Source organism: Cupressus sempervirens, chromosome 2 (genome assembly GCF_028749045.1).
Source record: "Cupressus sempervirens isolate cs-2001-9-10 chromosome 2, ASM2874904v1, whole genome shotgun sequence".
In the NCBI taxonomy this organism is placed as follows: Eukaryota; Viridiplantae; Streptophyta; class Pinopsida; order Cupressales; family Cupressaceae; genus Cupressus; species Cupressus sempervirens.
In genome coordinates this window covers 62,730,751-62,802,839 of record NC_143119.1, presented here as the reverse complement: position 1 = coordinate 62,802,839, position 72,089 = coordinate 62,730,751, and the positions used below count along the sequence as shown (strand labels likewise).

The 72,089-nt window shown below is 35.6% G+C and overlaps 1 protein-coding gene across 1 annotated transcript; it reads left to right on the top strand.

Moving 5' to 3' along the window:
• The first annotated feature begins 36,937 nt into the window (after window positions 1–36,937).
• Window positions 36,938–62,484, top strand: VHA-A (vacuolar ATP synthase subunit A). Its single transcript, XM_089812634.1, has 20 exons — window positions 36,938–37,189; window positions 41,392–41,518; window positions 41,787–41,842; window positions 41,985–42,041; window positions 42,353–42,464; window positions 42,556–42,593; window positions 42,706–42,807; window positions 58,023–58,079; window positions 58,218–58,289; window positions 58,428–58,529; window positions 58,640–58,702; window positions 58,799–58,931; window positions 59,498–59,604; window positions 60,234–60,428; window positions 60,559–60,645; window positions 60,815–60,919; window positions 61,219–61,316; window positions 61,437–61,515; window positions 61,852–61,940; window positions 62,040–62,484. Exons 1-20 carry the CDS (start codon window positions 37,112–37,114, stop codon window positions 62,149–62,151), a joined length of 1,869 nt encoding a protein of 622 aa, XP_089668760.1. The 5' UTR covers window positions 36,938–37,111; the 3' UTR covers window positions 62,152–62,484.
• Window positions 62,485–72,089: the final 9,605 nt, after the last annotated feature.

Below are 72,089 nucleotides of genomic sequence, written 5' to 3'. Positions count from 1 at the left end.
AAAAGTCTTCCTATATATAGACCTCAGTTCCAAGGGAATTTCAATAGGAAAAGTGGGCTTCAGAACTATCCCTACAATACCCAATGGAAAGATGGTAAGCATACTCTTCCTCCTCCCACAACTACAAATGATAAAATCACACCTAATCATTTGCAAATAGCTTCTGTCTACATGGAAAATGATTCCCAATGGTGCATGATATGTTAGTTACCCAATTCATCAGAGCATTGTGTTGTTGCAATGTCTTTTTCTAATACTCAGAGTGAAAGTGATGACCAACATGACCAAGAAGATAATAATGATGATGTGTTTGATTGTGATGATGATGATAATGATGTAAATGTTAAGAGGCAGATTTATGATGGTGTACATCAGTAAGTTTTCTCAGATGAAGATGAAGTGAATGATGTAACTTGCAATATGACATCTTCAAAAGATGAAGTGCTTTTAAGAAGACCTACAAAGGAGGAAATTGATGAGATCACTGCTAACATGGTTGCACAAGTGTAGACGCGGGGTATGTTGTCTAGGAATGATGGTGGTAAAGTAGCCAATATTTTTGTCAAGAAGACAGATCATAAAGAGCATAAAGATGCTTATGATATCAAGATTAATAATGTGAGCAAGAAATAGGAACCCAAGAAAATAGATGCTTCCAAAATTCCCAAGGCTCAAAACAAGGATGGGCAAAAGGGAGAAGAAAAATCATCTAATGCAATTGTTGAAAATAAGGAGCAAAAGAGTCATGGTGCTATTATTATCTTTGAGAAATGGAAGGAAATAAAAGGTATGCAAATAGAAACTCCTCCCATCCCTTGTGTTGATATGTTGTCTATGCTATCATAGATTATAGTAAAGGTCCCACTCTCATAATTGTTAAGAATCCTATAGCATAAAGATAAAGCATTGACATGGGTTGGAAGTGTTAGAGAGAATGTTGACCTTAATTGTAATTCAAGTGAATCTTCTAAGGAAAAGAAGGAACTAATAGAAATGGAGGGTTTTATATCTCAAATCCCACCTATATATTTAGATGATTCAATAAATCAATGCTTGGAAATATTGACCCATTTTTCTTAAGCATTATTGTAAATGGAAAAACATTGAAAAATTGTATGATAGATTTTGGTGCATCAAATACAATAATTCCTTTTGAGGTTATGGAAAAGTTATGATTGAAGGTAGACACTACTCGAGGTAGATTTTTTGCTATGGACCAAAGAGAAGTTAGTGTCATAGGGATAATAAGTGTATTGCCTTATAGATTGTCTATCTATCCTGATAAAGAATTGGAAATGAGTGGTTTAGTTGTGGATATTCCACCCCAATATGGTATAATACTATCTAGGAAATGGAGTGCAACAATGAGTGGAAGCCTTCAATGTGATATGTCTCATGCAACATTTCAAATTGATGACAAGTTGGTTAAAATTAACAAAGAACCAACAAATATTTATATGTTTAAGAAAAATGTTGATGATGAGATGACATGTTTTGTGTATAGTGATATTAATTCATTCGGAGTCGAGGTCTTAGTTTTAGAAAAGGAATCTGTTAAGCCACTTATTGCAGTAGAGGTTGAAGCAAAATCAAAGAAAGGGGACTTGTGGGCCATGTATTTTTTTGGAGCAGTCTGCAAGGATGGATCTAGAGGAGGTATTCTTTTGATATCCCCTAATGGAGTTACTTATAAGTTTTCTTTCGCTTTGAGTTTCCCATGCACAAATAATGTTGCAGAATATGAGACTTTGTTGTTAGGTTTGAGAATAGCCTATAAACATGGAATTAAATGTTTGCATGTCATTGGAGATTATGAATTGGTTGCTTCTCAAGTAAAATTTGTTTATGTCTCTAAGAGTAAAAGGTTAAGGCAACATAGAAATGTTGTATGGGACATGGTAGAAATTTTTGATGCATTTGGGATATCTTGGGAGGAAAGAGGTAACAACAATATGGCTGACTTGCTAGCCAATATTGATCTAAAACCTAATGATGTCACATTTGCTAGAATATCAGAAGTAGAAACATAGACCAAACCATTTATCCCTAATAACATTAAAAAGTGACAAGTTTTTTAAGATGTCAGAGATATCTTGAGATTCCTAAATTGTGAAGACCACTTTTAGGGTTAGGAAATTGATTATGTTGCATTGGTTGAAACAATGGAAGGTAAGGATACCATCTTTGGGAAAGAAGTGGTTCAATTAAAGACAAACAAGATTACCAAAGGATTAGTGGTGTTTGAAACTATTTTTGATAATTATAATAGATCTAAGCTAAATGCTAAGGAGCATGACACTAATGACTTAGAGGAGATTAATATTAGGATTGAGGGTGCATCAAAAAAAGGTATACATTGATAAGAGATTATCTCCAGGAGTAAGAAAGGCCTAATCTATTAAGAAGGTATAAGAATGCATTTGCTTGGTCTTGTGATGACTTGAAGGCCTATAGAATAGATTTATTTCAGCATGAAATCCCATTGAAGGAAGGTTCCAAACCTTTTAGGCAAAGCAAAGACCTATTAATCCAACCTTGGCATTGAAAATGTAGGAAGAATTGATGAAGTTAAGGGATGTTGGAATTATCAAGCCAATAAGGCATTCTTCTTAGGTATCTAATCTTGTCTCTATTAGGAAGAAAAATGGAGATATAAGGTTATGTGTTGATTTTAGAAATTTGAACATATCTTCATTAAAGGATAACTATAATTTGCTTAATATGGAGGCCATGCTGCAAAGGGTTACTGGGTCAAAGTTACTGTCAATGATGGATGGTTTCTCTGGATAAAACTAGGTGGTTGTCAAAGAATCAAAACACTATAAGACTGCTATTAGAACACCACAGGGAACATATGTATACAACAGAATGTCATTTGGTTTAACCAATGTTGGTGCTACTTTCCAGAGAGCCATGGATGTGGCTCTTACAGACTTTATTGACAAATTCCTAGTGGTATATCAAGATGACCTAAAAACATATTCAAAGAAAGAAGATGATCATTGTATGCATATGGAAAAAGTGTTTGCTAGAGCCTTAGAGTATGGTATTTCTTTGAATCCAAGGAAGTGTGCATTTGGAGTTATTGAAGGTAAGCTCTTAGGGCATATTGTTGGAAAGGAAGGAGTGAGAATAGACCGTGAGAGGGTAGAAGCCATTGATAAGATTCAGAGGCCTAAAAATGTAAAAGGCATTCAATCATTCTTTGGGAAGATTAACTTTTTGAGAACATTTGTTACTAATTTTACAAAAGTAAGTAGATCTATCTCTAAATGCTCAAGAAAGTTTTGAAATCAAATGGGATGGTGAGCCAACTAGTGTTTTAAAAAAATAAACCAAGCAATTAAAGATACCCCATTTTAAGACCCTTGATTATTCAAAGCTCATGCACATATTCTCATTTTCTTCATTTCATACTGTTGCAACAGTCCTATTACAAAAAAAATGAAGAAGGATTTAAGCAACCCATTACATTCTTTAGCAAATCCCTACAAGCTACAGAACTAAAATATGAGATTAATGAAAAACAAGCTTATGTGATACTCAAGGCTATGAAAGCATTTAGATGTTATCTCATGGGGGCTACTATAATTACCTTTGTCCCAAGTGCTACAGTAAAAGACATTTTCTCTTGGCATGAGGTGTTAGGAAGAAGATGCAAATGGATCAATAGGATCCAAGAATTTAATATAGATATTCATATCAACAAGTTGGTCAAAGGGCAAGAACTTGCAACATTAATGGTTGACACCAATTTAGAAGCAAATCAAATAAACCAACTTGATGATAATTGCAAAATTAACTTGTGTAACATGGATGCTTGTGAATGGTACAAAGGTATAATCCATTATATGCAATATATGAATACTCCACCAGAGATGAATGATAATAAGAAAAGGGAAATGAAGTTACAAGCCATCAAGTATGGGATTGTTAAAGGAGAGCTATGGTGGAGAAACATGGAAGGTGTGCTACTAAAATGTCTCGATGAAGAACAATCAGCAAAGATTCTAAGTGAAATGCATAGTGGAGTTTGTGGAGGCCATTTTATGGCTAAAACAATAGCTCATAAAGTGATTTGGGTTGGATTATGTTGGCCTACATTGTTCAAAGATGCACATGAACTTGTGAAGAAATGTGATGCTTGTCAAGAATTCACATGCAAGTTGAAGTTCTTTGGTAGCTTACTATTAAGATCAATGGAGGTACAAGCACCATTACAACAATGGGGAATTGACTTCATAGGATAAATCATGAACAAATCCAATGGTGGGAATTCATGGATCTTAGTTGCAATAGATTATTTTACAAAATGGGTTAAAACAATCCCCACCAAAAGAGAAACTAGTAAAGTAGTGATGGATTTTATCTTGAATAACATTATCATCATATTTGGTTGTCCATAAAAGGTTATCGTATATAATTCTATGTATTTTGGATCAAAAGAATATCAGAAGTTTTGTGACAAGTATAGCATTACAAGATCTACATCATCCCCATATCATCCTCAAGGGAATGGATAGGCAAAATCTAGTAATAAAAGCCTATTGAAAATCATTAAAAGGATTTTGAATGAAAATAAAAAGGCTTGGGACTCCAAGTTACCCTTAGCAGTATAGGTGACATAGTAATAGTGAAGAAAGCAATAGGTTGTGCACCTTATGACTTAATCTGTGGAATACAAGCAAGGTTGCCACAAAATAACCTAAATGGGATGTATAAATTTATCCAACAATATGATGATGATGTAAAAAATGAAATGCAGATAAGACTTGATGAGATTCTGCAACTAGAAGAAACCAGAAGGGAGGCCCCTATAAGAAATGAAAAATTGCAATTACAAATAAAACATATGTATGATAAAAAGGCATCAAAAAGGAAATTTGAATCATAAGAATTAGTACTACTCTGGAATGCTAAGGATAAGGATAAACATGGGAAATTTGATCCCATTTGGCTTGGTCTATATTTGATTCATGAAAAATGGGGCAAGGATTCATATTTTGTCAAAGAGCTACCAGGAGATATTCTAGAATTGTTAGTTCATGGACAATTCCTGAAGAAGTTTTTTTGCTAAAGGTGCTTTCTATGCAATGAATAGTAGTTTAAAGCCCCTATACATATGTAAATAATGTATATTTTGTAAATGTGTTGTGTTCTTCCCCTGATTTGATCATGTGTTGCTCTTTGAATAAGTTGTCATCTTGTCAAGTATGTGGTATGCTCTTCCAAAACTATTGAATTCTTACATGAATGCATGCTATCCATTATCCCTAGATAGAGCCACTGATGACTTGTATTTTCACCATTATGAAATTTTGAAAAATTATGTGAAACTCAGGTAGATGTATACAACTAGGGTTTCTATGTTCTTGTTGTAGAGGTTTTAGTAGAGAAACTCTAATTTGTTTGACCCGTGCCCTAGTTTGGGTTAAAATTTTGAATCATCTTTTATAATTCAAGGTTATGTTGAAATGTTTAATCATGTCAAGACTTAGTAAAAAAAAATTATCCGATTTTTGACATTATTATTTCCCCAAGTCTTATGCCCCAATGGGATTTCAAACAGCACAATGAATATATTCCATATTCCTTCCTAATCTCATGATTAAGTGTGAGCGTAGCATCGAGGATGACCTTGCAGCATAACGGTGAAGTCACAAGCCTCGTGGTATGAGGTCTAGTGTTTGATTCTTGGTGGGGTTGTTGTTGTGATGTGCAGGTGGGGTCGTTAAGGCCAAAGATTTTCCCTCTGCCCTTGTATGTTCATCGATGGCCTGTTTGTGTGCGCAATGTGTTGCAGGTGTCAGCTTGGAATATGGAGGTCCACAACCATTCGATGATGTTTCCTTGTGCCATGGTGTGTTTGGTGGTCCCTAGTACTTTCTACCCGTGAAGGAAGCTGATGGTAATTAGAGTTGGAGTGATAAGGGGTTTTGTGTGATTCAAGGGGAACACCACAAATGATTTGGGAGTTATAAGTGTATAGTGGCAGTCATAAGGAGTGATCTAAGGAGTTTGGAGTGATAAGGTGAAGTTGTATGGAGAGACAAGGAGGATAGAGTGATTTGGAGCTGAAGTGATAAGGGTTTAAGAGATATAAGGTGTTTGGCATGGGGGTTGTGAACAACAGAAATAGAATACCGACAAAATATGAGGATGAGGTCCCTCAAGAATGTGGCCTCACTGGCTCAAAGCTCTAGTCAAAAGTGATTATCGACCAAAAAAAGAAAGTGTGAGCATAGCATCATAAAGGATACCATCAAGTGTTCTAACCCTATGTATAAAAGTTCAAGCATATTATCGTAGGTTAAATTTGGAAAGGGTAAAAATATCTCTTGATCTTACGTCTAGGGTTATGAATGTGAGATCGTAGGTATTTTGGGTGTTGAAAATTTCTCCCGATCTTGCAATCCAAAGGTAAAGTGTATCATCGTAGGTCAAAATGCCCATGTTCAAAAGAAGTCACAATGATACGCTCAAGAGAAAAGCATAAAAGTGTAAGTCGTGTTTTAAGGGTCACCCAAAGATACGATCAGGGTCACGAGCATAAGTATGTAAAAGGTTTTCCATTTAAGTGTTTAGTCTCCTGAACTTATGTTTTAAAGGAAAGTGTAAAGTCATAAGTCTGTCTTAAAAGTTATTCGATGCTACAACTAAGGATTAAGCATAACATCATAAGGTCCATTTCAATGCATCCTAAAGTTACAGTTGAAGGTGAGTGTAAGAGAAGAGGTATATTTCCAAAAGGTTACGTTGCTACACTAAAGGTTGTTAATAGTTAAGCATAAGTTCATGGTTAAAAGGTGATATAACAAGCTTCTTACTGTTTGCCAGCTATGGAGCATAAAACCAAAACGTTGTGATAGTTAAGTTTGTGGAGCTATGATGAAGAGGAAATCCAATGGAGCATAAGAGCATAACCCTAAAAGATAAAAAGTGACCTCACGGGATATGAAAAAAACAAGGGTTATCAACCAATCCAAATTTTTGCTATAAAATATGAATGTTAATCTGGTTGTAAACGTCACCAAAAGTTTGAATTGGCATTCATATTGTAAAATTTGAATCCTCATGCATGCAATAATTAATGAAATAAATGAAGTTGATGGGGCACGTTCTTACATAAAAGCATTATCTATAACCGAAAAGGTACCAATTTACCAAACCCATAATAGATTGTTGAGTTGTAGAGCGCTTGAATTTTTAGATTGTTGAAATATTTCTTGAGGATTTCAGATTTGAGAGCTTAGTTATAGAGGAAAGATGTCAAAAATAGGAGGTGACGAGGCACAATCTAAAGAGGTGGAAATAGTTCAAGCATCATATTTGAAAATAGGTAAAACAAGTCAGAGGAAGCCAAATAAGTATACAGACAAGTGGGCTCGGCTCCTGCTAGGATCATCAAATACAATCTCTATGACTGAACATAGTTTTAGTGATCCCTACATATGTTGCAGATATATCATCCACCCAAATACAAATAGGTATGAATTGTTCATGTTCTTCTATAGTAACAGATTCAAGAATCCACCAACCTCGAACTGATGGAGGAGGAACTTGGAAAACCTTATTTTTCTTGAGATGTATGTGGATGGGCACCTATTGAAAGCCCTAATAGAATCATATGACCCTACAATTAAGTCTTTCCACCAGTAGTATAGGAGCATTCTATGCACGTTGGATCGGACATCCTTCATTGAGGCTTTCAGATTTGAAGGAAAAATAAGTGTCAAAGTATATATCTAATATTTCCAAGAAAATTTTGAGAGGAATGTCAAATTTTATACTGGTAAGGTGATAATTCATCACATTCCATATGAGCTAAAATCAGTAGGAGAAATTCCCAAGAAAGTGGATAAGATGATACATTTTGACAAGTTCAAAAGCTATATGCAAAATATTATCTATGGTTTGCATAAGGCGCTTGGAAGTGATGGATTAGACATGGTGTATGGAGGACCCTACCTTATGGCATTGAATATTCAAGATCAATTCACAAACATTGAATATGATTATGTAAAGTACATCATTGAGAAAATGCAAGAACAAATTGATGCTGCCCAGGGGGGAATTTTGAAATTTCAAATTCCATCACTACTCATTGTTGATGCATCTTATCTTGTACAAGAATGTTAGTTACTTTAGTACTCATTTCATTGATCAAACATCAAACCTAGATGGAGACTTTTCAGTGAAACTATGGACTTTGGTGTGGGACAAACATTGCCCTTATTCAAGCTATGTTTCACTTTTTAAATAATTTTAGTCATGTTGTCATGAGAATGTTGGGTTCCCTACCAGATAGGCTCCTTGAATTTTTTAAGGAGAATATTAAGGCATGCATGGTTGAAAGATGATGCCAAGACCATAACTAGGGGTATGCCTTTTTATTTCAACATATTTTAGTCATGAGAGTCTATGCATTCCCACAACACCCACATATACTACTAAAGTATATACTTCTCAGGTTAGGGATTATGGAGTTTTTATGGCAACTTATTATGATGGATAGGGAGTATTTAGGTCCTAAATTGCATAAGGGAACATTGTTGTGTAGATGTTTTAAGATGGGGGATTTTATAATTGGAGACATTACAATCTCTCTTCTGCCCCATACAAAATTTATGACCCTGAAAGTGTGGTCAGAAATGCATTAAAAGAAATAAGGAATTACACTCTCCCTAACAATAAAGAACAACCTCAGGAAGAAATAATAAGAAATAATCCTATTGAAAGTGATGCAGAAGATAGGTTGAGGAAGTTTGAAGATATTTAGAAGGTAGAGAAGGAAATGAAGAAAAAGGACCCAAGCTTTGAGGGCTTTTGCATAGAGGTTGCCTATCCATTTAGGCTAGAGAAAATGTTGCAAAACTATTATCATATAAGCATCTGCTTGAGTGGCAAAGGGGAACAAAAGGCAAGAGATTGTTCACATGCCCAGAAAGGTAAAATAAAGAATATTGCAAATGATAATTGGAAGATGCTAGTATTTTTCTGACATGAGACAGAGTTTCATACAAGAGAGAGTGAAGGCAATAGAGAGATCATTGACAAATTTACAGTTAACTACAACAAGGTTAGATGACAGGATCATCCAAGTTATTTTTTTAAAGAAGATGATGACTTTATTAAGTCTTCAGATGTCAAAATCTTTTTGTATAAGGTCAAACAACGTGAATTGAATTTGATGTTGAAACTAGGGGAGAGTGAGGAGAACACCAAAGAGATTATTGAAAAGCTTATGGTCTATGACCCGGACAATGAGACTATGACAGTAAATGATGCCAGAGACCTTATGTAGAGGAGTGACATGTTATTAGTGCTAGGATGGGATTTGGGAACAACTTTTGTGCTAGACCAAATCAAAAGACAAGATAAAGTAGTTTCTTATGAAGTCTTTGGTGTACAAGGCTTAAAAAGATGGCCAAGTTTCAACATAGGCAACAAGACACTAGCTGTGTATAGGTTTTCTCCTAAGACAAATAAGACTAGGCTTATGGATGTTCAAGACACATCCCAAGGAAGTAGCATCATATAGACCTTGGATTCTACTACTAGTAGTGAGATTTCATGAAGTGCTTTGAAGCACTTCTCTTTCATAATAAGGCCCAAGTACAACAGATTGAAGATCAACTTGCTCACCTTTAGAGAATACATTGACACAAGAAAATTGTATGAAGAAGAACTCATAAATAGTTATGTACTTGAACAAATGGTAAAGGAGCTAGAAGAGAAGGTACAAGGGCTATAGAATGAGATTGCCACCCTAAAAGAATAGCTCAAGGAAATGGAGCAAAGCAGAACTAAGATGAGCGTTGATGAAAAATAAGAAGCCACTAAGAAATCTACTCCCATGATAGAGGATGAAATTGTTGGAACTAAGCATGCTATTGTTATAATGGAGACTAAGACTTCTAGCCAAGCTAACCAACTAAAGGTGGACACACTAAAGGGTATGTTGAATCATAGGGTGGAAGTATTAAAAAGGGTATCCCAAACTATTCATGGTATTTTTATATCCCCACCAAGTGTTGAGCATGCATGCAATGAAGCCCTAGCATGGTTAACCCCTAATTTTAATCAATGCGGCCCATACATTCATTTCTTTGATAGACTGATTATACTAATGGCTAAGAAGCCAAAGCTGCCAGATAAGATTTTAGTAGTAGAAGAGGCTTTGGAAGAAATTAAAGAATTGATTGGTTTTTCATAAATAAATTACAAGTGATACAAGGTAAAATGAAGATAATGAGTAAAGGTGTTGATAGGTTCATTCCTTCCATTGTTGATAATGATAATAAGTTAAAAGTTTGGTAGGAGTGGTCAACATCTTTTCATCACATTTTGACATTGGAGAATGTTGTGATAATATTTCAAGGAGATGTTGATGAAGAGGCTTTCTATGATTTGGTTGATTCCTTGTTCAAGGTAGAAGTTGACGTGAACTGGTTTGTGATAGAATCAAGAGCCATTATAGATACCAAATGGAGTAAGTTTGTTAGTGATTTGGAAACGGTCAAAGGCATTGGTTGGCCAACAAAAAGGGAGATATATGTCTAGGAGGCAGTTTGATTTATCAAGGCTCTACCCATAGGAAGTAGTTAGAAGACAATTGATGAAGGCAATGAAGACATAATAGAGGACTAATAGGATTCATAACATAGTGTCTTATCTTTGCATGTACTTATTATGGATATGCCTACATTTTAAACAAAGATTGTACCTAAATACTAGATATGCCAGTTGCCAATTTTGAGCTACTTCCTATATCTCAAAGTGTAGAGAATGTTTGTAACTATTTTTGTCTTCTTTGTAACTTGTTTTGATGTCATTTTTTGACAGGTGTCTTCCCAATCTGTAGCTTGTTGCAATCCTTATTTATATAAAAGAATTTCCAAGATTAGGAAGAAGGGTCTGAATTCTTATTTTGTGATGAAATATATCATTTGAGCCTGTCCTAGATTTTGTGTTAAGCATTGATGTTTTAGATTTTTTTCTAAAGAAGTTAAAATTAATGGAAGTTTAGTTTTAGACTTGTATCTCTGTGATAAATATTATATCATAACTATGTATAATTCTCAAAGAGATTAATACAAGAAGTGTTGTAGGATATCTGTGTCTCAAAATTTTGTCTCAATTTTCATGCTTGTGATTTTGAGAATGATTTCATTTTATTCAAATACAATTTAATGAGTTGTATATCATTTCAGAGTTGCTTTTAGTTCAAATAATTAAGTAAATTCTTCTATGGAATGATAAGTCATTTAGGGTATGAAAGGGATATGATAAGTATACTATTTGGAGGTCAATAGTTGACACATTTAATTGTAAGTCAATTAAATATATCTATTAAATATTAACTGATATGACTATGTTTTTTTACAATGGATTAAGGCACCGATCTTTTAGTTGAAGAAACCAAGAAAAGTAAATATTATCTTAGCATGAACACATTTTATAAATCAAAATCATTAAGAATTACTATCAAAATAGAATGTAAAGTTGGTCATTACTCGTTCCATGAATTTGTCAAGTTCATTATTGGCTATTATTAACTTGTCATTTATTTTGCAATTTCAAGAAGTTTCAAGGCCAAATTTGTTGTGAAGGGTTTGTATTAAAGAGAATTGCACATAAAAAGTGTCAAATCCTTATGTTGACCCACCTTGGTTTAGCAAAGCCTAAAGTGTAGAAAGCATAAGTGCTTTGTTAAGTTGGTTCAAGACTAAATAGGGTATACCAAACATGGGAAGTAGCTAAACCCCAGGCAATATGTTATTTGTTATTTTCTTGGTACTAATTACAAAATATGTTAACTTAGAAACCAATAGTACATAGTAACAAATATTGTGTATAGATCACTCCAATAAACCAAGGAAGCGAAAAATCAAACAAGGGAACTGAAAAGGATGGCCAAGAAGAACTAGATGTCAAGGAACCAAGAGCAACAAGATGCATAGAAAATACATTATAGTGTCATTAGGTGATCAATCTATAGACATGGATCATGACGCTAATCTCATAGAAGGGATACTCATGTGGCAAAGGTAGATGACTAACAAAGGGAAACACAAACCCCCTATGACACTTTATCAATAGTGCATGTACAATATGGTATAAGATGTGGAAGATCCCAAGAAGATGGTATTGTGCATGAGTATACTCAAATGACACTACTCAAATCCAGAGGCAAATAACTAAACTCTAAGATACAGATGGAAAATGATACTTCATCTTAGTGTGTTTGCATAAAAATGCTTATAAAAAATGTCAACAAATATCAAAAGAGATGGAAGGTTATTCAACAAAAATAATAACCCAAGATGAGACATCCCATGCAATGAAAACAATTCTCAGATTTGAAACAATCAAGATATTCACCAAAGTGCAAAAAAAAAACAAAAACAAATAAGATGTACCTGTAGTATAATCTAGAAAAAAAGACATACATCACTAGAAAGAGTATAGAACCACCCTTCCAATGATATAAAGTGTTTGAAAAATAGAGTCTAGATGCTCAATATATGCCTCCTATAGTGTAAAATATAGCTTTTATCTTTGACTATAAAAATAGATAATCAAACAACATCAAAAGTAAAAATAACCTAGACCATTGCAACAAGCTTGAAACCATCTTTCTGATGATATCTTTTTTGAAAAATAGAATCTGTATGAGCAACATACAGCTAAAAAAATCAAATGTAGCTCCAAAGGACGTAGAAGGGCTAGATAATGTTGACATAGTGATGAAGTTAGCATGTTACAAGTATAAATTTGATGGTAATTTGGCCATTAGCATGAAAAATCCTCCTTCCTAGAAAAATATGTCGGGAAAAGTGTTTGGTAGCTAGAAAATATTTTCAAAGGCCTTGAAAGTCGTTGGCGCTAGAATAAAAAATGGTCATCATGAAAAATGATGAAATCGTCAATAAAAGAAAAAATCAATAAACTACCATAAAAGGCCAAGAAGTCGCTAACATTTTCCAAGAAATTATTGATAGTGGAAGGAGGAGGGTTTGACCCTTAAGTTGGCATGGGTCATGGAGGAGCTGAGGTCAGTAAATGCCATGTGGCCCAAGAGTGTGCAAGGTCATACCCATAACACAAGGGGTGTGGTGTGTTGGTGGAGTACTGTACACATGGAACTCAAGGTTGATTGTACATGTATTATATCCATGCATGTATTGGGGCCTATACATAGGGCTTGACATTAAAAAAAATCCTTGTACCTCTAAGTGCAATAATTAAGAGCATGTGTGTCCCTTGGAAAGGGGACATTTTTAAAATTTGTCCATTTTGGACAAAGTTGCAATCTGTGGCAATTTTTTTGACACATGTCATACAACTTGGGCATGAATATCGAGACAATCATAATTTTTTTTCAAAAAATAAATAAAATCTATCAAGGCGTTGTTTTAGCACAAGCCATTTATTTTATTAAAAAATGTGTGTGCATTGTTGTGTTTTTTAAACCATATAGAGAGAGGTGTGCCTTTTTAAAAAAAAAAAGGGGGAAGGGACAATTTATGACCCGTAGGTACCTATGTCAGTAGGTTTCTAGGCCCCATCAGTAATGTTAGCATCAGTTGACATCATTTCCTACACCTTGATTTTTTTGGCTCCCTACCTCTTTCATCTGCTCTCTGACTAAGACACCATTTTTTGAGCATGGACGACCTATCCTTTCACCTCGGCCCCTGTGCTATTGATCGATGCCCACACACTCTTCATTAACCACCATGCCACCCCCTCTACTAGTGGTGCCCACACCATAGCTTCTAGCTCCTATTGGCTCCCCCTATGCAGGTTGACATGTCAAGCAATTTTGGCCTTTTACTATAGTTTGGACCTTTGTGTAATGGTTTTCAGTTTTTCTCTCTATGGTTTCAGTGAGGAAAGACAAATTTGCTTGCCTTTTTTTGCTTAGATCTCTTTTCTCAGTGGTTTCATCATTTACTAGGTGGATTTTGCCCATGCACAATTTTTTTTTGTAGTTCCATTGACAGTTTCAACATTTGCATGGGTGGATTAGCATTTTATTGGAGGAATATTTTATGTAGCCTTTGGCATGTTTATGGGTTTCACCTTCAATGATTTTTTGACATGCATTTTTTCATGGCCACCAGTTTTCCCCGACTTCGACCCTTTCTACTAGAATGGTAATTCTTTTAAGGAAAATTTTCTAGCAGAAATATTTTTGGCACATGCATTTTAAGGCCACCAAATTATTTTTCTTGGCATCAACCCTTAATTTCAATGACTTTATCTAACGTACTTGTCTTTTTTTGGTATGTGAGGATATTTTATTGTCATTTTTTTGCCTTGACAACCATTTGGATGTCAAATTTGTGCTCACCATTCTCTTGATTTCAACACTACATTGACATGCATGTTAGCCCATTTTACTCTATTTGGGCCTACCTCCAAATTTGCTCATATCCTGGGCATACATACTCCATTTTTTGCAAACAAGATATTGTTAGAAAACTAATTCTGAGTCCATCACAATGGTGTAAGTAATTTTAGTTTTGATATTTTTTAATTACTTTTTTTCTATTAAATTTAGGAATTCTATTTTGTGCTTTGCGAGACATATCTTGAGCATCTGATATCCATTTTGGAAAAAAAAAACTTTATATCATTGGAAAAAAATTTCTGTGCTTTTTTTAGTGATGCTAGTTTTTTTTCTAGATTCTGCTCAAGATATATTCTATTCAATTTTTTGTATTTTTGCACTCTAGTGGATATCTTGGTTGCTTTAGGTCTATGGATCATTTTTTTTTTGGTATGGGATGACTCATCTTGGACTAACTTTCTATTTTACCAACCTTATCTTTGAAATAGCAATGGGAAAGTTAGTTCTGGAGGGGGGGGGCGTGGTGGGGAGGTGGGGGTGAGGGGGGGTGTGAACCAACACTTAAAAGTTTTACCACTAAAACATTTCAGCATTCATCCATCTCATAACTTAACATGTAAACTATAATATGTAAGCATGCATCACATCCATAACATAAAGTAAATCAACACATAACACAAAAGATTTTGGTCACCCAAAAATCCTCCAAGGAGAAGGTAAAACTGGGGTGGGGATGACACCCACAACTCTTCACTACTACAACAATAAAGTGTGGCCAATTATGGCTACAAAGTTTTTATCATAATTATGATCTACTCTATGAGAGGTATGCCCTGTTAAAGGCTTACAAAGACTACTAGGTCTCACATTGACTAAAGGATTTAAACCCACAATTAAGTAAGCAATCTGTTAGGAGATTTACAAAAGTCTGTTAGGACTACTCTGTTAAGAGATTTACCTTTCATCACCTATTAAAATGATTCAATACTTGATTCTTTGGTTAGCATCTTTCTACTAGATGTTAAATCTACTCTTTATAGTTTTTATCTTGATCCTTCTGATCTAATATATCTTCTTTGACCTTTCACTGCTTGTCTTCGCAACTAATGTGTTCTCCTTAACTGATTATGCTCTGTTGCTCATTCAACTATCCATCTTCTACATGTCTCTTTCATACAAGAAACTCTCCTTAGTATCCTCCTTCACATACATACTCCCCCTTAGGATTTACCTCTTTAAGTAGGCAATTGGAGACGATCTTAGGTTAAAATCAATGACTCTGGTTCATTGCTATTTCTACCTAATGCTTCCTTTTTTTTTATCGGTTGCATGTATTTCATAGAGATGCATGACATAACTTGATCCTTATAACTTCATATCAAAAATTTAAGATTATGTCAACAAAAAATGGTTTACATAGAATTTTGTGCCATTACAAATATTTATGTCATTGACTGGTTACTCAACATTAATAGGCTTCTGATGCTCAATCTTCATTGTGCTCTTGTGTTGTTTGCCTAGATCCTAAATCACTTGACATGTACTAACTGATCAACATAGACTATCTGCTCGACACTTGGGTAACTCGACACATACTAACTGCTCGACACCTACTAATGCTTGGTACTAACTGTCATATGACTCAACATGTATTGTCTGGGAGACTTATGCTCAACCTGCTCTGATCACTTGGCTCACACTGATCACTCGACTTGCTTTGTTCACTTGGCTCACTCTATTCACTCGACATGCACTATGCACTTGGCTTAAATAATAGCTTGGTCGTAGTGATGACCAATTAACTATGTTAGATGATGACTAAGTGTTTTGTCACTACAATCTCAAAACCATAATGAGATTAACATCTTATGTCTATTTTGATCTTTGTTGACATCTTTTGTAAGCATTTTTACAAACACACTGAGATAAAAGTGCCATATTTCTAACTGTATTTTCACTTTAGTCATTTGGCTTGTTTTTTCTTTTGATTCGAGCAATGCCATATGAGGGCACTCATATAGATTAATATTTTCTTGGAATCAACCACTATGATTAAGTGCCATGGGGGTTGATGATTTCCTTTTTCTGTCATCTACCTTTTTCAAATGAGTGTCCCTTTTGTGACATCAGCCTCGTGATATGTCTAAGATTGATTGCCTCACAATAATATTATGTATTATTCTATGTATCTTGATTGTGGTTCCTTGACATGCAATTCTTATTGGCCCACTTTTTTTAGTTGTTTGTCACCTCACCCTTGTCTACATTTGGGGGGGTGGTGGGTGGTGGGGGTTATCATGTTGGCTCTTATGCTTCCTTGGTTCGATGGAGTAAGTTATCTATTCAATATTTGTTCCTATGCACTAGGTGAATGTAGTGGTTGGGTACCTATGTATTTCAATGATATGGATCATTTACCATATAGAAACTTTTCTTTTTTATCCTACTTTGGATGCATCCTTCTATGTTTGATTGATCAACTCTTTAGGTTTTGGTGTTTCATGCCATCTATATCTTCTAGTTTGATTGTTTGCCTGATCTGAGTAATGCCATATGAGGGCACTCATGTAGATTATAGCCTTCTCTATTTGATCAGTTTGTAGCTCATAGGAGGTTCTTCAACTCAAAAACTATCTTTTAATGGAGTTTTGTAGCTTTTGTATGCTTTAGTGGTGTTCTTTATGATCATCCTTTTGTTCCTATCTTTTGAGACATTCTCTAGTTTGCAGGCTACTATAGTCCTTCATTATTTCTTTCAACATTCTTTCCATCTCTTCTTGGAGTAGAGGTTTTTTCATGTGATTTTCTACATTTCTGTAATGGGCACCTTGGAAATGCCCAAAAATTGAACCAACTACTAATAGAGATTTTAATGTCTTTGCATAGATTTGAAACCACATAACATGAACAAGAAGGAATTTATGCAAACTGAAGATTGAACTATTGCTGAAATAATATTAGTTTTCAAACTAATAAATTAAATACATAGCAAACTTGCTAATTACTCCAACATTATATGATGATATTCTAATAATGACTTCCCATCTTGCTGCTAGAGTAATATGAATAGTGTCATGCTATAGTACTGCTACAATAAAAAAACTACCTTTAATCAGTCTAAGACCCTCATAAAATCATCTCTCCATAATGGCATAAATATCAGACAAGAAGTGAGAACGATATGAGTGAACACCCAATCTTCCTGCATTTGGAAATGCACCCATGTTGCTTGTTAATGAAACTAATAGCAATGAATTCCAAAGGCCAAACCCCAAGGGAATGATGTCTAGAATGTCATAAGAGAGGATAGACGTCCTATAATGCCCAAAACATATATGTAACTCACACATCTATTTTCTTCTCATATCCAACCTACCTAACAATAACCACAAGCTCTCCTTTTATTCCTACTTCATAGGTTTGACCACTTTTCACAAGAAATGTGGGATAAAGAAAATAAAATAAAATAAAATAAAAAGATAATGATCATACTACTAGACAACTGCTAAAGTGGGGACATTATAGTTCGCCCCCCTTGAAATTGCTTGTCCTCAAGCAATCTCAGTCCTATTTGTTGTAACACCTACTCACTCTCCCAAGTAGCATCTTCCTCTGGTAGGTCTCTCCATCTGACTAAATATTCTTTAATCACCTTGTTCTACAAAGTCCTCTCCCTGGTATCCAGAATAGCCTCATGAATCAATACGAGCTTCCCCTCCTCATTTAATGGTGGCAAATCTATAGAAGGCACAACTCTCTAACTAATGGCTTTCTTAAGCCTCGACACATGAAACACATTATGCACCCAACCACCCTTTGGAAGTTCAATCTCGTAGGCAACCTTGGCCACCCTACAAATAACTTTGTAGGGACCATAAAACCTAGGCTTCAACTTCTTTTCTCTACTCTTCTTTAGTAATGACTATGTGTATGGTTGTAGCCTCAAGTAAACCATATCCCAAAACTCAAGGCTGCTCTATATCTGATCCTGGTTAGCATACATTTTTTGCTAATTTTGGGCACTCTACTATTCCCCAAAACTAGATCCATGAAACTAGGTGCTTCATAACCATATAGTGTCATGAATGGAGTAATCTTGATGGACATATGATAAGTGGTGTTGTAACGGTACTCTCTCATGTGCAACCATTTGACCCAAGCCCTTTGTTGTGTAGTCACATAGTTCCTTAGATATGCTTCCACCCATTTATTCACAATCTCTATCTTCCCATCTGTCTGCAGATGATAACTAGTGCTAGGTGTAAGATCTGCACCACACAATCCAAATAATTCCTATGTTGTTGTGTAGGTGGATGGAATAGCAAAGAAGTGAGCAAACTTCGTAAGTCAGTCAACTATCGCATAGATGCAATCTCTCCCCTATACTTGTGGTAACCCAGTGATGAAGTCCATAGAAATACTTTCCTAGTTTCTATCTGGAATGGGTAAAGGCTATAACAACCCTATAGGATATGTGTGCTCTCCCTTATTTTGTTGACAAATTGCACACTCCTTGACATGCTTCTGAACATCATCCTTGAGCCCTTCCATGTGAACTACTCACGAATCTGCCTATAGGTCTAAAAGACCCCTAGATCTCCAGTTGTAAGTGCATTATGAAATGCCTTCAGTATTATCTCCCTAAACTATGATGAAGGAATCAAATATATCCTACCTTGGAACTTGATCCATCCATCCATTTCCACATAATGATCATCCTGTATGGTGCCTACAATCACTCCAAAAGCCCAAATGTCCCTCACATACTCTACTATAATCTTATTTCTCCAATCTCCTGTAATCTCAACTAGAGCACAAATATGAGGTCTCTTGGATAAAGCATTTGCCACCACATTTTTCTTACCTTTAACAAACTCAATGTCAAAGTCATAAGCCTACAACTTCATAATCCATTTTCGTTGTTTATCATTCAAGTCACACTGGCTCATGAAGTATTTGATGTTGTTGTGATCAGTCTTGATAACAAACTTCCCCCAACTAGGTAGGACTGAAACTTGGCCAATGCATGCATAATAGCCAATATCTCTCGATCATAAATGGAATAGCTCCTCTCAACTCCATGGAGCTTCCTACTCTAAAAAATAATGGGATGCTTCTCCTACATCAAGACTGTCACAATCCCATCACCAAACACATCACAATGAAGCTCAAATGGATTCGTGAAGTCTAATAGAGCTAATACTGGACATGATGACATCACCTTCTTGAAATGATTGAAGCTTCTTTGAGCTACCCCTATCTATGTGAAGGCTCCTTTCCTGTTAAGGTCTATCAAGGGTGCAGCGATCTGTGAAAATCCCTTAATAAATCTCTTATAAAACCCACATAGACTAAAGAACCCCTTAAGTTGTGTAAGGTTCGTAGGATTAGGCCAATCAACAATAGCTCTAATCTTTTCAGGATCTACCAGAACTCCATTTGCACTGATGATATGCCCAAGGTATAGTAACTCAGTCAACCCAAACTTGCACTTAGATTGCTTGGCATATAGTGACTCTTTCTTCAAAATGGACAACACCATCTCAAGATGTTGTAAATGCTCCTCCCAAGTGTTACCAAAGACCAAAATGTCATCAAAGAAAATCAAGACAAACCTCCTAAGCTACCCCCTGAATGCCTAGTTCATGCAACTCTAGAACGTAGTAGGGGCATTGGTTAGACCAAATGGCATAACCAAAAACTCAAAGTGGCCATAGTAATACTGAAAAGTTGTCTTCTCAATGTCTTCCACCCTCATCTTGTTCTGATGATATCCTAGCCATAAATCAATCTTCATAAAAAAACATGCATCATGTAGCTCATCAATCAACTCATCTATCCGTGGGATGGGATATTTGTTCTTAATGGTCTTCTTATTTAATCCCTTGTAATTGATGCACATGTGCATCATCCCATTCTTCTTCTTTACCAATACTACTGGTAAATTAAAGGGGCTCTTACTAGGCCTAATATGCCCCATCTCCAAAAAAATCCTTAATCACCTTTTCTATCTCATCCTCATGTTTCTTAGGATGATGATAGGAAGTAACCATAACTGGTTTGGCTCCCTCCTTGAGTTCAATAACATGCTCCATCCCTCTATTAGGAGAAGCCCTATGCAAAATCTTGCCAAAAACTTTAGCATGCCTATCAAGTATCTCCTAGATACTTGGTGGATAACTCTTCACCTATGGTTCCTATAAGGCTAGCATAGTGAAACATTTTGTCACCCACTCTACGTTATCATGCCGAAGTAGTCTTTGCATTCTCCTCAAGGAGATTACTCTACAAATTCCATCTAAAAGTCCTCTAAGTACAATAGTTCTACCCTCATGCTAAAAACTCATCTCCAATTTTGCTAGGTTGAGTGTGAAACTAGACTAGAGAGGCCATCCATGTCATGTTGAGGATGACATCATAGTCTCCCATGTCTACTACATAGAACTCATCATCCAACTCATAGCCATCTCCAAACCTAATGTGAAGATTAGATATCTTCCGAGTGCATAATAATTTTTCACCATTAGCTACCATGACTCCAAACCCAACGTGCTCCTCGATTTGTAAACCTCACTTGGCTACCAATCATGCATCTATGAAATTATGTGTAGCCCCAGTGTCAATGAGTGAGATCACTTTTTGCCCCTGGATAGTATCCCTAACCTTAAATGTGATTTCCTTCTAAGCCCCCATTATCGTGTCAATGACTTCTCATCCTCTGGAATGCTACTCTCCTCTGTAGTGTTATCCTTGTTTGAATCACAGTATTGATCCTTCCTCTTTGACTGTGACTCCTCTACTAAGAAATACTCCATTTGATTTTCCTTAGCCTTGAGAGGATAGTTATGAGATAAGTTCCAAGGCTCTCTGCAATGAAAACATAGCTTCTTCTTCCTCAACTCATTCAGGGTGTCATTATTCAATTTATTATCCCTTTTTGGATGAGCATCCTTGTGAAAAGATTTTTTGTCCTTTTCCTTGTCCTTTTTCATATATGAATCCCTGCATTGAAAGTTTCTTGTTAGGATTAAACCATGGACAGAAATAACAAATTACATGGAAATATAACCAATAACAAAAAATAATAGATCATACAGAAAAGAACACAAGACACCAAGATTTAACATGGTTCACCCAATCCCTGGGCTATGTCCACCAAACAACAAGTCTGATATTATTACAATCCATTGATTATAACCTGATTACAATTCGTAACCCCTTACAACTCAATATTACCGCAACAACCAATTTTTGCATCACCAAGTATCAAACAATCCCTATCCCTAAGATCTTTTATATAAATATTTTTACTACTTTAGGGTTATAATTAATAATTACATGTCGGCCCAAAGTCCCAATAAAATAGGGCCCAATTTTTTAATTCTCGAGCCCCAAAGAATTTACAAAGTATGTACAGTACTTTCCTGATTAGTCACCATAATCTAACACTGCTCCTAAAAGAAGAAGGTGCTAAGTCACGAGCCTTTTTAATGGCCTCCTATAATGTAGCTAGGTCATGCCCCTTGACCCAACCCCTCAAGGGATCTAAGAGTCCATCCATGAACAACACTATTAAGCTCCTCTTTGAAATATTTGTGACCAACACAACTAACCCCTGAAATTCACTAATATACATCTCAACTGATCCCCATTTCTTGAGTTGTGCCAACTCCTTAAATTGTAACTCAAGATCCCTAATATCAATTCTCTCTATGAGCCTCTCGGTGAACTCCTTGTAAGATGTGATCTGATTATGTCCTAGGGTTACCATGCAATGGTGCCACCACTCATGTGCCAGTCCATCCAAATGAATAGCCACATACTTGATAGCCTCCTCCTCAGACATACAAATCAGCTAGAAATATGTATCTACCTTCTACACCCAAGCTCGTGTAGTCATCTTCCCCGAAGCATCATAATAAGGTAAAGAAAGTTTGCCAACTTTCTTTCTTAGCTCAAAGTTTTGATCTCTCCCTCCTAATCTGGGCATTTGTCTCATCCTCAAGTCCATATAATCTCTAAGGGAAATATCTACCTGAAACTCCAGTCCACTCTAAGCCTTCTAGTCCCTCCTAAACTAATCTTATAACTCAATAATATGCAATTTGTTTACTGTTTAAACTGGATCTCTGGGTGGGAAACTGGGTAGAAGAGGTCTCGAGTTCATTGTTTGAGCTAGGTGTACAAAGTGTCTAAATTTTTCAACCTCATTCCCATTGTTGCCATGCCCATTATTACCATTAATGTTATTCTTGAGATTATTATTGTTACCTCGACCTCCATTATTATCATTTCCCCTATTGTTATTGTTCCCCCCATCATTATTGTTTCCATTGTTGGCATTCTCTAGATTAGTATTGACACCCATCTATCTAGCCATAAGCTACAACATCATGTCCATTTTCCTATTCTACTCCTGTTGCATACACTGCCCCTCCTCTAATGTACCTAGTAACTGTCTGAACATTACCTCCTCCTGATCTGGACTAGTAATCCTATCATCTCTGTCACCCATACTACTGTCTTGTTCAAAGAACATTTCCTCTATGTTTGTATGTCCCTCTGCACGAATGAACAAGACTATTCACTCTACAAGTCTGAACTCCTACTTTGTCTTGCTCTGGTATTGCAAAAATTATAAAGCCCTTGTCACATGCTCAAACATAAATGCTTAGCCCTTTTAATTTTTACTTTTAGTGTTTTGACATTTTGTCAAACACTTTTCCCTCTATATGGTTGTTCCAAATTCCCTATAAAACCTCCACAAGATGGTAGGACTTATAGTTCTAATACCATTGTAATGGGTACCCTAGAAATGCCCAAAAACTAAACCAACTACTAATAGAGATTTTAATGTCTTTGCATAGATTTGAAACTGCATAACATGAACAAGAAGGAATTTATGCCAACTGAAGATTGAACTATAGTTGAAATAATATTAGTTTCAAACTAATAAAATTAAATACATAGCAAACTCACTAATTACTCTAGCATTATATCATGATATTCTAGTAATGACTTTCCATCTTGTTGCTATAGTAATATGAATAGTATTGCACTGTACTGCTACTATAGTAAAAAAATTGCCTTCAATCAATCGAAGACCCTGAAAAAATCATCTTTCCACAATGGCATAAGTATCAGACAAGCATTGAGAATGATATGAGCGAACACCCAATCTTCCTGTAGCTGGAAATGTGCTCACGCTACCTATTAATGAAGCTGATAGTAATGAATTCCAAAGGCCAAACCCCAAGGGAATGATGTCTAGAATGTCACAAGAGAGAGGATAGACACCCTCTAATGCCCAAAATAGATTTGTAACTCACACATCTATTTTCTTCTCATATCCAACCTGCCTAACAATAGCCACAAGCTCTCCTTTTATTCCTACTTCATAGGGTTGACCACTTTTCACAAGCAATGTGGAATAAAGAAAATAAAATAAAATAAAAGAAAAAGCTAATAGTCACACAATTGGACAACTACTAAAGTGGAGACATTACAATTTCTCCACTTTACATAGATTTTATTGTGATTGGGAACCTCATTAGGCCTTGTTGTAGGGACCCAAATTTGCTTTCAGCAATAGTTTCTACGTTTATAGCTACTCCCTAAGTTTATCTTAAGAGGGATGTTAGAGTGATAAGGTATTCTCTTATCAATTAAATCATTTTGATTTAATTATTAAGTCACATTATCTCTATTTTACTTAAGCTAAACTTTAGGCATAAAATAATTAGTTCTTTTATTAATTATTATAATGAACCATAGGTTAGTTACCTTTTAGGGTTTTCATCTCCTTTTATAAGGTTTGATCTCTCTTTGTATTTTTTTCATACAATGCAATTGCAATTTATCTTTTGGACATCAAAGATGTCTCTCTTCTATGGATCTCTGAATTCAAACCTCCATAGCTTTGCTTCTCTCTTTTTGTCATAGGTATTTGCATGCAAGTGATTTTTGGGACATATGGGTTGAGCTTTCCTCAACTTCAACAAAAACTATACCCTAACCTTTATATTTTAATTGATTAAAAATTATATATAATTACACAATTATTCAATAAGATAATTTCTAATTATCATATTAGTGTGAGAGTTCATTCATTCTTGACTAATATAATGATCTTTGTTTATGTTGTTAGCCACAATGAAAGATAAGATGTCTTTGTTTTATTGACAAGGACAAATATTAAAAACCTACTAGAGGTATCTAATACACCTAGTGACTATAAGGATAGGCTTTACACAAACTATACTATTATGTACCTAGTTCTCAATGGTAGACAACTGCACTCTCATTTAAGCTACCACTTATATATCATGTAAGAAAACTTGCAAGAAAGAATATAATCATTTCCACATAACCCATAATAGATCTGAAATAAATATGTAATTGAAATCCACATTTAAGAGAAAAGACAACATACCCACAAAATTGTAACACAAGATATACCCTAGGAAACCCTCATCGAGGGAAAAAACCCAACAATACAACCATGGAAGCCTTCAAAGCCATAGCCACAAGCGAGCAATCCATGTGAACAAACATGAATCCACACATCTTAGACCATGCTTCCAACCTACACAAATGCTCCCTTGCCTAACCTGTCAAGCCTTGTCCCGCTCTACTCTTTCCTTTTTTTGCCTTATGTCTTGTCACGTCTCACTCAACAACTACCCTTGTGGCTGCTTATATAGTAGCAAGTCCCACAAAACCACCAAGTGGTATTACATAAACCATGTGTTAAAATCGTGTGCTACCTAACCCATTGACCCCACATTTAATATTGAAAATTTAATTCTTTTCCCCAATATTAAATAATTACATGAATATTATCACAATGTTACAATACAACTCATCAAGAATATCCCATGAGAATCTTTACATGTTGCACGTCCATCTAGGCGCAACATTACATAATAAAATAAAATAATACAATATAACAATATTATGCAATGTGTGCAACACCTATTATTTCAACAATCTCTCACTTGTTGTATACATTGCATAGGGTCAATCTGTAGCTACATAAATGAACAATCCCTCCCAGCACATCCACCATCATGGATCAAAGTACACCAAGTGCTCCATCGTGGTACCTGCAGCAAAATCAAAGTATTCAACATCTCAAACATGAATGATCTCACCTCCTATTATGCCACTACGACCAAACATGCATAAAAGCCATCCAAAGAGAAAGCCACCCATCTTGTTGCATTAGAAAATAAAAAAATCTTGTACCAATTGCAATGCTAAGCATAAAAACCTTGATCCAAAGGTAATCACATGTATCTATAGTTGTCAAAATATCCATAGCTAAAATAACACCAACAACAAGTGCCAAACCCATCCAACTATGTATACTTCCAAAGGTATACCAAGTGAATCTCACATCACTAACATATCCAATCTATAACTTGCAATCATAAGCCTCAAGAGCAATACCTACCACATATATACCAATAAGCTCCCATTACAAAAGATAATGTCAAATCTATAACTAATCCACTCACAACATCTCAAGAAGTGAATCCATGTAGTCTCAAGGACATCCACAACATATAAACCAATAACCTGCAAGAACAACTCTGATAACAAGTCTTCAACAGTCTCCCAAGTTCTCCACAACCAACAAAGGAAAGAGATAAAGGAATAACCATGTCATCTCTCACATGACATACATGAGCACAAACCAATGATCACAATCTGTAACCAATCTCAAATCCAATGCAAGTAAAACCAACATCCAGGAAGATAACCAAGACCAAAGAGAAACCATGCAAATTATAACATGTATCATGTCCTTCTACACACACCTTAAACTATGCAAGTATGATCTCCTCCATAAAACCCCAATAAGAAGCCTCAAATATACCCAAACCATAACATATAACTAATCATGGATGTAAGCCTCTCACAAGAAGATCAAACTCATAAACCATTCCTAATCCAAGGAATATGCCCAATATAAAACCATCTCCCAAACTCAACAAACATAACAATATATGAAAATGGAGATAATCAATGCTAAACCATCTCACAAATGAACCCTTCAAAACTAATTTATGTACCATAGCTCAAGATCCATATCCATGAAAGACAAGCACAAATATAATGCACTTGAGAAAATTATAGGCTATACCTCTCAAGTAGCAAACCAATGAGTAGGCCAAGAGTGGGGAATGAGAATGCTCATCAAGACATCAAAGTCTTCAACCAAGAATCATCTAAGAACACTCTCCTCTTAGGGTCATATCAAGTGAATGCCCCTTTGACTTCCTGTTGAAATCATCAACTGTTCCAACAAATACATCTCTAACCCAAGAGAAATCAACACTACCACCATCTCTAAGTATCCATGAGCACCTATAACCAATCAATTTATGCCAACTCCAAATGTAACATAACAATATCATGAAGTATCTAGCTTATGCTCAATGTACTCAATACTAAGAAACTAAACCAAAATCAATGTCAAAGTTCCAACCATGGCCTCACGAACATAAACATGACAACATGATCTAACCATCTCAACCAAAGAGATAAAATGCTCCATATGAACATATTATAACATGTCACAACTCTAAACCGTATCAAGAGTATACCATGACATAATAAAAAAACCATCCTTACACCAAGGATAACATGTCAAATGAAGGCATAAACCACACCTTCACCAAGAACCCTGTGAGTCCTCAAGATGCAACCATCTCCACAAACCATGAAGAAAACCATCTACACATACCATGAAGAACCATCTCCACACACCATGAAGATAACCAAGAACTCCATGAGTCCTCAAGATCTAACCATCTTCATACACCATGAAGATAACAAGTGCACCATGCAAATGTCAAAGATGCTTCTTCAAAAACAAGATCTAAAACAAATCTCCAACATTTGCAAACACTCAATAAATATATCAATGCCAAGAACTCCCACTCAACCATGGCACCAAGTCATCTATGGCATCATAAAATTCATCTCCTACATGAAGATCCTCTAGGTCTACACTCACACAACCAAAGTGTCAGTACCAAGTGAAACCAAGATCTCCAAACCAAGAAGATATAATCCAAACCAGGAATTAATCTTGCACTGTCACCCCATCATTGTTACAAGCTCCCACTAAACCATGTATCCAAGGTATCCATGACATCATGATGAAAAACCATCCTCTTACCATGAGAATCAACCAAGGCATCTAACCATCAAAGAAATCAAAGTGCACATCATGAGCTCCTCAAAAGAAACCAAATAACCATGATTCTCAACCAAGAAGATACACCACCATAAACAAGTCAGGAATTCAAGCCAATGAACATCAAGGATGTACATGTATATCCAATCATGTCATGCCAAAATCTATGACACCATGATCCCATCCATGAATCGAGCATCTAACTCTCAATAAGTTCAACCTGTCAACATAAAATAATCAACCACAATTCTCCACCATGATTGTACCTGGTAACAACATCTCATATTTTCTATATAAAGAAAAAAATAGCAAATCATATGACTTAGGGCATAGACAATCCAAATTCAAGCCATCAATTTGAATATGCATCAATAATGAAAGACCAATGGGCAAATACAACCCATAACCAAGCTATAAATGCAACCTATAAGTATAGACTGCTTACAACACTACACAACTTGTAGACTCAACAAGTCATCATGCATATCCAAACCAAATACTGATAACCATATCATCATGAGACCAAACTGAAATATGAACTAAGTATACAATGACATCAAATTTTAAATCTCCAATCATACAATGTCATCAACTCGCAATATTACCATAGTCAATATATACCATAAACTATTCAGATTAATATCACCAAATAGACTATGCCAAACCTACACCAAACCTGAACCAATGTGTAGAGCTCTCCAAGAGCTTTCCATTGACTACTCTAAGTCCAAAATCAGACTTTGTATGCCCAAGTTATGCCCTAATTATGCTAAAAAATAAATAACATATGACTTTAAAGCTCTTTAAACTTGACAAAATGTCAAAATCATAGAACCAGACCTACACCAAGTTGTAGTGCTTTGAATTAGCTTTCCAATGTCTATAAGAAGTTTGAAATCCGATATCTTGAGAGAAACTTATGACCGTTTTACTAAGACAGTCTTTTTACCATTTTCACTGTGTTTTTTTTTGCGACAAAAATGCAAACGGGATTAAATTTGACGATCATCATGGGCTGAAGCTAAAAAACTCTTTCATTTCCTCTGAACATGGCCAAACTAGAGTATATTATATACCAAAATTTATGGAAACATTGACCTGGATCCAATGGTGAGGTTTGTTTTTACTTAGGAGGTCATTTCTGCAAGTTCCTCCCAAAACCCTCATTTAAATGAAACATCTAAAAAATCATTTTGACCAACAATTTCACATGCCCAAAATCCACCAATATCCCATCATAATAGTTGTTGGTGTAAATATGTATTTACTATTTACACTTACTTAAGTTTACTTAGATTAATGCATTATTTTATTATTTTGTGTTATTTTATTATTTTATTTTCTGAGACACTTAGGAGTTTGTGCACCTTTTTGAGTTGTCAGGTTGACAACACAAAAGTACACAACTCTATTTCAGCACATGGTGTCTACAACACTAGAGTTTGCATCATTCACTAAGTTGTCATGTTGACAACATAGTTATTTGCACTCCCTTTTCAGCACATGTTGTCTACAACACTAATTTTTGTGTTGCACCCTTGTAGGTTTATCCTCTCATCATCACACTTACTTCTGTGCTTAATGGAGGATAACCCATATTTGGTGGACATGTGTTTAGTTGTATGACTTATCATGTAGTTGATTTTGAGGCATTCTAGATGTATCTCAGAGGCCTTTATATATAGGCACTCCTAGTGTGCTCTTAATGCATATTGAATGAATATATCATCATTCTAATCATACTCTCTCTTTCTGGTCTATAGTTGTGCTTGTGTTTGAGTTCTTAGTTTCTGAGTGAATTTTTCTCTAAGAAAATTCTTACATGGTATCAGAGATTGGAGATTTTCTCATCACATAGTTGTTCGAGACCATTGTTGCTTCAGCCCCTTGGCTTGAATCTAGAGTATTACAGAAATTGAAAGCATCTAGAGCTAGATCTGACCTCACCATTGCGTTTGGAACACTGATTTGGTGAAGATTGATTATAAATTTGGCTACCTTAGCCCAAAGTTGATCATGAGGCAAACTTTTTTTGCAAATTGGCACCCGAAGGCCCTAATTTGCAATTCGGGTATGATCTTTCAGATCTGCAATTTAATTAATTCGAATCTACATTTTTAATTCTCTATATTTTTCAACTGCATTATTTTGAAAAAAAAATTTGCCCTTCGGGCAAGTAGCAGAGATATTTTTTTTATAGGTACCGAGCTGTTAAATCTTGACCTTACGCAGAGGAATATTTTGTGGCATTTATTATAGGGTGAATATTCCAATTCGACGAGTCTACACACATATATGCAATATCATAGAGACCAAATTGTACAAATTTTGGCCATTATTTGCAACCCAACTAGCCACACCTCCCACCGGTTGAGGTTCAACAACTCGACGACAACCTTTTTTAATTATAAGCACTACGGGCTGTTTCTTTTAAACACCTCACAAAATTTCCACCCACTCAATGTGGGATTTTTATTTCAAAACCTGGTGTGTTTAAACCTATCAGCGACGACTATCAAGCACTCTCGATCGACATCAGAAAGTAGGCCTCTAGCGCACATTTAAAGATTTCTAGTCACCTGCATAGTGACACGTGACACTTCGTAGTTTGCCACACGGCGACGCATTACATGCCATGCAATAAGAGCTACCATGTTGGACAATCAACTTGTCATGTGGACAGTTGCAGACCCTACCCCACCACCCGTTGAGTCAGTTGACTCCTTTGCCATGTGTATAGACCTAGCCCACGTCAGCGCACAGTTGTCGTCACATGTCAGCCCAGAACTGCCATGTTCACCACATGGAATATGACCACATCAGCAAGTTTGTATCGCATCTGTACAAGCTGTATAATCAGTACTGTACGAACAACCCAATCACCCTTCCACATTACCTTAGGCCATTGATTTTTTGCTGATGTCATCATTTCACTAGGTTAAATTTGATGGTCATCTGACCGTCATTCCCAGTCATTTTTCAACTATTGCGACGGTTGTTTGACCATCAAATTTAAGATAGCAATTTTCCTACCAGACCCCTCTCCAGATTGCTTTTTGGTTTGGTAGCCTAACTTTGCGAGCCCATAACTTGGTCATCTAGACTTTAATTCAGGTGTAATTTTTTTTGAAATTGGGTAGAATTTCTTGAAATTTCTAGTGGTGGTGTTCTTTTCTAGTTTTGGTACAAGAATTTTTCAAAAATTGTATTTTTGGGCTATTGTACCTACTTAATCCTACATTCTACAACTTCAAACACTTCGTACGGGCACATCTAGTCACTTTTTCAGGTTCTCTATTTTTAAAAAGTGCATTATTTTTTGTCTACTTCCCAGATTTGAAGTTAGATTCTAGGGTTGTGTGGACAAAAATATCACTTTTAGAATTAGGGTTTTTTTTGCATTGTAAAGCTTTGATTACTTTTCAGAATTGTTGTACATTTGAGCTACAGTGCTTAGTGACAAATTTGAGCCTCAAAAGGCAATTGTAAAAGCAAAATTAGAAAATTCATTTTGCTCATTTTGACAAGTGGCCCATTGTACACGCACTACTTATAAAGTGCCAAAAGCATATTTTTTGGGGGGGTCTTTTGATTGAGTGAAAAGGGGGGGTGTGTACTGTATTCTTGTGTCTCTCTTTTGTGCTCTTTTCATTTTTTACATCATGGGTTCATTTAAATGTCCACCTCTAACTTCACGCAATTATTCTACATAGAAAGATATTGCATGGAGAAGATTAATGGAAAAAGGCTACAATCTTTATGTTGATGGTATAATTACCAAACCTACTAATGCTAAAGAACTCATTGAATGGAAAAAACAAGACCAACAGGCTTTAGGAATTATTAGGAGTTGTGTACATAGAGATTTCTTCTTTCACATTGCCAATTTTATGGAATCCAAACCAGCTTGGGATAAACTTGAATCATTGTATGGTAAGGTGGATAAAGAAAAGGGATTTTAGATTGAGGATGATCTATTTCTCTTGGATTCAAAGAACTCTGACACAATTCAAGATTACATCAACAAAGCCAATGAGTATAGAGCACTACTTAAAGATTGTGGTAATCCCATGAAGGATAAAAAGTTGATTCATCACATCCTGAAGAGGCTACCTATAGAGTATGCTTCCTTTGTTTCAAGTTTTAATACTCACAGGTTGACCATGGGAACCGCTTATCATAAGCCTAAATTCAATGCATTTGCAAAGATGTTGATTGTTGAACAATCTCACTTGATGTATTTAGGACTTCTCACGACATCAAAGACCAAAGCCTTGGTGGCTAGTGATGAGCACCAATCAAGTCAAGGAGGGAAAAATTCTAGCAACAATAAGAAGAAGTAGTGGAAGCAAAAATCACAATCTGAGACACAACAATCCTCCTCACAGCAAGGCAATTCTTCTTCCAAAAAGAAGGGAAGTAATGCAAAGAAGGACAAACATTTTGTGCATATTGCAAAAAGCCAAATCATGATGAGCATCATTGCAAAACTAAAATAATCGATGAGTTAGAAAATCTACTTAGGAAGAACAAAATTCAAGTGCCAAGTACTTCCAAGGATTCAAATCCAACCTCTTTGAAGGGAAAAGGGCAAGCACTTATGGCAAATATAAGTTCATCTTCGGAATGGATACTTGACTCAGGTGCCTCCTATCATATGGGTTCTTCAAAGGGAGACTTTTCTTCATTGAAGCAATCAAAGGCACCACACATCTTCATGGGAGATGATACTAAAATGGAAGTTGAATGAAAAGGACATGTGGAAGTGGATAATGGGGAATTCAAAGATGTTCTCTACATTCCAAAGCTTAGCTCCGATCTCCTATTAGTTTACCAAATCACTCACCTTGGAGATGGTCACAAAGTTGAGTTCCTTCCAGATTCAGTGATGGTGCGAAGGCTAAAAGATCATTCATTGGTTGTAGTTGGAAAAGTCAATGATGACAAGAGGCTTTATTCCTTCTCCTACTTTCTGCCTAAATCTTGTTCTCAAGCCTTGTTGACTCACTCTAATTCACAAATCACTTTATGGCATGAGCGGTTTGGTCATCTTGCCTTCCTCTCTCTTCAGCAACTTTGCTCAAAACACATGGTCAAACGTCTACCTAACATCAACTTTTCTAAGGGTGAGTGTTCATCATGTTCAATGGATATGCATGTCGAGGAGAAGTATGATAAATGGAAGTCTTCACGAGCACCAATTGTTCTCTAGTTGGTTCACATAGTTTTAGTAGGTCCTTTTGCAGTGACATTAGTCAGCCAAGGCCGCTACATCCTTACTTTTGTTGATGACTTTTTAAGATTCACATGGGTCTACTTCCTTCATCACAAGAGTGAAGTGGTTCATAAGCTTCAAGCCTTTAAGACTCATGTTGACCACAACAAGGAAAGCCATCAAGAAGCTATGGGTGGACAATGAGAATTGATATGTGGACAGAAGACTTAGAGACTTTTGTAGACTTGAGGAAATTGATCTTCAAAATCTACCAACATTCAGTTCGCAAAAGACAAATGTTGTAGCACTGAGGATTATGACTCTCAAGACCATGGCAAGTTGCATGATAAATGCGAAGTCTCTAGATCCTACACTTGAAGTTGAAGCCATTAGCAGTGCCACTCACATACTTAATCTCCTCATACTGCCTTAGATGAGAGGACTCCTTTTGAGGCATGGTGCGGTAGAAAACCAGTTATGAGTCACTACAGAGTCTTTGATTGTCTAACATGGGCAAACCTATCTTCTAGGGGATGTAAGGCACTAGCACCTAGGCCTTGTACTTTCATCAGGTATGAAGACAACGTTAAGGCTTTTAGACATATGGATCCAAAGACTCACGAGATTTTTGTGGAGAAGGATGTTTACTTTGAGGAAAGTGCACCCAACTTATCCTCTACTCCTCTCTCCACTTCATACATTGTGAAAACTGATAGTGACACTAGCGATAGTGCTTCAACAAATTTAGACAGATGGGGTTCTATCGACAGTTGCAGTGAGAGGTCACATCATCAGTATAGTCCACATGCTCACATTGCCATAGTGAAAGGTCCAACATAGCAGGGTACACATCATCTTCTCGCTCTAGCTTCAGTTGATGACTACATGGCAGACATTGCAGGTTTGTTTGTGGAGTCACACACGACAGATTTGGGAGACAACCTTAAGGACTTACATCTTCTCATTGATGATGACGATCCTTCTACAGTTGTTGCGAGGGCTCACTCTAACCCTCATGTCCATGCTCTACATGATCAATCTTTACAAGTTGGCATGATTGTGGATCTTTATGAATAACAGTTGTCGGAGGTCTCTTTGTCAGTTGAGGAGATAGATGGTTCATTGGAACAAGTTCAACAGACATCCTTGCCAGATTTGCATTTGTTCTTTTCAACACAGTTGGAAGGGGCGAGCATCAACATCAGCACAGGGATACTTGAGCAAGTTTCAGGGCCACCATACATCTTTAGGATTGTACCTTTGCCTTTGTTTCTTCCAAAGGGGAGGAATGTCATTCTGCACTCTTGGACCAACTTCTTCCTTGGAGCGGCTTTCACTGACAGATATTCTTCATTTGGGGGGGGGGGGGACTACCTTGTCTCTCTTCCTCTTCTTTCTTATGGGGGGAACTTTTTCCTATTATGAGGTCTTGTTCTTCTCATTCTTCTTCACTTTTGTATATACTGGATGAATGTCATAATGGGGGGGTCTTGATTACTCCATCCATCCATGCATCCCTTTTCATCTCTCTTTTTGGGGGAGGGTTTTTCCATGAGGTCTTCCCTCTTTCTCTGCTTTATGAGAGACTGCATTTTCATTATGTACATGGGTACCTAACATGGCCTAGTAGCCAGGACCCATCATGTACTTCATCCTAGTTTTCGTAAGCTTAAGGACATTCCCCTAAGTTGCACTTAAGGGGGGGTGTTGGTGTAAATATGTATTTACTATTTACAATTATTTAAGTTTACTTAGGTTAATACATTATTTTATTATTTTATTTTGTGAGACACTTAAGAGTTTGTGTACCTTTTTGAGTTGTCATATTGACAACACATAAGTACAAAACTCTATTTCAGCACATGGTGTCTACAACACTGGAGTTTACATCATTCAATGAGTTGTCATGTTGACAACATGATTATTTGCACTCCCTTTTTAGCACATGTTGTCTACAACATTGATTTGCGTGTTACACCTTGTAGGCTTATCCTCTCATCATCGCACTTACTTCTATGCTTAATGGAGGATAACCCATATTTGGTGGACATGTGCTTGGTAGTATGACTTATAATGTAGTTGATTCCGAGACATTCTAGATGTATTTTAGAGGCCTTTATATACAGACACTCCTAGTGTACTCTTAATGCATATTGAATAAATATATCGTCATTCTAATCATACTCTCTCTTTCTGGTCTACAGTTGTGCTTGTGTTTGAGTTCTTAGTTCCTAGGTGAATTTTGCCCTAAGGCAAATTCTTACAATAGCAAGCCCAAAAACCCTCAGATCAAACAACTTATATATCTTGCCCTTTCTTATATCTTTTTATGCATTTCCATGGATTCAATATAGGGTTACACTAATAAAATCATAGCTCTAATACCACTTGTAAGAAAACTTGCAAGAAAGAATATAACTGTTTCCACATAACCCATAATAGATTTGAAATAAATATGTAATTGAAATTCACATGCAAAAGAAAAGACAACATACCCATAAAATTGTGACACAAGATATACCCTAGGAAACTTTCATTGAGAGAAAAAACCCAACCTCCAAAAGCATCCATCACCATATATTATTTAGCAAAAAACACTATTGCAATACAACCACGGAAGCCTTCAAAGCCATAGCCTTAACCGAGCAATCCATGTGAACAAGTATGAATCCACACATCTTATGCCATGCTTCCAACTTTCACAAATTCTCCCTTGACTAACTTGTCAAGCCTTGTCCCACTCGACTCTTTCCTTTTTTTGCCTTCTGTCTTGTCACATCTCACTCAACAACTACCCTTGTGATTGCTTATATAGTAGCAAGTCCCACAAAACCACCAAGTGGTATTACATAAACCATGTGCTACCTAATCCATTAACCCCACATTTAATATTGAAAATTTAATTCTTTTCCTCGATATTAAATAATTACATGAAATATTATCACAATATTACAATACAACTCATCAAGAATATCTCATGAGAATCTTTAAATGTTGCACGTCCATCTAGGTGCAACATTACATAATAAAATAAAATAATACAATATAAAAATATTGTGCAATGTGTGCAACACCCTTTATCTCAACATATCATTCTAATTATTTTTATGGGAATAGCTTATGATCATTCTATCTTCCATTCCCCTTTCCATAAGTTGCATCCCCTCAACTTCCTTATTGGCTGCACCATCTTGGTACTATTTATAATTTTGCTCCATAGTGTTCCACCACAACAAGTCGTAAGCAATTCCCAAGTTTTCGCTCCCTAGTTATTTTTGTACAATATTTTGAGTAGTTTGATACGTTTACCAACCATACACGAAGCTTCTCTTATTCCCCATCATTTCCCCATCCAACCTGGAGATGTAGAAAACCTTAATAATAACGAAGCCCCAAATATAACACATCAATTCAACAAAATTAAAAAATTATAATAACATCTAATAAAAAAAAAAAAAAAAAACAAATTCTAGCTATTTTAGACATCACCTCTTTAGAAACCATAGCCTAATCTTCATATTTTAATTGAACTATATTTTTACAATTTTAATTACACCATTGTTTATTACGCTAAATTCTAATTAATATCATATGAGTGTGAGAGTTCATTAAGGATCTTTATTTATTTGGTTAGTTACACCATTGTTTATTAAGCTAAATTCTAATTATTATCATATGAGTGTGAGAGTTCATTAAGGATCTTTGTTTAATTTGATAGCCGCAATCAAACATAAGGTGTCTTTGTTTTATTGGCAAGGACAAATATTAAATACATAAGAAGGAGGCCATTGTGAGTCAAAATGTAAAACAACAACAACAATTGTTCACATGTTTCAGACTTCCACGCTTTTTCCTTTCCATAAAATAAAATAATAGAAATAGTTTTCATTTGAAAATAGTACCACTTGTCTAGAATCCTAAAATGATGCTGTTCTTGGCAGATGAAAACGACATTTTGAGTGTCTTTCCGTTACATATTAAAATGTCAGGTCAGCAAAATTTTAACCCATTTTGAATTATATATTAAAATGCCATGTCAGCAGCATTTTGCCAGCAAGGTGAGATAGGGCAAGGTTAAAACTAATTCATTTCCCTGACCCCGGAACCGAAAACAGTTTCCAATCCAGTTAAATCCACGCATGCCTTTATTTTCCATAGGATCACAAAATATCAGTTCTCCAAAGCCTTCAACCTTCCCATCGGATCTGGAGGACTTTATTTTATCTGCTCGACTTTTTGCAACAAATCGAATTCGATCCAGATTCGTCCTTCATTTGAACTTATTTTGGGCCCGATTTCGGGGTTTCTGTTGTAACTAAGAGCAGCCAAAATGCCTTCTGCGTTTGGAGAGAAATTGACGACATTCGAGGACTCCGAGAAGGAGAGCGAGTATGGATATGTTCGGAAGGTGCTTTTAATCTGATCCATTTTCTTCACTGTTTTTCTATGCATTGGCTTTAAAATGCTTTGATTTTTGACAAGTAAAGATTTGGGATTGAAATCGTAGTGGACAATTTGTATAGAAGCCATTGAAATATTTTTAGAGATCAAATACGATTTGAACTAGAAGGGTTTACAAGATTTTTTTCTTTTCTCTGGGGAATTGCAGTGTTAAATGAATGAATTGAAGCAAGATTCCTTGGTTCATTCAACGAATTCGCTCATCTAACGATAAGCCATAAACATCGAAGCATTAAAGAAGCTTGGAAAATATAATTGAGTAGTGAAAGCCTGAATCGGAAATTTACGACATCTCCGTTTAAATTCAAATTGGCGAATTCCGCTTGCGGTTTAACGTTTCTGTTTGGATGCTACCACTGCGGGGTACATATTCTGTCAAAGTTCTAGGAACATACTTTTGGTCTAGTCTGCTGCAGTCTCAACAGATCAGTTTTCTATCGAGTTACAGCACTGAAGTGTAGTGAGGCACAAGACATTAGTATGTGATTTGTCGTATGTCATAGTCATCAGAGATTGAGCTTGTATCTAGGTTCGTCTGTTGGTTTGCATCTGCAGATCAGTCGTTTATCCAATTCTATTATTCGATATGTGTCATTAGGATTGATATGCTACTCTGGTGTATTTCTTCTATCAAATTTGCCAGGGTTTGCTTCCTGTTGCCTATTGGATGCACTAATCAGCATTCTATCCAACTTGTAAAATTATCCACGTGTCAGAAAGATTTGAATGCTATTATCGGTTTCCCCCAGTCAAAGGCCATAGGGTAAATTCTTATGTGAAATCATCCGTTTTGGCACTTGTCTTGTGGATTTAAATATGCGTTAAATTATCTCTTCTGTCAAAGTCACAGGACATCTGGGTTCATCTGTTGGGTGATGCTACAGATAAATATTAATATCGAGTTTTAACTTGTATTATAAGGATCTGAATGCAGGTTCCTGAAAGATTTACTGCTTAAGTCATCATCTTTTTTATGATGTACCATTTAAATGATAAGATTTAATTAAGTATTAGAAGGGATGTAATACTGCTTTGTTTTCTAAGGATCAATTGAGGCTGTATTTTGCTTGTGGGATTGATGTGCATAGAGGAATATGTTTTCTGATCAGTTAATTATGATTACTGATGTTAGTAAATCATATCTATTTGCATGACCCCCACCAGAAACCAACTAGTTGTGAACTGATCAGAAAAAATAACTTTCCTAGTAGTTGTGGTTTGAATGTCAATATCAAACTTGATCGAAGTGGTTTGAATGTTTGTATACTCCAGCAGATTTGTTTCATCCATAAACTTTTCTGCCACTGCACTGGACTCAGGTTTTGAGAAGAAATGCAGTGAGGCTCTTAAACCAAACAAATAGGCCTCAATTTTTTGTCGATAGTTGCAAGCAACATATAGAGAAGCAGAATGCAGTAACATGAATCAAGGAATAATGGTTCTATTGCCGAAGGTCAATGATGGTAGTATTTTACACAAGTAAATTAAACTATGTGATATGAAACAATAATTGCGAGATTCTATTCTGTCAAAACCCTAATTCTCTGGCAGAATCTTAAAACGTTTGGGTCCATATTGAAAACAAACTTAAGACAACAGTTGGCAGGAACAGCTTTTCAGTTGTAGCTTACATCAACAGCTTCAGTTTAACATGTTGAACATCTCTGAGAAGGCTTCCTAATGGAGGGACTGCAATTCGAGAAGGATGACCAGTTCCTTCTGCAGGAATAATGGCAATGCCAGATCCTCATGGCTATGTGTTTCTTATCTCTTAGTGTCAACTTCTATCATTTATTTACTCCCAAAAAGTTTCATTATTTTCTACATATCAGTTTTAGAATCAACATAGGGTTTTTTAAGTTTTGACATTTGCCTTCAAAAGATGGGAACCATATTGATATCTCCTAAATCCCTTTTCAAACCCATCTTGGATGCTATTGCCTCTTCAAAGGCAGAATCTTCATCCTGATTTTCCTTGCTGTCTTCGGGAGAGATTACCTTCTTTCATCTAGGAGATTTTGGGTGGATGCCAGAGGTAGGGCACTGGGGTCAGCATCACATTAACTACAATTATTTTTTGTAGTTCATTCCTTAATGATTTTACGGAAACTTTTGTATTCTGGATTCATTAAGGTGTCCTTGCAGAGAATTTGTCACCCCTCTTCTCCTCCAAATTCCACAATTTGTCATATTTTCCTGGCCACCTCCATGTTTGTCAACAGTTTGACATTGTAGGTCCTCATCTACAGATAGCCCAGATACACTGCCTGCAAAGTCAACAATCAAATAAAAGACATAACTTTCATCTACCACGTGTGCTATAATTTTTTAAAAAAATGTCACATTATTGAGGCATCAGTCCTCTTTCTCCTTGAACTGTCTAGTTCATCCCTTAATGATTTTATGGAAGCTTTTTTATTCTGGATTCATTGAAGTGTCCTTGCGGAAGATTTGTCACCTCTCTTCTCCTCCAAATTCTGCAATTTGTCATATTTTCGTGGCCACTTTCATGTTTGTCAACAGTTTGACATTGTAGATCGTCATGTACAGATAGCTCAGATACCCTGCCCGCAAAATCAACAATCAAATAAAAGATCTAACTTTCATCTACCATTATTACTATATTTTTAACAAAAAATGTTTGTGTTATTGAGGCATCAGTCCTGTTTCTCCTTGAACTGTGTAGGCCATAAGAGCCAATCACAGAATATGCCACCGCTGAAGTGTCTGAATTGAATCCAAAAACTATTGCAAAATCTCCTGTTTGAAACTGTGCTTTCTACAGAGGATCTTTTCTCACATTTTTCATAACTTTGTAACTTCCCAAGCTTTAACAAGAAATTGAACGCTCATACAGGGGACCATCATTTTTACAGAGAAACTAAATTTACAATTGAATGCCATTGAAGCAATCATAGAGATAAGTTGGCATTCCTATTGCGGACGGTGCCATTACAGGCAGGACTGAGCAAATATGCTGATCAGTTGCCATTGCTTACATCATAATCAAACGTCAGCTTCTATGTGAAGTGATCTCTTTGTACAGGTTTTTTAATGTGTTTCTTTTGCGTTAGCAAATTATACTTGCATAGCCTTTCTGTAGGGATCTCCATTGGGTGACAATTACGTACACTTTAGGCAAAGTGTGATCAAGTTTAACAATTTGTCAGGGTCAATTTTTTATTACACTGACGGTGTATTGCATTGCCACAGAATGATATAATAAATCGTCCTGTTTTTAGCAGTTTTGAAGAGTTGAAGCAATGCTCAAAGCTTACTGATTCTAATGATGGTAATAGATTTCAGCCTTCCTCTTGGATGCTTTCCTACTTGAAACCAGGTGTTGGCTCGTGTCAATTCCATGCAGTATGATTTATAAGTTCCCTTTCACTACAAGGAAGTGGAAGTTATAAAGATAGTGCCAGTTTCCATCCTTCCAGTGTAACATTTGCCTCACCTCAATATTTATTCCTTTATGATATAGAAATGTATCTATTCTTTTAAGATGCCGTTCTGGTTTCTGATTAGAAATCTTGACCTTGCCTTGGTTATGCCTAGATCTTGTATAAATGGTTTTTATTGAGTCCTCTAAATGTTAGGTAAACTTGTAAAAATAACCTTAACTTGCTAAAGAGGCACGGTATGACAGTATAAAATGAGCTCAAAGTCAATCAGACCTTTTCAACTTTTGTGGACTATTATTTAAAATGTTCTTGTTGATATGATGTCAACTATCAATAGTTTGATATTAAACTATTAAAAATGAGCTCAATGTCAATTAAATCATAACAACTTCTATGGAATATTCCATCTAATATAAAATATTTATTGATGTCAATGTTGAGTCATTTATTGAAGTGAGAGCTTCTCTGGTCATCATCTAGTTTTTGTTATATGACAGTACAATTACGCAGGTTTCACTGTTTCATTATGTCAGTTCTCTTCGAAATCTGGATAATTTGGTTTGTTGGTAATGTTGGCAGATGTTGAAGAGTAGCTTAAGGTTTAAGATAGCTTATAACTATTAGAGATAAACTTGTAATGGATTTGTTTTTCACCTATGGTGGATGCAAAGCACAGGGTTTTGTGCAATCATTTTCCGAGTTGCTGATTTTCTCTTTTATTTTTGGAATACAATGATCATACCAGGTATCAGGGCCTGTTGTTGTGGCAGATGGAATGGGAGGAGCTGCTATGTATGAGCTTGTTCGGGTCGGCCATGACCATCTTATTGGTGAAATCATTCGTCTGGAGGGTGATTCAGCCACTATACAAGGTATAATCCTTTGAAAATGCTCAGTACAATTTGATTGTTCAATCCTTAACCAAAGTGGCAAAACCAACTTTCTGGATGATCTTCATCCAAAAACTGTCATTTGACTTAATAGTAGCTTTATTGGGAATGCCTGTTGTCATTCTTCTTTGTAGTTCTTAAAGTTTTGCATGCTGTGTCCTTTTTGAATAATTATGATGTTGGGAAAGTACCAATTTTCAATTGTACTGAAATTTTAGATGACTAATCGCATTAAATATTTACTCAACAGTTTATGAAGAGACCGCTGGTTTAATGGTGAATGACCCTGTCTTGCGAACACACAAGGTATTGGTTCTGCATTCTTCTATTATTAGTCCATAGCTAATGGAGCTTGGGTGCCCAAACCATGTTACTGATTCTTCTTGACAGAATTAAGCTGTAGGTTTTATATTCTTTAAATTTATGAGGATTTTGGTTTTGATTGTAGCCACTATCGGTAGAGCTTGGACCTGGAATTTTGGGTAATATTTTTGATGGCATTCAGGTTTGTTTTTTACTCATGCTCATATTCTTTCCTTTATTGTGATGTTTTTATCAGCGCACCTTCTAGTCTTGCTAGTCATTATTCAACTGTACAAATATAGAAACCAGTTTGGTGAACACATTTTTTGTGATTAATGTAAAAGAGCACAATATACCTTCTATATAGCATATTAGTGACAGTCTGCAGGCATTGTCATTTAGTTACTTTCTTAGAGCTCACAAATCATTTGGTTTTACAATACTTTTGCATTATTGGTGTGATTTGGCAAACGAATACTGCTGATGAGGGACCATTTGGTTACTGAAATGTAGAGGCCTTTGAAGGCAATTGCTGTAAAGTCTGGTGATGTATATATTCCTCGAGGAGTTTCTGTGCCAGCACTGGACAAGGACACAGCCTGGGAATTCCAGCCAAAGAAACTATGTAAGGAGGATGATTTGATGTGACTATTTTTTAAAGGATTTAGATCTTGATTTTTAGTTTTCATTAAATTTTATTGCATGCTATGTCACAGCTATTGGAGATGTCTTAACTGGAGGCGACTTGTATGCAGTAGGTTTTTTTGGTTCCCCTAAACTTTGGAATATATAGTTGTCTTTTGAACATTCATTTCTTGTTTCGTTCTCAACTACGAACTAAATTTTTTTAATAAATGACGTTGCAGACAATTCTTGAAAATAGTCTGATGGAGCACCGCATTGCTGTTCCTCCTGGAGCAATGGGCAAGATAACGTACATTGCACCACCTGGTCAATACACTATTGAGGTTTGTCTAGTTTATATCTTTTAAGTTAGTCTGAGGCAACTTTGTGACGACGTGTTCATTAGAAGGATAGTTTAGTGCAAATGTTTTGGTCCTAGAAACTCTTTATTATAAAATGCAGAGTCTTCAGGGGATCAAATGAGAATTTAAATCTGGGGAAAAAGGAGCTTGACCTTGATGACAAATGTTGTTGCTATGTTGTCTCAAGCAAGGCATGATTCCTAATTCTTTTTCAAGGTGGCTATTTTTATTGCAATTATAGCATTTCTATGTCATGTGTCTTGTAAGGTAGGTGAGTTCTTGTGTCTGAAACTATCAGTCATTACTTGTCTACTTATATTAGTTATACATAATCCATTCAGTTTAATTTGGCACTTGAAGAGTATTCCCCAATCTATTTGAGTGCCAATTTGTTGCATGACCAAGTTGAGGGAGTGTACGTTGCTTGGTCTCCAAAAAATATGTTCATACCAGCCCTCAACCAAAGCACCAACAGCCCTACAATTTATGGCATTGTTTGTGATCACATGGACCACATTCTCACTACCTACCATCTCAAAGGCCTCAATGAGAATTCTGGAAATGAACTGTGCATCTTTCACTTCCCCATGACAATCAACTGCACTAAAAAACATTGATCCTTTGGGGGACTTTGTAATCACATTAATCAATGGCCAGTTTTTTGGTATCTTTGCATCCATCAAAAACAGTAGAAACACCCAAAGTTTTCCAAGAATTTCTAATTGGTTGAAATAATCTCTCTATAGAAGTTCTCTCTCTTTTCAATTGGGTGGTGTGCATCTTTTCATACCCAGGACTTGTGTAATCAGCTGGTGCTTTATTGATGGCTGCCACCATCTCTTTCAATATGGTGATCTCACCAAGTTGAAAGGAAGGCCATTGGCATAGAGGCAATGTCCAATGACTTGATCAGTAAGCTCTCTTGCCTCCATTTTAAATGCCATGTACGATGAACCTCTTTTTAGAGTGGTAATTTCTACTTCTTCCGGTACATGTATTTTGCAAGAATGGATGTTTAAGTGGATGCAAGATTGCTAACGACTGAAAAATGCTCTTGCATCAGACACCCCTATCGAGAAGATGTTCTATGAGAGGTACTCATGAACATTTTATTGCTTGATACAAATACCTACTGTGTCTGCACTTGTCTTCCTCTTCAACTCCTCTGTCTTAAACTAGATCTTTTAACTTCTCTGGTTCTGCGTTTTTTTTCTTCTTTTGCATATTTGGTTTACCTTTATCTAATTATAGTAAGGACAACCACTTTTCTTCTGCACATTTGGTTTACCTCTACTACAAGATCTGATCTTGTCTGTAGCCAAAGTCCTTTGCTGCTTCACCTTACACCTATCACCTTTTGGTACTGTTTGGTTTTTTGATTCAATTTCTAGATCCTTTTTCATATCTAAGCCTTCCTTCGACACAATCTCTGTACAATGCTCTCCAACACAACATTTCTTCACAATGGTTAAACTTCTCACACTTTTCCCCTCTTCCTTCAAGGAAACTATGGTAAATCTTTGCCCATCCTTCTCTACTGTAGCCATGTTTCTTTTGCAGCTATAGATAGCTCCTATCATATTGCAAATGTCTACTTGATAGAACATGTCAAGTACTTATATACACCACATCACACAAGACTTCATCTCTGAAATGTTCGATGTACCAAACATTTCTCCATCACCTCTATAATTGGCCATCTTGCAATCAACTTATCCTATAAGGACAATGATGTTTTAGCATCTTCAAGCAAGTTTCTTTACCATGTCATCTAGCACCATATTCTCCTTACTTATAATGCCCATGATAACCTTATGGTAAGAGTTTAGGAAAAATCAACTCTATTGTGTCCGAGGATCACCTGCACGCAAGTTGTCATAGATGGAGGGGGATAAAAAAAGTTATGGAGGCCAAAAGTTAATGATCTAGAAAAGAGTAATATTGATTGTGCAAAAAGAATGCAATACAATCGTTATGAAATTACTAAGAGGGAATCCTTATAAAAGGATACCAGATATCCTAATGGTGAAAACTCTAAAGAATTATAAGATGCCTAAGTTTAAGCATGGAGTGTGATAGACTAATAATTAAGTAAATAATAATTAGCCACAACATGATAACAACACTTACAACACTATTTACTTAGCCACAACATGATAACAACAGTTACAACACTTACCTCCTGCTTTGCATACAGTTCTAAACTCCTCCTTTGTTTAGGTTCAACTTCCCTCTTATTTTGCTCCATTAGAACTGTGCTAAGGATAATAGATTCTCCCATCTTAGGTTCTACCATGCTCTCCTCCAATGCTCCTTCTGTTTGATCCTTCAATGCCACTAAGTTCTTCTTACCCATGCTTTTGCTTGCTTGGTTAGGACATACAAAAGTTTTGTGCCCATTTTCACCACCTTCGGGACAAGTGGCCTTGAATTTCTTGCTACCATCTCCTCTCCTTGATGTCTTTTGATTAGGTTCTTTTGTCCACTTAGGTCTAGTTTCGTCTTCACTTGTTTGCATCTCCTTGTTGTTTACACCTAGGGTAACTTTGTTGTTTTCTCTTCACCTAATCTTTTGCTTGAAAAGCATATTGATAAGCATCCTCCACTGTAATTCTTCAGTATATTCCTTTACATTCATGTCCTTTTGCTTCAAGTTCTGTAACCTCTTCAACAATTCCAATTCATAATCTCCTTGAGGTGAACTTGAAATAATGATGTTTAGTATAACATACCAAATTGAAATACTTGAACATAGTGAAATTGTAACACGGAACCATTGATCATTCAATGTTGTAACATAGTACATTCCCAATAACAACATTCAAAATTCAAATTGAAATTCAACTACCCATCTTAGCAGTAGTGTGGTTGCGTAATGGCTGAGGTTGGGGTCTTGGGCACTCCAAGTGCTTGGTGCACGAATAGGTACTTTGAGGTTTTGGGGGGGGGGTGCGAGTCCCTGGGTTTCACTTGATAATAATGAATCGAAACATGCCAAATTTGTTGTTTGCATTAACATGTCATCAAGAATTTACAAACAAATTGGCCTTCAACATGCAACTTACATTCTAGGCACACATTCTTGATTTAAAACAAAAATCTTCACTTCTGAGTCCTTTGAACCCTCAAGTATGCTGCTAAGATGATGTTACAAACAATGAACAAGGCTTCAATTTATAGAGGGCAAGAAACATGTCAACCCTAATCAATCACATATTCCAAGAACAAGAAAATGTACTACAATACATAAAGGCCATGACCCAAGTCTTAAGGATCTTGATGCCAAGTTGAAATGGTGTGCGAACCAAGGGAGATATTGGCCTAAGATATAGGAACATCGTGATACGAGCCACAAAGCTTCATTGTTCGGGAAGTTACTTCGCGAGACTAGAAAACTCAAATTTATTGTTAGAACATGAACACACAGGCCTTGACAAGAAACCGAGATATCTCAAATGCAAAGAATCCAATTAAGGTTTGAAACAAGACATAGGTGAAACATGTGTCTAGAACGATCCTTAACATTTGTAGAAGTAACTGTGCGAAAATGAAGGAACACCACTAAAAACACAAAAAATGAGGTACTTGGAAAAAATTTAGTACACATGGAAAGGAAATATTTTTTGGGTGATGTAAGATTGTCAACGACCAAAGGATGCTCCTTGATAGCAATTTAAAGAGGTTCGATTTAAAGAGACACATTCTCTTCCCTATCAAGCAAAGGTATATAAAGGGGTAAACAAACATTCCCAAGGCACCATGGGTAGAAAAGGAAAACACAAAGGAAGGCAAGGAAATGGCAATATTTGGTACAAGTATCATGTAAGCACAAATATTAGAAATAAGTGTTTGTTTATTTTTATTGTTTGGCTATCTTTATATTAAAATTATAAATATATATTAAATAAATATAGTAAACATATTATTAGATAAATGATAATTTAATATGAATTCCATAAACATATTATCCAATAATGATACGTATAATATTGGTGGTATAAAATGTTATGTATAATTGTTGTAATTAATCGTGGTAAGGAAAGTGAGGTAGTCATGATTGGGAGAATTAAGGCTGCCTTCTAATCACACCACCTCATGGTTGTGACTAGGGAATCTCCACTTAGCCAAAGGGGGACAAAGTGATTCCTTTGGGCTTAGGTAGGATAGGCTTTTAGGGCACCTTATTATGAACCTTCCTCATATTCCCTCATTAGATTCAAGTTAGGAATGGCAAAATGAAGGAGAACGATAATAGAACCCTATAATAGGTAGCTCGCCTCATATGTACGGCAAGGGCCACATGAGTCCAAGGGGGAACAATTTATTTGCTCTTGGGCCTAGAGCAGGAGGTTTTCGGGGCACCTCATCAAGTCATCCTATCTTGTCAACTCTATGGTTTGATTATCCTCAAGTGAGCTCCAATATCTATCAAATCGATTTACTAATTATGACATTATATGACCCTTAAATGTATTGTGGGATGACATAACTAAAGAAACCCTACATGACAACAAACCTTGACGCTAAGTTTGGTGTAATTATGATTTTAGGGGAGAATTCTAGGGCAATACACACTCTATCATCTTGATGATGGACCATGGAGTGTGATCCAAAGCATCGATGCAAAAAACACTCACAATCAAATCCAAAACTAGCGCACTGAAAGCTAAATTGTCTAATAGTAAAATTTAATATAGAGCCTAGTGTGGATGATAGTGCGTTTCCCAAATGGCAATGGATTTCCAAGCTGATTTATAGTTTTGAATGCATACATACACACAAATATATGTATGTATACACACACACATATATATTTGTGTATATACATATATACTTCTCTCACACCTTTATTGTTACCCTAATTGACAACTGAGGATCGAGTCCTATTTCTTGGGAAAGTAATAGGCAAGCTACAGCAAAATGTTGTGTGACAAGTGGAACAATTTGTGAAGCAATTCGCCTATATTGTTTACTTGAAAAAGCATTAGGAGTACCTTAAAAATGACTCACAATTTCTATTGTGATAATCAAAGTATTTTCAAAGCTTGTTTTGTAATTGAGTGTTATTTGAACACACCAAACACATTGAAGTCGATGGACACTTGATACAAGAACATGTCAAACAAAATGAACAAGCAATATTTGTAGACAATGATGGAATATGCCGACATTGATTAAGAGTAGGAATAATAGTATTTTAGGAGATTTCCACACAACTGTGTCTAGATGGGGATCGATTGGCTTCGTCTATTGGTCAAATTTGAGACTTCATACTAGTGATTCAGCAATGTATTATAATTCATGTCGATCAGTTGAAGATTTATGCCTTTGAATTTGATCACCATAGGCCCTTTTTTGGGAAATGTGGTCAAGATCTGCATTTTATCTTTGATAATCTTAAAATCCGTGGCTTCATTTTTATGCTTATATTCTAAATGAAAATAGAACCAAGATGCATTTTAAGAGTAGGAAACTAATTCTTATAAGGTACAATGACAATCAAGAGGCATATAGACTGATTGATGTTGTTATTGATTGCTTGTCTTCCAACATAGATGTCAATGATTGATGAAGAAGCTAGGCCTTTTCACCAGTTCAAGATTACCAAAGATGAGTTTGTTGAGGCTAAGAATTTAAGTTTTCAGTATTAGGTAGCTCCACCAAAAGTTGAGAGGGTGTGTAAAGTCTTTAAGGCCAATAATAGCAGATTCCATTGATGATAATGTTGAAGATACTAATTTGGATGAATAGGATCTAAGAAGGGACTAAAGTGTTGTGACAACACTAGTGGAAATGAACGAGCAAGTGAAATGATCAATGGATGACCATCAAGAGACGAGAACAAAGAACACAATTAACTTTGCTCAAATGGCCAATGTTCAGGTAGTTTATGAGCCACATGTATTTTGAGAGACCAAAGGAAAACTTATGGTAAGAGGCCATTGTAATGGAATAAGACAGTCTTATGAAAAGTAAAACTTAGGATCTCATAAATTTAACTTGAGAAGAAAAACATAGGCTACAAATGGATCCTAAGTACAAGGCAGATGGTACATTAGGCAAGTGATATCGGTAGACTGCAAAAGGATTCTCACAAAGAGAGAGGTCACTAACTGTCAAGAAACCTTTGCTCCTAGAGAAAAGATGCATCATCTGATTAGTCCTAGCCATGGCAACTTAGTTTGGCTTGGGGGTCTATCAAATGGACGGGAAGAGTGACTTTCTCAATGGAAATTTGGAAGAGTAATTGCACAAGTCTCAACCATGGGCTTTCCATGAGGACCATTTTTTTTGCTGCTTTAGGAAAAGTTATATATGACTTGAAGTAGGCACCCAGGAAATGGTACATTAAAATTGATAGGCATTTTGTTGAACAACAATTCTAGGATGTCCTTTAGATTCTATTCTATAGATTAAATCCATAACTAACCATCTCATTCTATAGTTAACGTATGTAAAGTGATATTAGTTTTGTAGGAGGCACATGCAACTGTAGAGATCAAATCTAGTATTATTAAAGCTTTTGACATGATTGCAGCAAAGAGGGTGTTGAAACATGCGAAAGAGAAACTTAATTTGACATTATACACGGTAGAAACAAGGACACTAGGCTGTGTCTGTGTTTGTGGATTTAAATCAAGTTGGTTCTTTGGATGATAGAAAGTTTCAGCCTCAGTATGGATGCATTCAGTTGGACTAGTAAGAAACAGGAGTAGCTCTTTCCTCATTTGAAATTGAATATTCTGAAGCATTTAAAGCAGTGCGAGACAGTTTTTCTTAGGACGCTTTCTGTTCTGAAGATGTCACTATTTGAGCCTTTAATGTGACAATTAAAGGGTGTTCAAACTTGTCAAGGGTCCAATCTTCTTCAAGAATACTGAATGTATGGAATTACATTGTCACTTCATTAGACAACTTGTGAAAGATGGATATATTGTTTTTTATTGTCCAATACTAATAGAGGAGCAAACTGCAAACATTGTTACCAAATCTATCCTGATGAAATCAATTTTGGGATAAGCTTGGTAAATCGAAGTGATTAGTGTTTAGTAACGATCAATAGGTCTATTGTAATCTTATACAACGATGCTTTTGCTTCTTAATTCATTAAGTTGAATGAATGTCTTGGTAACCTTTTGTGTTGTATTTTTTCTTGATATGAAATTCTTTTTGGTATACATGTTATCCCTTTGTGGCTCATTTTGCCACTCAGGGCCATAAAAATGAAAGCATGGAAAACTAAAGTTTTAGTATATGGTTGATTGTAGAGCATTTATCTTTTAGTATGTTTCATATTCTGAATGTTTTTTTGACAATTCAATTTTAAACACTGCAAAGTGTTTTTATTTTATTTTATACTCTAATGAGGGTTTAGTCAAAAACACAGGGTTGCCCCTGAAGGCTGTGCTCTAAAGACTATTAACATTATTCAAAGGATTCCGTAGGTGGATTCTTCTCTAAGGGACTAATGTTTTTATTATTATCGGTAAACGGCTGAAGCCTAGATTAATTATTATTATTTGTTGGAATTAATTATTATTATATATTAAGCGAAGGTAGATTTGAACCCAAGACCTCCCACATGAGAGGCTCGCAAGTTATCGTTGCGTTGTAGGCTTTTGCCTGGTTTGGGGACTAATGTTTCCATAAGACCTCCCTTCAATTAATTTGCATGAGCAATATATTTTAGAACTCTAAAGTTTCAATCAGAATAATATTAAAATGGAATTTTGAAATATAATTTCTTATTTTTTAGTTGATTGAAAGCAATTTTTCTCAGGATATGTTCAAAAAAGATGTAAAGATAACACGGAATTATTACAATGTCAGAAAATTAATAACTTTGTACCCATTTTGACACGACTCGTTATTATTAGTTTGCCAACACATTAACTGGGGCCCTTCCCAAGGATATAAGGGTATAGATGGAGCCAAAGAAATAGCATGGATCCTGTTAGTGTCAGTTTGCTCGGTAGGTAGAACCAATTTTGTATTTTACTATGTTACAAAATTATGGCCATAAGTTAATCTATCAAATCAAATAATAAAATATTGTTCTAAATATTAAAATAATTTTATATTAATTATTAATATTAACTTTGTAAATGATTTTAAAATTTAGAGGAAAGAAAAATAATAATATTTTTAAAATTATTTATTAGTATTGTAATTAATTTATTTGTTGTTTTCTTTTATCATCTAATATTATTATTAAGTGGTTTATCTTATTAATCTATGGACCGAGTCTATGTATTTTTCCTAAGTCTTATAACTATTAACATTAAAACATAATAAAACTATTAGATACAAATATACAATTACTATATATCACATTTTATAATCCTCACATTACTCAATATATATCGGATTTAAAAATAAAAATATAATGAATATCTAATATTTATGTATTACATTTATTTTTTTGGAAAATTTTATTTTGGTAAAACAGAAATATTTATGTTGCCAATGAATGTTATTGTTAAAACTGTAAAACATAAAGACAACTAAATTTACTATCCATTTTTAATTAAATTTTCCAGTTAAATTACTATATAATAATTATATTTTTAAAGATTAAGATATTATTATTTATTAATGTTATGTCAAATCATATAAATCTGTTTAAAAAATAAAAATTTAAGTATTTGATATATTGTATTTAAAACTAAAAGATATTAGGTTCTTCTATTTTAGTTTAAACTATGTACAATTTTTTATAATCAACATTTTAGATCATACTACATATTTCATAATTTTTGTCCTTTATCACTACAATAATGTAATATGTTAAACATGATAGATTAGAAATAAAATTAAATATTATTAAAAATGACATCAAAATTTTAAAATAATTATTTAAATATATTCACTATAAACAAAATAATATTTTATCTATTTAATATTTTCTTATATTTTATAATGTTACATGTGTGAAGCTTTATAGATACATTTGTCGGAAACTACAATTGGAACAATCAGTATAGAGTGCCATATTTGTTAATTGACGAAGAGGATTTGAAAAGAAAGACAACTAGATGAACTAGTGAAGTTGAGTGAAGAGGTGTTAGTATGTTGGAATTACAATGGGCACTTGATTAGTTAGTCTTTGACAAGATGATGTATTGTTTAAACATTATGTGAAGTGGAGAAGACAGTTGAGTTGATGGTTAGAAGAGAAGACGAGCAATTGATTAAATCCCTAGGCCTAACCGAGTGACAATTTTATAAGGCTAATGAAGCAGAAGATTAAGGAACTTAAAGAGACAGCAGAGTAAAAAGTATTAGCCGAGTGATAGTTATGGCCGAGCAAGTTGAAGAAGGTAAAATGTAGTAATGATGGAGCAAGCTAGTGGAAGTCGAGTGAGATAGAAGAGTAGAGACCGAGCTACACAACGTTGATCAAGTAGAAGAACACATTGGCGACTGAGTGTCAGCAAAATAATAGTTTGTGAAAGAATCGAGTTTGAGGCTGACATAGTTGAATTTATCGGATTAGTCAAAATGCGTGGATGATAAGGATTGATGAGTTGGTATATTTAACATACGAATTGAGTTTGTTATGCAATCATAGAAGTATCAAGGAAGGAGTAGGACAATGATGGATAGATTTGATGAATCTAATAAAAAACTCAAAGATCTACGATGATGTTTAAGCAAAAAAAGATGAAGGCTATCTATTTAAGGAGGCATAAGAGATGTTTTCTAAGGTTGATTCATTGTTGATTGGCAATTTTATGATGAACCTGTGAAGAACAGAGTAGTAGAGGAAGAGTGAGAAGATTGGTGAAGTGTGATTGCTTGAAGGGTAGCCAAGCAGATCAAAGATGAAGATGTTAATGGAGTCCAGTGAATGGACCAACAAATGGACGAATGGAGATATGAATTTTCAAAGTGATTTGTATCCTTACAGATCAAACCTATAATGCCCCGATCGAAGATCCTTGGAACAAGGATAAATAAAAGTCAATATATATACATTTTAAAGCATGGAATTAAACAACATCAACATGCAACCGATCATAAGATCGCAACGGAAGACTTAACCAACCAATCTAGCAACCAACGAATCTCCAAGTGACACTAAAACCAAAAATGACAAAGCTACAGAGGCCACAAAACACATTCGTATTCGAAAGATCCCGAATTCGAAAAGTCTAACACTAGAGTTCGAGAACTTTGTAAAGGGTAGCTAAACCACCTTTAAAAAAATTCCGATCAAGTCAAAAAGTGCATGCTGGTTGCCCGAGTAGGTCTACTCACAGACCTAGGCTCACAGACCTAGGCGACACTTTATACTATAGCCAAGTCATATTTCTCACTATAGCCAAGCAATATTTTAATACAGCTAGGTGATACTTGTCTAGTATCGTACGACATTTCTCATAACTACTGGGCAATACTTTCAGGGACCGTGGGATAGAGTTTATAGACGTGCAATACTATTCCAGTATCGTATGATATAACTTATAACTGTCATGTGATACTTTCTAGTATCGTACGACATATCTCCCTAAGGCGTGCAATTCTTTTTTAACATTGCCCAATGTTGAAACACCGTCACTCAAGAATGCAAGGAAACATTCCGACGAACATTTAGAGGGAATGAAAAGAGTTAGAACCTCTACATCGGGAGTACTAGACCCACAAAACCAAGGCTTGGAAACTCGAACGCAAGAATAACACGACACCATACAACATGAAGGAAAAACCATCTAACCATCTAATCCATAACGACATATGAAGGGACATGCAGAAAGCAACATTGCAATGTACACACATGGTTCATAAACCAACATCATATGAAGAAAACATAAACAACTAAACTCGTGCTTGGTTTCTCCCAACCGTAATAGCATCATGACACCTCGGGGGCCCTAGCCATCTTTTGAGCGTAGCATCCCAAACTGCCAACTAGATAGTTGGAGCTGTCTTACGAGGGTGTTAGTACTACAACGTAATAACATCATAAGAACAAGAAGATCTAACATGCTAATCCAACAAAGCATAGATACTCCAACTAATAGTGAATCACATCATCTAACCATATGCTAAAACATCATAATAAAGGAATGCATCAATGAAACTAACATCATCTAAACATGATATCCAAGCATTTCAATTAAAGCATAAATCACAAGGAAACATACTCTGGAATCCCGAATATACCAAGTGAAACATCAAGCATCGGTCTCAATTGGAAATAGAGTGTCTTTGTACACCGGTCCCTAGTAGTGGTATAGGTAGCTACGCCTCCCAACCACGTGGAAACCGTAGGCCCACTCTCGCAGTGTTGATGGAGATAATGATCCAACCACAAACACACACAAAACAACCGTCCATGGCTAACACTCATGCTAGACAGTAAAGAGGACTAAAACCAAGATCATGAGACAATGCAAGTACAATAGGTCCTAGTTAGACACTCTATCAGTCAACTATGTAGGGACTTGGTGGAGGGTAAGTTGCTTGGCATCAAGGAGCCCAACTAGTATCGTGCGACATCAACTCCCCGGGGAGGCTCACGTACTGTGTCCTTGGATCAACTCTGGGTGCTCACACTTTTAAGTGTCCTCAAATCAACTCCAAGTGCTCACTATTTAATTATCTTAGATTTATTATCTAGTAATTTATTTAATTATCACTTATTTAGAAACTTCTTCACGCCAAATTGGGAAATAGTCACCAAGGTTGTGAGAGAAGCCCCTCCACAGTGCTACCCTACATACCCATGCTCATCACACGATGAGTGCTCGTAGGCAATGCATATTCCCAACCCAACCCCAATGAACATAACTCCACCGATAACAACTAGGAGATCGGGCCTTCCAAGCACCCGACAAATGCACACGCATGTGTTCGTGTGTGGGTGCACCAACTACATGAAGATCATAAAAACAAGGGTTAGATGAGAACACAAGCAAAATAATAGTCAACCAAATACAAGCTTGGGAGTACTGATGCGACACACAACCCAATGCAACATAAAAGTGCAATAGTGGTCGAATTGACATCTTGCGGATAATCCAAATCCATGACCAACACCATGCCAAGAAAACTAGAGAAAACTGGATGGCACAAATCGAGGCAAAAACCTAAAAAACCTAATGTTGATAAAAATCAACGAAAACAAAACCCATTCGACCCATGGGTGAATGAGTGACAAAAATCCAATAAAAATTGGGTTCGAACATTGTATGCAAAAACTACCAGCATAACGGTGCGAAACCCCAAACCTCCATCTCGAAAATCAGGGAAATGCTCATACTCGACCAACCGGATCGAGCTAGCAATCAGGGGGAACACTAGTTTTCAACCTCCTAACATACAACTACCAAAAACAGAAGCAGAAACAGAGCTGAAATAGGAAGACAGGAGAGCCCTACTTGACAGCCAAAAGGGCAAACACGGGAATTTGAATAGTAAAATAAAAATCTTGCAGAAGTTGAAGTTGCCGAAAACCACGACAATCTAAGGTCTCCCCAAGCTGGATCCAACGAGATCGATCTCTTGACGATCCCACACTTGTAGCTCCTAGAGCTAACAAAAACACAATCCTATAGAAGAGGATTTGGAAATTTGCTCTCAATTTTCTTATTTCAGAAAGCGAGAAGTGAGAAATAAAATTCCTTTTTGGATACTTATTCACTTTTTGAGTGAATAATGTATTAGGGTAAATAACTAGGTCACCTAGTTAAACCTTAAATCAACCCAAATGAAAATAGGCTATTCCAAGTAATTGGAATTCATCTACGACAAAGCTGTCAGGGATTGAATAAAATAAGATAAAGTCCAAAACTCCTCTAAACCAAAATCACAGAATTCCTTAATAACATTCGCGACAAATGCAAACCTCTAAATGCACAAACACACTCACAAGTCTAATCACATTATTAAAATGAGTCCGAATTTATTAAATCACCGGAGGGTTTGATTTAAACAATTAAATAGGATACGTTGACCATATAGGGACGACATTGTTTAAATATGAACAACTGAATCACTAGTTCCATGTGCCACTGCCAGGGACATAAATCCTTCACACTAAACCACACGATCAAGTGCAATTGCTTATAATAACATAGCCGAAGCAATAAATGCATTAAATGATTTAACCATTTATTTAATTATATTGAAATAATCCATTTACATCACTCACTTTCGCACAAAATATCACAGAGCAAGAATGAAGTAAATAACCATAGCATCAAATCCAACATAAAAATGTAATCAAAAGATATGTCCAAATACCGGATAACTAGATATCATCATAAAACATACTGTCATCTCAAAAAGACATAATCATGCATAAATGATCAATTGAGCAGCATAGTAATCTAACATCTATGATACTGAAAATCAAAGTATAACACCTGACCATTAGATCATCTCAAATGTAAAAATAACATGAGTAACAAGTATCTCTCGAATCAAAATATAACAAGGTACAGAGTGCAAACACGAGAGGTACTAGAAAACCTGCTATTGCTTTCTAACCATTCTGGCAGTGAAAATCCTTTAATCAAGGTTGACCTAATAGTCATTTTGTAAATCTGTTAATCAAAGTGACATTTTAATGGAATGATCAAAAGTCGTCTAACGAAGATACTTCTAACAGGGTGATTAAATCCTTTAATAGGGTCACACCTAACAGTGTGTTTTGTAACCTTTAACAGGGTTGGCTCTTAACCGAGCTCACTTCAAAAGAGTGAAAAGTGGTAGCATGTTGGTGTTTTTTCCCAAAGTGGGTTTTCACGTTAAATCTTGGTGTTAAACATGTGCAGATGTTATGTGTGATGCATGTTATTTATTGTTGTTTATTTACTAATAGTCGGCATATACTAAACAAAAAACTAAGTGATGAATGAATATGCTAAGTTGTTGATGAGATGCTATTTGGACCTTGTGGTTTTTATGAATTTGTATAATGTGTTTGTAGTTAGTAAAAGTTGAATTGGTACATTTGGACCTGAGGATAACTGATTCATGTCCCCCTTAGATATTCTGAATATTCTAACAACATTTATAAAAAGTTTTTTTTTAAAAGAAAAAAATACATTCAAATATAGACTTAAAATATATTTTGTGCGCAATTTTATCATTTCATTTGATATATCTTATTTGGTCACAATCTAATCTAGTTATAAACATATAATGGGGATTTGCAAATAGGTAGAGTAGGAAAAATAAAAATAAATCATTATATATTAAATTAAATCAATTTTTTTTAAAGAAATATTAAAAATAAGTTTAATTTGAAATAGATATTTCAACAAAAAATAAATTATGAATTTAGTTTTATAGAAAATTTTATAATATTAATTTTTTATTGAAATTTAACTGTACAACACTACTTGTTAATATATGTTTACTCCACAAAATTATAAAATGAATGTTAAAATAAGGTAAATTCACTATAAATCTGGTTCGATTTTTATTCGATATCTAAAAAAATAAAATATAAAAGATGTATGTATGAAATTTAAAAAAATACACTTTTATGAATCTATTTCAAAAAAAAAACATCAGAACATAGATATTTAAAATGTAAACTACTTACATTCCTCGTGAATGGAACAGAGCTGCTTATTGTTTTGCCAAATGGGTTTCTGTTCATGCTCCGGGCTGGTATATTATGGATAGGAGGCAGCTCCCCCTTGATCTGTTACAAGAATTTGATTAACTTGTTGATCAGGACAGAGCTCGTTGTTGTAACCTTTCTGCTTTTATAATTTTTTACTCCTTTTTCCAAAAAAAAGTAATCAATAATATAAATATAGTTTTAATGTATGCTATATTATTTTTATAATATAAAATACACAATATAAAGCATAGTTCAATTATTTATATAATACAATTATTTATATAATCTACATTAGAATAATCATTATTTAGTTGTTATCATAGACATTCTGAATTGAACGCTTGTATTAGCTCATAATTAACTGTCTAATACAAAGATACTTAAAAAATAAAATAAAATATTTTTAAATTCTAAAGGCAGGGACTGGAGCTCCCCAAGAGCTCTCATATAGTCATTTAATACAAGTTATTGTTTATTTCATCTATTTGTAAATTCTTTTTCAGAATCACGTGCATATATTTTGCTTTTCTTCTTTGTATTCTGTATTGTGCTTATGGGCTTGGTTTTTAAAGAGCTGATTATGCTGATGTATTTTACATTTTACACATTGGTGCAGGATACCGTGCTGGAGTTAGAATTTCAAGGAGTTAAGAAGCATCTTACAATGCTCCAGGTACCTTCAAATCATTTTTCTCTTTGATATGTTAAAGATTTGGAAATGTTCCTTGATATTCTCTAATTTTAAAATATTTTTTCTGAAATTCCATTTTAATGTGTTGGGTTTAATGAAATGCATATTTTATTTTGTCAGACCTGGCCTGTGCGTAAACCAAGGCCTGTCTCTGCTAAGCTTGCAGCTGATACACCCCTCCTGACCGGACAGGTATGATAAGTGGTTCACATTTAAGTCATGTTATGTTGATTATGTATTGTTGTTCTGGAGATAGACTTTTTTTTACACAAGAATATTGGAAGTTATGCTGGCCATGTATTGTTAACCAATTACTTGTTCTAATGGCAGCGAGTTCTTGATGCTCTATTTCCATCAGTGCTTGGAGGAACATGTGCCATACCTGGTGCATTTGGTTGTGGTAAAACTGTTATTAGCCAAGCACTGTCGAAGGTATATAAAAATAATGCTTTGAGCACTGTCAAATGATAATTGCCATTCTGCCAGATTTTTTGTAAAGCTCAAATATTACTTGTTTTATTGAGTTTTATTCATCTTTGCAGTATTCGAACTCTGACACTGTTGTCTATGTTGGTTGTGGTGAGAGAGGAAACGAGATGGCTGAGGTACGCAGGTTTTCCTTTGAGAAATAAACAATGACTATGATACAAAAAGTTACTTTCTATCAATAGATCTGACTGCTGTCTGCTGCTATATTCTAGGTCCTGATGGATTTTCCTCAACTGACAATGACCTTGCCTGATGGACGTGAAGAATCTGTGATGAAAAGAACTACTCTTGTTGCAAATACCTCAAACATGCCAGTGGCCGCTCGAGAGGCCTCAATTTATACAGGTAATTATGCACTTCTGCAGGCTTATATATGCCATATCCATGCAGTAGACACAGATTTGGACATGATATGGTCAATACTCCCGCAGTTTCTGGGTGTCTGATACAGGAATCTCTGGCTTTGGATAGGAGTTAAATGTATCCAGCCTACAGGAACACTAAAGACAGAGACCTTAGAGATCTCTTTACTACTATTACCAATTTTGAATTTTTTTTATTGTCATATGGGTTTTTAATTCAACATGTTTTTTTTATAACTTATTTCACTTTTTATCCTTCCCATTATAATTATGCCTTCACAGCTATCCACACTCTATATTTCAGAACTCTGCTATTACTCTTCTTCATGCCATTTACTCTATATATGTCCATCTAACTGAGGATTGATTAACTTATGCTTTGAAATATTATTTCTTAAAACTGTAGCCTTGGGGCTACGTTAGAAGCTAACAATTGATCTCCATGTTATATCTCCCTTATTTATTTATGTTTCCTGACAAAAAATGTCATTATGCAATTATTTGGACTACTTATATTTTTCTTTGACATGCTGTATCAAATATTCGTAGGTATCACTCTGGCTGAATACTTCCGTGACATGGGATACAATGTCAGTATGATGGCAGACTCCACTTCTCGCTGGGCAGAAGCTCTTCGAGAAATATCAGGACGTCTGGTGAGTACCCTCACATATTCTCTTCTTGGGCTTACAATATTGTGGGGAAGTAATTGCTGCTACCATGTTTTGTGGCCTGTAACAATGAAAGATCCTTTCAAGAGGATTACATTGCGAAGCATAGTCATATGTTGGCTGGTTAGGAGTAGACAAACTTGTCGGTAGTTTACAACAGTCGCCATGTAAAACTGAAAACTCTATATTAACTGAGGTAGCATGTTTGAGATTTTGGCAATAAGGATGACATTGTGGGGTGTAAGTGACAAATTGGCTTTTATTTAATTTACTGATGAAATCATTAAAGCTCCGCTATTTGCTTTCGAGGAACTTTCATTCCAACCACCTCAGCTATTCTACTGCGCATTCTTATCACCATATTAAAAGTGATGCTGACTAGTTATGTCTAAATTACTGATAAAATTATTGGAACACACCAATTTCTGTTGAAAAACTTGATTACTATCAGCTCAGCATTTTTGCTGTGTATGTTTATCACCATATACCAAGCAATGTTAGGAAAACATATTCTGTTCATTAATTTTCCTTTTTAGATGAATGCTTGCAGTTGCATGTTCATGTTATTCAATTGTTCCTTTATGATTTCATGTGATAGAATCAACCATTTGCAGGCTGAAATGCCAGCAGATAGTGGATATCCAGCATACCTGGGTGCACGATTGGCTTCTTTCTATGAACGAGCTGGTAAAGTTAAATGCTTGGGAAGCCCAGACCGCACAGGCAGTGTAACAATAGTTGGAGCCGTTTCTCCTCCTGGTGGAGACTTCTCTGATCCAGTGACTGCAGCAACGCTTGGCATTGTTCAGGTTGGTCTGGCACTTTATTTTTACATTGTGAATGTCAAATTAATATGCTTTCTGCATTACGTGCTTTTTAGTGATAATTAAATTATTAATTAATGGATATATAGGTCTTACATGTCTACTGTTAAAACAGGTTTTCTGGGGTCTTGACAAGAAACTTGCTCAACGCAAGCATTTTCCATCTGTCAACTGGCTTATATCCTATTCAAAATACACAAAGGTGAAGTAATATTCCTCCTTGTTTTTATGGTAATTATGTCATCTGAAACATTTGCAGCTTAAATCTTCTCACTTTTTATGCGTTCTATCCTCAAGTTTCACAATTTCAATCTCAATGCGTTTTCCCCCTGCATTTATGTTTCCAAAATTTCTGTGTGGTTTCTCTGCAGGCATTAGAGTCTTTCTATGAGCAGTTCGACCCAGATTTCATTTCTATCAGAACCAAAGCTCGTGAAGTCCTGCAGCGAGAGGATGATTTGAATGAAATTGTTCAAGTAAGTTAATTAAATATATTAGTTAATCGTATGGAAAATATCATTCCACTCATGGATACTTGTAGCACGTTTAGTTGTTGTTTGTGACTCGTTAATGCTCTCTGTCTTTACCTTATTTCATCATTGTGATTGTTTCATTTACATGATTATGGCAAGTATTCTTATTGCTACTCTGTTATAGAAGATTTTATATTGTCATTGCTTTATTTTTGCAAAGTTTACATTGAAGTTTGTAAAGAAATGTCCAAACTTAATATATTTCCTGCAAAGATTGAATCTAATCTGGTAAATTGGTATAGCTTGTTGGCAAAGATGCTTTAGCAGAAACTGATAAAATTATCCTGGAGACTGCAAAACTTTTGAGGGAAGACTATCTTGCACAAAATGCATTTACTCCGTAAGTTGTGACTGATTTATTTTTCCCTAGGTATACAATTTTATTCTTCAGTTAGATTAGTGTTTGATAGTTTTCCGATGTATAATATTTTGACCATTTTGGTTTTGAGTTTGCATACAGGTATGATAAATTCTGCCCATTTTATAAGTCTGTATGGATGATGCGAAACATTATTCATTTCAATACATTAGCTAATCAGGTAAGTTTCAAGTCCTTTTTTGTATTTCTGTCAATGATAGATAAACACCCACCTTGTTTGAATAATTGATAGACCTTGAGTTTTACTGGACTTTTCAATGGGCCCAGCATTTCAAAACGCTATGAAATTGTGCCTTTATTGGGAATAATTTGTTCCTTTTGCTATCTTATATATGGCCGAATAATTAGAGTTCGTCAGTGTGTTTGGGTTTGAGCCCATACCGTTATGTGGCAGTGTTATAAAAAATTGGAATGGCTAAACAATGTTGAATGTAGTGTGCGCTGCTTTTGTAGCATGTCATTGGTTAATTTTTCTTATTATTTTTTACCATTGCAGGCTGTAGAGAAAGGGGCTGGATCAGAAGGGCAGAAGATTACCTATAATTCAATAAAACAACGATTAGGCGACCTTATTTATAGACTAGTGTATGTATATGTTGTGTATAATTCAATAAAACACATCTATTTATGTTGTGTATCTGTTGCCAAGGGAGTGTATGCTAATAAAATTGCCCAAATTTACAGGTCTCAGAAGTTTGAAGATCCTGCTGAAGGAGAACCTGCCTTAGTAGCCAAATTCAGTAAATTATATGAGGACTTGACAACTAGCTTCCGTAACCTTGATGAATATCATTGATTGTACGGCTACTGCATGTTGCTTTTTTGTTGCATAGCCATTTGCTATGCAATTTATTCAACTGGAGCAGCTTAAGCTTTTGTATGGCTGGAATTATTGTAATTATCTTTCTTTTATTTTTCGAGGCTGGAACAAATTATTGATAGGCTGCAAGTAGGCAAAATAGTGATTATTTTTCCTGGGGAAGTCATGTTTTAACTTGCAATTTCTATCAATTTTCTAGAGTATACATTGTGCGTCTATGCATATGTTGCATAGATGAAAAATAAGTCGCATTTCATGATGTATTATTGCTCTTTGAAATCAGTTATATATTAGACCATAATTTAAGGATACGTTTCTGAGATGGAAGATTTATTGCAATTGGTTTAGTTTGCAATCTCAGTCAGTTTAGGTGACTAGCAGATTCTCTAGTATCCATGGCAGAGTTATCTTAATACATGCAATTCAGTTTTGCTTTTTATTGAATTAGAGGATGTGCAATTATTCTGGAACACTCATTAATCTTCAACTTAGGCAATTTTAAACGCATTTCATTGCATTCCATGCTTTGGATTTGGCAGCTGCTAATGATGGTTAATAGGAAAATGTATGCTGAGATTGTAGCTAATCTGGACAGACTATTTTGGTCTTGGAGAGATTGAAGAATACTACGATAGCATGCTTGGATATATGAAGACAGTTGCTAGAGAGAGGGATCACACAATATCATTTTGTGAGGGATAAGATAAACACTAAATAATAAATGTTGGCATATGTAGTCAATCCAAAATGGTACAGTGTTGCTTGGGAGATAGATAGATAGATAGATAAAATTTTAACGTCTACGAGGCTAAAAATAGCTTATGGGACAGCAAAACAACTCAAGCAGACTTAAGTAACAATGTTCGTTGCTTGTATAGGATGATGATGAGTCCACCCAATTGCTCATTGTACTCTTCGTTGAATAGGTTATGCTAAGAACTGTCACACATAGTGTCCGCAAATTTATCTCTACTACTCTTGTAGGCTTCACATTTTAAAATAAAGTGCTGTTCAATTTCCACTTTCTCAGAATTGCAGAATCTGCAAATTCTTTCTTCCCAAGCCTCCTTTGGCCTCTTCCAACGTCCGGTCACACAACGAAGTTGGTGAGAGTTGGTTCTCAGCTGAGCAATAAAAATTTTAGCCCTCCAAGAAATGTTGGCTCATATGTATGCTTTTTGGAGTTGATCACAAGCGGGGTTGAACTCATTTATATAATATAATTTCTTCCTTCCGATTTTTTGGAATTAGATTTATCCTTGCATTGGACCAAAATTGGAATAGATTTATTCCAATTTTCCTATTCCCGTTTCCCTATTCCAGGTTAATTCCAGCAAACAAACGGGCCCTTTTGTAGAATTTCTCCATGACAAAGACCTTTATTTCTTTATTATTTGTGGGGCACATATTGAATTGAATATTCCATTTACTCATCCATTTGATGTTTTGTTGCATCCATGTCCTTTTTTGCTGACATAGTGTGTCACTAAAGACCACTTTAGGCCATCTATCCTCTTCCATTTTTTCGATTCTTTTTAGATAACTTAGAAGGCGAACCATAGCAAGTGCCTCAATAGGAGCAGCTCCCATTTCACTTAGCATGATATCATATGGAACAATGCTTTTGATTTTAAACTTGCTTGTGATCAAGCGCTTTTGGATTCTTTCGATTTGTTTCCATTGTGCTATAGTAGTGTTGCTGACCCATAATTCACACCCGTAAAGAACAACTGGCAGCACAAGAAGACCAAACAAGGTTTGAATAGTTTTTCAATCCCACAACTTTGCTTCACGACACCTATTCTGAAGAGCATAAAAAGCCTTCCACCCACCTAATATTTTTTTATACTTGCAGCTAGACCAGCTTAGTTTTTTGTTGAAATCGATGCCAAAGTATTTATACTCCGCAACTTCTTCAAGAACACTTCCATTGTAATAAAATTCATGTTGGTGTTGTTTTTAATTATTAGAGAAAATCATAACCTTAGTCTTGTTGATATTGACCTGCATCCCCACCATTCCACAAAAGCGCTCAAGAGAAGATAGATGATCTTGCAAACCATAGGCAAATTTGGCAATTAAAATGAGATCGTCCGCATATAGGAGCAACTTTATAACAAATTCACCTAGCTGAAAGCCTTCACCCTTTTGCATATTTAACCACTCTCCCAGTTTGTCAATATATAAACCAAACAAAGTAGGAGATAAAGGGCAGCCCTGTTTGACCCCGATATTGCTCCTAAAACATTTTGAAATGCCATCTGAAGTTCTGATTTTAACTTTCACCTCTTCGTACATCCTATGAACAGCAGCTCTGAGATGCATAGGAATCCGTAATTCTTCCATCCTAAACCAAAGCTTGTCTCTTGAGATGGTGTCAAAAGCCTTTTTAAAGTCGACAAAGCAACAAAATACCTCTTCCTTTTTCTCCCATTATTTTTCAATAATGTGTCTCAAAGTGACACAGTGATCCACTGTCAAGTGCTTTGGCCTAAAATCAGCTTGCCCTTTAGCACGTTTATGGTTTTCTTCTGCCCATTTGCTAATCCTAGTTTCTATCATGCTGCCAAAAAGTTTAACAAAGAGGGGATTGATCATTATAGTCCTGTAGTTGGAGGGATTGTTAACATCACCACTTTTAAAAAGTGGTATTGCAAGGCTGATTGTCCAATCTTTCGGAAACCTTTCTTGGCAAATTTTGTTGAAAATTTCAGTGATGTGCGGTGCAAGAGTTTTCATACCCCACTTCAGATATTCTACTTGGAGCGCAACAAGGTCTTTTGCTTTACCTCCACCTAACTTCTTAATCCCTGCCTCTATCTCTTGCACAGTGAAAAGATTTGTATCATCATTGACCAAAGGTGGCTGTCCCACTCCACCTTCTTGTTCATAAAGTTTCTTAGCATATTCAAACCATTGGGTGGCAGTAATATTATTATTTTCAGTTTGTTTTCTCCTTGGTTGGAGTTCTTTCCAAAAACGTTTGGGGTTATTTCTGCCCAAAAAAATTAACTCCTCTCTCCTTGTGAACATAAAATCAATTTTTTTTCTTCTTTAGGATCTGTTTGTAGGCTTTAATGTCAAGGTTAGTTTTATTTGACTCCTTTAGGTTTCTTCTAGCCCTCTTGCATTCTTTATCAAACCAAGTATTGGCTGGAAAACAATTAGTTTCAGATTTTCTATTTTTTGCTCTCTTGCATTTTGAAAGAGCCTCATGAATCAAATTTGATAAATCATAACTGTTAACACCATGTTTATACATAGGGTGTCCCATACAAAGTTCTTCAAGAGTAGCTCTGAAAGTGTTACTGTTTTCTGAAGTTAACAAAATTCTGCCCTGAGAAGGGGGGTATTGAGGGCCTTGGGTTTTTGCTCCAATCCGCCTATCCTTTGCCCAATACAAATTTACGTACAGCGGTCTATGATCTGATTTCAGATCCCAAATGTGTTCTCCAATTGCAACTTCTTCAATATTTTCATACAAATTCTGCGAACAAATTACATAATCTACCAAACTTGCCCCATTGTATGTGTTGCAAGTGAAAGTGCTTGACTTAGCCCATCTAGCCAAACCATTACAAATTATGAGATCAAATGTGCCACATAGAGTGATCAATTCTTTCCCAAAATGATTGCAGCCTTTAGCATTTTCGGATATTCTTTCCCATTGATGATTTCTTTCTTCTGTGAGCCAAATAGGGTTATCATTTACTTTGGAGCTGAAAATACTTGCTTGCCAATTTGCTGTCCTAGCATTGAAATCTCCAACAAGAAGAACATCCCCATGCTGTGAAAAAATAGCAACATCTTTTTTTAACGCAACATAGGGGTCATTGTGATCTAAGCCACACTTTTTATAAGTTTTATATACTTGTGGAGCAAAGTAACAGGCTGCAATCCTGATAAGAGTGTTATTTTTCACAATTTTGAGCCATATGAATTGTTTATTAGAATCAGTCTTTTCCAACTGAATGGCACGACCTTCCCTTTCTTTTACTAGAACCATTATACCTCCATAACCTTTACCATTTCCCACTACCTCATTCCACACTGCCATCTTCCAGTAGCCTTCAAACAATGGGGTCTTACATCCCTCATGCTCATGTGTCTCTATGAGACAAATAATGTCTTTGCCTTCCGCAATAGGTCCTAACCCAGGCCCACGTCTCCATGGATAACCTCTGCAATTCCAACAAACTAAACTTAAGGATGCCTGGGTTAAGTTTGATTGCTATTTGTTTTGATGTGAAAGACTCGAAGTTGAGTTATTATCGCTAAGCGTGATTGCTGATCTTGTTGTATCGCTGCATGCTAATGTGTTTGTTGTCACACCTTTGTTGCCTTCTTGCTGCCCTTCATTGGAGCGGTAGCCAAAATGAGCAATAATTGCTTTTCCCTTGAACATCCAAGCTCTTTTGCCTTCATTTTTAGCTGTTTTGATTTTTTCCATTTCCATTCTTCTTTCTACTTGCTGTCTAATGGTTAAATCCTCCTCTATAACAAAGCGAGAACCCCTCAAGAGCTATTTTTTGTTAAGTAAATTTTGTTTGTCGCTAATGCTGGGCACGACTACCTTGATTGGCCTATTTCTCTCAGCTTGTGGTTTGCCAACCCTCCAAGCTTGACAGATTTGTCCTTGCCACAACAACACATCTTGTAGGAAATCCCTCATTAAGTCGAGGGTGTGTTCGCCTTCCCCATAATCTTTTATCCCTTTGATAATTATATTGGATGCCCTACGCTGCCTTTCCTTGACCTCTCCGTCTTGTGTGTTCACATGAATCTTTGCCTCTTCTCTTGCCATATCAAGGTGTTTGCTGTTTTTGTCCCAAGTTTTGGTGACTTTTGAAAAACTTCTCCTCTCCTCTTCAACCCCTGCCTTTCCCAACAAATTAGTGTGAAAAATCAGTCTCTCCTTATAATGAGATGACTCGATATTTGTTGTGACCTTGTTTGTTTCCAATGTAGCATTCAGATTTTTCCATTCATCCTTCATGTTCTGCCATTCAAACTTCCCTGCTAAAAGTGTTTCTTGCAACGTTGAGATTTGAGCTTTTAAAATGTTATTATTATTTGCAAGAGTTTTATTTGCTGCAATTAACACCTGCATATTACGATAACTTTCTTGTTCCTTAGCCTCTAGGAGTTCCAACCTCCTCTTGGCCCTCAATAGTTCTTGCACATAAAGATCTGGGCACCATGCGAGAGGTGTGGAGGTAGGGCTGTAAGTGACATAATCAACAAAGTTGCTGCTACCACGCAAATGACTGTCACCATCTAAGTGTGGAGGGGGGTACATTTTGACAACATCTTTTTGTTTCTTCTTTGGTTTATGCAATCTTTGCCTGTGTTTCTGCTTTTCATGTGACCCTTTCAAGCGAGCAAGTCTACGTTTTAAAATGCCTTTGAACTGTTTAACGTTGACCCAAATATATTTCCCTGTCTTGCCAAGTGATGCCATTTTGACTTGACCTAAATGGTTAGTTTCAAAGTGCACCAAAATTTGTTGACCGTTTTTTACCAATGATATGGTTTGTTTTCCAAATGCTTGCATATCCACCGTTTGTTTTCCCATTGTTTGTGTATCCACAATTTGTTTTTCCATTGATCAAAGGAAAGAAGGACGAAACAAAACTAACAAGAGCAAATATATAAAACAAAAAAAAGTCGGAAAGTGCACCTAGAAACCCCTGGCTTAAAAGCCTACCCCTATCTTGATGTGGGCTGGGCCCAGCCGTTGTTTTTCCTTTGGAAACGAGCCTGTTTGAAATCTGAACCTGTCCGGTATTGTGTCTGCTGCCTGGTCCCACTATGATGCTCCGGTGTGATGTCCTGGTCCCACTGTGCCGTTACCTGCTTAATGCCCTGTCTTTTCTGCCCTTATTTTTTTCAAAAGAGAGTACCTTGTATAGAGAATAGTGACCTAATGTAGGGTTCATAAAGGCAATAAAAAAGGCCTGCTATTAATGAGACATGGATATGGATTTAGAAGATCACCATTACCTACGAGGTGTCATTGTATGGTGGCAGCTACATCAGAACCTATTCTATGAATGCTTCTGGTTTGTACCCTTCAGTAGATTGTTGGCCCCTATTGCTGAGAGAGAATCTTAGTTTCATTCACTCTATTAAGAGTCACTGACACTTAGTACGGAATAGCCTTCCTTTTAGAAGAGCTGAGAAGATGCTCTAGTATTATAAGAGTCTAGCAGCATGATGAGGCATTGACACTCAGTACTGCATTGATTACTGAGGAGGTGGTGAAGCAAATATGTTTAGTGATCCTATTAGTAAATGACATAAATGCCCATGATTGAGAGCAGACATTAGGAACTCGTTGATTTTATTTGTCACAATGCTCAGTTCATTGTTGAACGTTGCATCTTGATTGTTTTGTTCATATTTTCACCCAGGATGATTAAACACAGAACATAGATTTTGAAATTATATTATTATAATAACTTTTTGAGTCCAAAGTTTGTTGCAAGTCTTCTTATGTTACGTTTTTTTTCTCTTTTCTATATCAACTTTACATTTTTGGGATCGTGGCGGGATTTACCCTGCTCTTCGAACTCTTTTCTTTCCTGGTTGCACCAAAATCTATGAACTTTTTTTTAATATAAATTAGGAATGATCAGTGTATTATTATTTTTAAAAAGTTAATCATTCATGTTTATTTCAAACTCCTATTTGATCTCTAGACGGCTGATTCACATTTCAAGTCTTGTAAGAAAATTGAATTCAACTTTTAGTCTAAGCTGCCAATCCCAGTTCAGGTTCACGGGTCCGTTAAGGTTTGTCCATACAAAAACATATGAAAAAGAGAACTAATATATATATATATATATATATATATATATATATATATATATATATATATATATATATATATATATATATATCCAACAACAAATCAGTTCATAATACACCACCATGGTAACCCTAAAGTAACATAGAAAAATATACTATCATATAATGTTCTAGTGCAAATAACATAGAAAATACCAAAATATATTGACAAATCAATGTTTTAGTTAAAATATAATAATGTCAAAATTATCATTGATCAAATATCATTGAAGTGGTGAATTTTCGCCATTTGGCGACCTGTCTCTTCGGTTGATCGTCATTTGGTGAATAGCGCACGTAACGTTGGTCAATCTTGTAGCCAGATTTTTATACGATCTGGGTCCAACTCCCATGGTAGTCGCCCATTAGTTTTCGCATGATTGGTCAAAAATCTCTGTCCAATCGCCACTGTAATATACATTTTGGATACATTTATTTTTTTTTTTTACCATCCTTTGCATGTTGCTTCCTTATTGGACAACATTCTTTTGTCATTATTACAACCAATTAATTTCCCCTTGGATTGGGTGTTGCCTACCATTTTCCTAACGTGTGTCAACCACTAGTCCTGTTTAGCCAATTGTTTCCTATTGTGGGCTTACATAAGGTGCGTTTCACCTACATTTGACATTTTCGCTTGTTAATCCCTTGTAATTTGGCAACCTATATTTGTAGTATATATACATTCATAAATATAAAATACTATTATTCTACACAATTCGCTCTTTTTTGGTCTGGAGATTAACATTTCTTATTGTTGCCGAAGTTTCAGAGTGTTGTGTGTATTGCCCATTGACTCGTGGACTATGGTTTTCATAAAAGGTAAGTGATTTTTAATTTATTTTTTATGTGGTACTAGTACTGGTTATTTTTTATTGTCCACTGGACATCTCGCATGTTCAAATAGGTTTGCAAATTTTATTGGGTAGTACTATAGATTGTAGTATCGTAGTACCCTTCTTATGAGAATGAATCATACTATTGTTATTATATGTAGTCTAAGTAGTCTACTGTCATAGTCTTTGACTAGTCACTCTTTGAGCCTTTTGTTCAACAAGTTGATTTGTTTTTTGTAGCATTTATCAGCTTGCAATGTCAAACAAGAGGGGTAGCAAAGGTTCCGGTAGGATCCTTGAAAGCCAAAAGAGGCCACCATTACCAAAACGCACAACCATATCTGTATATTTTGGTGGTGGAAATGTTGGCAACCTACAAGATTCACTAATTATATCTTTATAGCATATTGAAAAAAGAGATTTATCATAAGTTGGAGACCATATTGAAGAAGTTCAAGTTGGTGAACCTAATATCTCAGTTGAGGACAAACTTGAACATGATTTGGAGGCACTTCCCGTGAGTAGGGAGTCACAAAATGATATTATAGACTTGGAGTTGGGTGAGAAAACAAAAAGTGATTCCATAAATGTTTATGCACAAAAGGGGGGAAAAAATTGGAATAAAAAAAAAGATTGATCTTGCTGGGATATGTCTAAAAGGAATTTTCAATTAGAATGAGTGGAAAAGTATCGGTTTATTGAACCAATGCCCACTCCAATTGATGGTAAGCCTCCTATAGAATGTAGATGTAATATTTGCACAAAGATAACAAATGAGAAGAGGTTGCAATTTAAACTTGATACAATAGAAAAGCATGTCGGTAAAGCTTACAAAAGGGAAACTATAGAGCAAGTTGAAAAAATCTATGCTAACTTAGAAATTGAAGGACAACTGTCTGCATATCAAGAATGCTGAATGATATGAATTACATGAGCAATTATGGGACAAACATTCTGCAGTAAAAGGTTCCATCGAAGATTTCATTGGGAAAACAATGGAAGTGGAAAATATGGGAAAAAATGTTTAATTAAGTGTGGTCATTTATATTTTGAGTAGAGGATGTCCTATGATGGACTACCCTTCAATTATTGGTTTATTGCGTCTTTTTAAAGTTTGAAATTATTCAAACAATCACTGGTTAGTAAACAATGGGTGGGAATATGCTAGTTGTCTTGCACAATTTGAAAAAGATCTAAAGGCAAAAATAAAACAGTCAAATTTTATTACATTGTCTCTAGATGAAGTTACAACAATTGATAATACTTTATGGGTGTGCATGCATGTTTATACTGTAAACGATATTTGTCATCAACCCTTTCTACTATCTGTTGCTAAATTGAATTGTAGTGTGACAGTTGAGAATTTATATTATTTATTAAAGAGTACTCTAATTGATTGTGAAGGTATGGATAACATGGAGATTGCCAAAAAGTTGGCATGTTGGAGCGGATGGAGCTTCGGTTATGCAAGGTCATACAACCAGTCTTTGCAAAAACATCAAGAATGATTTGACACCCTACGCTATGAATCTAGCTTTTGAATTGTTAGCTATTTTGGTTGTGTAAGTAAAGTTGAATCTATTGTCAAAGAGATTTACCAATCCTTTTAGCGAAGTCCAAAGGAGTTTGAGAATTTCAACACTTTGCTCAAGGACTTGCTGATGGGAGGAAGCTTCTTAAAGGCAATGATACCAAATGGATTTCTTTGGATGGACCAGCACATCGAGTATTCTTTGAATATCCTTCATTGCTTGGACTAATCCACTCTATGTGAGACAAATTCCCTCGACTATATTCAAGTCTAACTAATATTAGGATACTCTTAATTTTAGTAGCTATTCTCCCCATGCTACATGACATGAGAAATATTATGAAAAAAGTTCAACAAAGAGCTATGTACATTGCATAATATAATAAGATGTGTAAAATGACATGTAATAGTCTGGATACTCTGTATCGATTACAACCATTAGATGAATCAAAGTTTGTAAAGTGGATAGAAATCATAGGTTTGAATAATCTTGGAAAATTTTTACATATTAGTGCAAACAATGAGGTGTGTGCCGGGGTACGTAGAGTTGACATACCAATGTAGTACTATGCTCGCGTCGACTCTAAGTCCATCACCAACGAATCAGGAAGCGAAGTAGAATTAGAACCAGAGAAGGTAGTTTCACGTGTTACAAGTGAAAACTTCAAGAAGATCAAATACTCAGTGTTTGACTCTGT

What these genes read in the sequence shown, in the direction of transcription:
- VHA-A (XM_089812634.1), top strand. Translation starts at nt 37,112, where the DNA reads ATGCCTTCTGCGTTTGGAGAGAAATTGACGACATTCGAGGACTCCGAG. An exon ending in ATATTTTTGATGGCATTCAG is followed by an intron (nt 42,042 to 42,352) that starts GTTTGTTTTTTA and finishes ACTGAAATGTAG; the next exon opens with AGGCCTTTGAAGGCAATTGC. An exon ending in TCAATACATTAGCTAATCAG is followed by an intron (nt 61,516 to 61,851) that starts GTAAGTTTCAAG and finishes TTACCATTGCAG; the next exon opens with GCTGTAGAGAAAGGGGCTGG.